The 72,089-nt window shown below is 36.1% G+C and overlaps 1 protein-coding gene across 1 annotated transcript; it reads right to left on the bottom strand.

The window, feature by feature from the left end:
- Positions 1-12,296: 12,296 nt before the first annotated feature.
- On the bottom strand, positions 12,297-71,227 carry LOC103255260 (glutamate receptor ionotropic, kainate 1). Its single transcript, XM_021710050.1, has 12 exons — positions 71,219-71,227; positions 68,012-68,119; positions 65,726-65,770; positions 60,633-60,746; positions 58,670-58,873; positions 57,773-57,996; positions 51,459-51,577; positions 47,225-47,442; positions 34,243-34,468; positions 29,013-29,263; positions 13,160-13,246; positions 12,297-12,745 (listed from the first exon to the last, which is right to left on the bottom strand). Exons 1-12 carry the CDS (start codon positions 71,225-71,227, stop codon positions 12,590-12,592), a joined length of 1,761 nt encoding a protein of 586 aa, XP_021565725.1. The 3' UTR covers positions 12,297-12,589.
- Between the last annotated feature and the right edge of the window lie 862 nt (positions 71,228-72,089).

Raw genomic sequence — 72,089 nt, 5'->3', positions numbered from 1 at the left:
TGTCAACTCACCTTCTATGCCTTTTATAAATATTAAAAAGTTGTATTGATGATGTTCTTGTGAATTTTTAGTTAACTTAGTTTTAAGAAACTTTGAAATTTTTACTGTTCTTGTGAATAAGATCTTGTTTATATTATATATTCTAAGTAGTTATTGATGGTGTAGAGCAATGCTATTGATTTTTGTAGTTTGGTTGGCTGCATATCTGGAACCTATGATGAACTCTTATTAGTTTTAACAGTTTGTTGAAACTTGGTTTTTCTAGGTAGGTGATCACAACATCTGAAAATAATAACGTATTATCTCTCTCCATAATCCTTACACACATTCTCTATTTCGCTAATGATTTCTTCTCTAAAGTACTAGATTAAATAGTAGCTTTATTATCTTCGTTTTGCTCTCTTACAGAAAATACACCTAAAGTTTCTCATAAGCATAAGGTTTTGTGTCTTTAGATCTTAATATTTAATTTTTATTATTTTAGAGTAGTTTTTATTTTTCTCATATAACAGAAATATAATTTTACTCAATGCTTTTATTTTACTTGTGGTAACAATATATCTTTTTTTTCTTAACTCTATTAATGTACTGTTATGCTGGTCTATTTTTACACTTGAAGTTCTGTTTCACACTGAACTTGCATTCCTAAGATAAACTCAGATTATTCATGATATATTATGATCATCAAAAATAATACAAGTGTTATTGTCATTGCATGCGGGTCTACTGAAAATCAGGCCTACAAACAGAGGTCCCTAGTTAATTTCTATCTTTTGTATGCCATCTTTCTCACACAAGAAAAAAAATAAAGAAAACGGACTGGATCAAAAATTGTGGTACATATACAAGATGGAATATTATGCAGCTATAAAGAAGGATAAAATTATGGAATTTACAGCAACTTGGGTGTATTTAGAGTCAATAATACCCAGTGATCTATTGCAGAAACAAAGAACTCACTCATAAGTAGACCCTGAACATCTATCATAATGCTACAAGATAGGGATTGGCAGTAGTGGGACACTGCCAAGGGAGGGAGGAGAGGCACACAACATCAATAAGGGTGCATGATCCCAATCCAAGTGGAGTTAGGTTCAATGAGAGGCCCAAACTTTATGTACTCACTTCTGACTTGTACCCCACATCTTTTTTTTTTTTTTTGAGTTGGAGTCTCACTCAGTCGCCCAGACTGGAGTGCAGTGGCCGCTCCTGGCCACTGCAGCCTCGACCTGCTGGGCTCTGGCGATCCTTCTGCCTCAGCCTTCCAAGTTGCCGGAATTACAGGCAAGGGCTACCACGCCCGGCTGATTTTTTGACTTATTGTAGAGATGAGGTCTCGCTGTCCAGGAGGGTCTCGAACCCGCGGGCTCAGGCAATCCACTCACCTCAGCCTCCCAAAGGCACGGGATTACAGTCTGAGCCACCGAGCCCGGCTCCACATCTTTAAAATAAATAAATTTTAAAAAGTTATGTTTTCTTTTTAGACACTTATATAAATGTGCTTTTCATTTTTTGAAACACTAGAATTTAGTTTTTAAAAGTTTCTTTATTTTTTCATTTTTAAATATTGTAAATTTTGAAAAATCTAGAGAAGTAAGGAGAGAAAATATTACTTAAACTACTGTCACGATCATCAAAAATAACACAAATCTACTAACATTTTAATTCAGGTAGCAACAATAATGAGATGCTTTTCTAGAACTACATTCAAATACCAGGTGGACTGAATAAGGAAAAAGAGTCAAAAACCAATACTAGCTGCATCACTGAACTCTGCACTGTCAGAACTTCCAGGAAGGGATTGTTTGCTGAAGTCTCACTAAAGCAATGGGGTATTACTTTTGTGGTTATTGCACAATGTAAACAGTGAGTAGTTCTTCCAGTTATGGTGCCTAGTGGCTAAAGAGGATTTGGGCTCAACCTCAAGCCATATATCTCTTCATAATTTTAGAAGGGAATAAAAAAGACATGGACCAGCTGGTTTGGCTTGGAGTGAGCCTGAGCTCTGGAATGGGCATTGAAACCCAGCCCAGAATATTTTGAAATTTCTGCTAAAAAGACAGAACATTATCCTGTGTTTTCTGCTGTTTGACCATTCTTCTCTCAAGAATAGTCAATGATTCTTTATGTCTGAATGTGACTTAAGTCTTTTTCTTATGGATAGCTTTGCATGTGGTCTTGGTTTTAATTTGATGTCACAAAATTTGTGCTGATTATTCGCTATAATCCCTTCAGATTAATTCTGCATACTCCCCTGCCCTGCTCTGCATTTTGGAAGGAAGCTGACCTCTCAGACTGTTCAACACACTCAGGTTCCCTGGCCCTGTGACTTCTGATTGGGTCGGTCCAATGGGAAGTCCAGTTGCATAATATTCCATAGTACCCATCTTCCCCCTCATGTCTCAACAGAGGATGTATTTCTCCATCTATAGCTACATCTACTACTAGGTGGTTTTTCTTCCATGGCTAAATCCCTCTGTGTGTTCTGGTTTCATCATTCATTCTAACTGTCCCTTCTGGCTGGTGGATTACAAAGCCAGCCCTTATTAATTTTCTTCAATATTGCCTTCACCTCTATGCAACAGTTCTTTTAATAAACCATTTAAAAAATTAATTCCTTCCTGTGTATACCATCTGCTTCATGCCAAGACCCTGGCTGAGAAACTTGCTTAAAGGACCGACCATGTCCCACATAGTGATATATTTGGGAGCTCTGAAAATAGTACAATCCTATGACAAGACCTTCCTCCTCTTTGAAACCAGGTTATAGCTTACTTGGTTTTGATGTGTCCCAGAAAGGAGTGTTGCAATTTAAAGATGACAATGAACAGGAGGAACCCCTATGAGATCTTGCAGAAGTACCACTTTATTATTCTCTAGGTGTGCAGGTCCTTCGGATACTGCAGTTTGACTGTGAACTACACATGGAAATCTCATGAGTGCCCACTGTGTTTCTCTATTATTTTGTTCTGAAGCCAGACAGAGATTCTCTGTGGGTTCTTTTCCTCTCCATCTTAACTTCAGACATAATAAAAATAATAATAATAATGAAATACTTTGTGTCAGACATGATGTATGTACTGTTATAGCTCCATTGATGATATGAGAAAACTGTGGTCCAGACAGAAGTAAAACCACTTGTTCAGGCTCACACATGTAGTAAACTGCCAAAGACTCACCTCAGTTCTACCTAACTCCATGTTCTGAGCCTTGGACTTAGTTCCTTCTCCTTCTACTTCTAGAGTTTATTTTATTTATTTTATTTCATTTTTTTTCTCTCCCAGAGGCAAATTATAACATCAGAAACTCTACATGAGTTAAAGTAGATTTCATAAGACATATTGGATCTCATCTTGATGAGATTCTAGCTTTGAATGATACTTATCACTTTTGATCCACATAAATCTTAATATAGAAGAAAATTATTATGCTAGACATTCTCTGTTTGCATCTCCACATCCTTTTTCCAATTTGTTCTAGGAGAGTGACCTTAAGAGTCAGAATTACTGAACTCTTTTGACCACAGGAACAAGTATGAGCTCCACTTGGGTTGAGCCAGTATGAGGCATGACTAAAGGTTGCAAAAAGTTCTACTGGCTCCGTCTCATGGGAACTTCATGTGTTCAGTGAATGCATTTCTCTATGTCAGACTGCAGCTCCTACCAGATGTCTCTCTTTAAGCGAGCCTGAAGAGTCTGATATTTGTTCCTTCCCCTTGCTCCTTCAAGCTAGTGACAGCTCCTCATTTTTAATACTACCCTTAGTCTTGCCTTCCACTAAGCAAATAGGCCCTTATAAAACTGCCTATATTGCCCCAGTTATGACTCTGAGTTCTTGCCATGGTCTTCAGGTTGAGATAATTTTATGATTTCCAGCAGTGGAAAACTGCCAGGGGATGGGGGATGGGATTGGCAGTTTAGGGAAACTGCTAGGGGAGGGAGGGGCACACCTCATCAACAAGGGTACCTGCATAACGAACATTTGTATACCTAACCCTGATTTGTACTCCATGTCTTTAAAATTAAAAAAAATTATGATTTGCCTACAGTTTAAAAAATGTGTAAATGAAAGAATAAAATTCACATTTAAGAATTATCTTTGGCTCTTGAAAGGAAGACTGCAGTGGTCTAAGCCAACCTTAAAAAAAGAAATAAAGGCAAAAAACTTACCTGAGGCCCAACAGCCTTTTGGTAGTGCCTCGGCTAGCTCCTGTTCAGTTTCCCTAAAAGGCTCAGAGAATCATAAAAGTAAAGTAAGCTGATGATCTTGGACCTCTTTTATATAGTTGCCTCTAGAATTGACACCAAATCTTACTTGTAGGAAAAGAGTTTTAATCCTAGTTTGATCATGAGTCAATTTTTCTTGTTTCTCTGAAGCTTTCTGATACTTTTGTTATACTCTCAGTAAAACAAATAATCTATTTATTTTTGACTTGGCAAAATTACCAACTTTTCATGTTTCATAGCTGCAAAAGTAATTTTTAACCACAAAAAGCAATGTGATTTGGATTTTTAGGGCACAGCTCAAGAGTTGAACACCTGTTGTCTTAGGTTGTCCCACTCTTGTCTTTGGAACACATGAGTGAAAAATGCCACTGTGGCTTCTGTTTATACTGTGATTAAAGGTAATAATGTATCATTTGGAAAAGCTGAAATGAAGAATAATATTGTTGTAAAAATGGTAGTTTGAAAGAACATACTCATGATGGGTCCAGCTCTTTTTTCTGATTAAATTGTTCATTCTGAGCACATAACAAAACTGCTCTGGTGTGTCACCATGTTAAAGAGTGGTGAGTTCCAAAGCTATCCCTTCTGCAGCCTTACACTTCACCTGCTCAGATGAGCATAGAGTTATCTGAGCTAGTCTCCTACAGAGGCATCTGATGGGGGAGTGAAATGATAGTCGTTCCTGCTTGAAGGCCTCGCATTCTCTCAGATGGATCTCCTTGGAGACCCTTTCATGTGATCGGTGATGGTGGTCAAGATCATGTCTTTCCTTCTCTCACAGGGAAAAGGCACCATTCTCTAACAGGTAGATAATCTGGAAAGCCTCTCACGCTTTGTCCTTGTTAGACCTCTGCTTTCATGGGTTGGGGAGTAGAGAAGGGCAGCGAGGGCATGACTGCGGTGATGAGACCTGAATGGTGCACCTCGTTGTGAGTTTTGTGGCATTGTTTAGAAAGTAGAGTACTCGATGCTGCCTCACAATAAAATTGTCTGGGTGTTTTGTAGATCTCATAGCCCATTTTTTAACTTTAAAGTAGTGAAATATCTAAACCATCTCAGACAAATCAGAATCCCTGTAATCCTTTCAAAAGGCCAACATTAGTATCCTTTGACAATTGATGTTAACATTTTATCAGGAGTGTCCTACTCATTTACAGTCTACCACCTTTGGCTTGTAGCATTAGCCTCTTTTTTTCCCCTCCTCAGTGGAGGAATAGAACCACCCCTCTCTGTAAGTCAGTTCATTATTCTTATAAATGTAGAGCTAGCTGCTCTTTAAAGTTTAACTGATCCCAGGAGCCCAAACTTTCTCTCTTCCTTCTTCCTTTCCCTCCTTTCCTTTTCCTTTCTTTTTTAAAAAATTTATTTATTAGTCTGAAATTTTTCTGTGTGCATTTTGTGGGTGTGTAGTCTCCTGTGCTAACATGTTGTATAATTTTAGGGACCAGGTTAGACTTGTCTTTTATTTCACAAATGACTGCTGAGATTTCTGAGGCAAATACAACCTGTTGCACCCTGGAAGAATGACTTCAGACATGGACCCTTACTTGAAAGATCTGATGTGTTTTGTGAGTTTCTGGGAACTTACAGAGGTTTGTTATTTATTTGGGAAGAGGAATACGATTTAGAAAATATAACGATAGAAGTAGGGAAGGAAAATACGAATTCAAGTTCTCTTCAGGAGAATTTCAGAATTGAGATGAGTTTTATGTTTTGGAGAGTAATTTAATACACTTGGTTGGATTCATTTGCATATTTAACAGGTATAACATTCTGCATTGTGTGAGCCAGTCACTGGAATGGTGGCAAAGAGGCTGATTTAGAAGCAAAACAAAATGCTTATACAAGCTATCAACACAAGCTATGTAACTTTAAGTTAAAATCATCTCAGATCAAATAAAGGTCATTGGAGTGAGAAGGGAAGAAATCAGATAAAATGTCACATAGCAGTGGCATTTGACTTGGATTTTTAAGTCAAGTTCGAATCTGGAGAGATGGAGATGGAAAGACAGGAGGAGAGAAAAAAGTCCCATATAAATGGAAAAACAGGAGGCAGGTTCATGTGTAAATATTGGTTGGTTCTGGTTATTGAAATTAACCTAGTGCATGGTTTCTAAGAGCATTATTTTTGGAAGGAATTTGGAAGAAAATTATCCAGGAAATCTGTATGATGAGATCATTAAAATTTTTTAGTGGAAGATACCCTTGCAATTAATTTCATTTGCAACATGCATGCTTATTAATCACTGTATTTGTTGGGATGTTGTGAAAAGGTCAAAACTAATTATATATTTGTTATGATTAGTTGAAAATTCTAGCTGTCATTTGTTATCTTAGATCCCTTGAGACAATGTAGACTCAATTCCATCCCTACATTGGAGATTTAAGTGTCATTTTTTAAAGCTTTAATGAAAATGTTTCTTTCATCACTGTAATTTGGTTTATTATGCTTAATGCAACCAAATTACTTTTAAATATTGGCATGGCTTTATTAAAAATGGTCTCATTTTAATTTACTGCTCTAGGTACAGAATTTATCATGAAGACAAGGAAAAGCAGTCTGACTCTTCAGAGATGTTCCGGAAGTAGCTTAATGACAGATCTACAAGTACTGAAGACATTATGAATGCATTTAAAATTCTCTCTGATGTTGGTTACTTGAAAGTCTTTATCTTGTGTGCATAAGTGTGCTTCTTTTCCTAAACTGCTATGCTTGATCTCTTACTGGAGAACTTACCAGTGTGTGTTTCTTGTGGGCAGACATGCAAATCTGAGGAAAGCTCAATGGTATTTACAATTTTGGTCTATAAAAATCATGTGCCTCAACAAAATGTCACCTTAGGAATTTGACTCATTCAGTTCTGATATTCTCAAAGGCAAGGACTAAACCTTCAAAATCTGTGGCAGGTGTCTATGTGGCATGTGCTCAAGAGGTTGTCTATTCACTATTCTGTAAGTCTTTGCTTATTACCTACTCTATGCAACAGGATGAACAACATATAGAGTGACCAGAATTTAAAGGAAATATTCAGATTCACTCATTTATAAGTTTATTATCAGCTGGGAGTTTACATTGTAATGGTCTCCTGTGAGACTACTGGAAACACAATGAGGCTTGAGACACTCACAAAAACTATCACATCAGGGCTTCCATATGCTTAAAGTATGACTTGAATGGAATGTCTCTGCAGACTAGTTGGTGGAGAGTTCACTTTATTAAATATTAAAGGTTAGAAATGACATATTTCTATTTAAGCACTTTGGCAATGCACTGGTATGAGTAAATATTACATCTAGGAAACATCGATAGCTATCTATTCTACTAAGTGATTGTGGGAAATGACTAATTATGCCATGAATAAGTATTTAAAAATTGAGCCAAAGTGTGCACTAAAACAAAAATATAAGATTGTGAAGTGCTTTGGTTAAGAATTCATGCTTTGGACCCTGAGAGAGTAAGGTTAGAATTTTGATTCTTTAACCAACAGTCTGACCTTGGGGCAGCTAACGTCTCTTTTTGTAGTTCCTTTTTCTGTAGAGCAGATAATAATGCAGAGTGCCAATCTCGTAAACGGAGGCTGAGAGAATACTTGAGATTGTGTATGCCTGGGTCTGACCTAGGTTTGGTGGATGATACTTGGTCTCTAAGAGTTAAAAGGGAGTGGGGGTGTGGTTGTGATAATGGGGGAAGGAAGATGATGGGATAGTTTTTGTGAGTGTCTCAAGCCTCATTGTGTTTCCAGTCGTCTCACAGGAGACCATTATAATGTAAACTCCCAGCTGATAATAAACTTACAAACGAGTGAATCTGAATATTTCCTTTAAATTCCGGTCACTCTATATGTCGTCCATCCTCTTGCATAGAGTAGGTAATAAACAAAGACTTACTGAACAGTGAATAGACAACCTCTTGGGCACATGCTCAAGAAAGTGTAAATTTGCCATTTTATAGTGAAGTGACCTTGGGCAAGCTAACTCTCTGAACCTCAGTTTTTTAAAAAAATATTATTTACCTTCGGGCTGCTATGAGTAATTATATAAGCACAAATGTTACCAGTTATACACAAAGCACACGGATTGAGTGTACCCTTATTAAATGATAGTTGAAATTACAGTTGTTAATATTACCTGAGGATGTGACCTTGTGAGGAAGTGAACTTGATAATTTATTGAAAGCATAGCCCAGATGACACTAAGGCAATATATTTTATACACACACACACACACACACACACACACACACACACACACACACACACTCACACTCACACATATATACACAGTAAATACATATAACACTTATATGCATATATACATACAGACACATATATGCATATTTAATAATGTCCAAATAAAATGTCAAGGTCAACCTGACTCCTCCCGGGTCATGCTGTGTTACTTTGATGGATGATGGGGGAACTTTTGCCTTCTGTTGGCTTCTTTGGACCGAGCTCCTATTTTATTATAAGTAGAGATTTCATCTTTATTAGTAGAACTCTGTGGTTGTGAGGAAGAAGAAGCTGGAGAACCAATGAGTAAAATAGCCTGTGACTTATTGTCTCATTGTATGAGAAAAAGAGGTGCTTAGCCTATAGACAATGCAGAGCTATTCAAGGCAAACTAGGATGTTTGATCACTCTACTGAAGAAGAAAAAGGGGTGAGGAATGAGGAGGAAAGGGAAGGAATATGATTGTCCACCAAAAAAACATGCTCACACATTCTCTGAATTAATTCTCTGTTAATTGAGGAGCATGTCTAAAATTGAAGATACTTCTCTAATCGGACATTTTGTGGGCAAAAGCTTAAAATAAGTTTCTCTGGTGCATGCATAACATGTCTAGGCGTGTGCTTACCTGCAAAGCCAACCCACGTGTTTCTGGATTTCTATATGTTCACATGTCAGGATGCTTTAATGCTGCCATTTCACTCCCAAGGCTTTTGGGACTTTGAATTACTACTTGTAAACTGGATGTATGTCTCTACTCTGTTGGATTTACTGTTCTTATTTCCTCCTGTTTCTTTCTTCTACACTGTCATTATTTCAGAAATACACTATAACTGAAAAGTTTCCCTTCCTACAGACTCATGCACCACACTGAGAACTTGGTGTGCCTTTGAGGTCTCAGTTTCTCCTTTTAGTACCTCTTCCCCACCTCCACAGCACCTTCCCCGGGTACTCCATTACCTGTCTGCTGTAGCTTCATACACTTTGAGCACTCCTTTCCTTTGGGTATCTGTGACCAGTTAATGCCTGTTCTCTTCTCATTCCTTTAGGCTTGAGATGTCAACTAACAAATGACTTGAGCGAATAGATTATCACTTGGGCCTCTTTTAGCTGATGCTCCAGTTTGTTACCCAACCATGTTCCCTTTGATGTTGGGGCTGATGGGCCGTACATTTGGGGACTTGTAGACTTTATGTTTTCTTAAAAATCACACTGCATGGATAGCTTTTAGAAATACCTTTCCCTGAGCAGACATGTTACCCCTTACATTATTTCTCCTTTGCAACAATTACAGTAAGTTTTTCTGATTAAGAATTCATTTAGTTCTTTCAGGTAAGACAAAGAGTTAAATTAAAACTAGAGCTGCTGAGATAGGGGGAACAATTGCCGGTAGATTGTACTTTATCTTTGTCTAGCTTCCTTTAGCCTACTCCCTCTTTATTTCTGTACCCTCAAGTTTCTTTTAGGCTAAAAGATTCTGAGCCCCCAGATGTGTCTCCAATGCTGTGGGGTCTTCCCTTTTCTTCTATAATAAAGATGAGGCTCAGATTTGAAACTTGAAAGGGAAATAAATCTTCACCGTGAACACCATCTTTCAATCAACACTAACCTCTATCTCTTTTCCTGAACATCTCAACTGAGCAATCTTTTTTCTTTTAGCGTCAAGAAACTGCTGAAGGAAGAAATGTTAGATCTAGTTTTTAATTAACTTTGCCATTGATTTCTACATAACTCTGTATGAGTCACTATTCTTTAGTGAACGGAATGAAAATCTCCAAGATTAATGGTTGTTCCCAGGGATTTTTCTGGACCAGATTCCAGATACCCTACTCTTTCTTATTTTCTTTTCTGAACTCATTAGCTTACTCTGTTCTTTACCCTGAAACACAGACATACGGAAACATGAGCACATGTGTATGCACAAAATGTGCTTTCTGAATGAAAATACTGGTGAGAAAGGATTGTGACTATGAACTACATTTAGTAGTTGGCATAAAAAAGTACTTTTCTGTAATATTGCCTAGTTAAATATATTTTTTAACAAATTATTCATAGCAAGTATTATGTCTTGAATGAAAATTCAGTTATGTATACATGAAGAAGAAAGAGGTTAGTGGACCTTAAAATATCTATAAACCAGGTTGATACACAATATATTTTAGATATTAGAAGTTGATATACTTATTTTCTCACAAATTACTGTAATAGTATGTGCAAGTAGAGTAATATTTTCAAAAATGAGAGAAAATTTTAAAAAGAAAAGGAAAATACTAGAAAATGTAAAACAGAATGCCTTGGGTATAATTTTTAGCGAAGCAAATAAACTTTACATTTCCTCCTCTAATATGTTATCATTCTAGACCATCTTCAGCTAAATTAATTATATTTCTATGTGTAAATTTAAGAATTTGAATGCATTTTTATGAACTATTGTCTTCTATTGTTGTCAATAAAAATTCTGATTGATCTGAAATCTGTGTATTGATTACAATCAAGCAAAAATTAGTCCAATGTCTGTTATTGCCATTTTAAATGTCATTTCTTTCCTTTCATGTCTGAAAATATTTTTGTACTAAAACTCTGAGAAATAAAAGTTTCTTGGAGTTATAGAATAATCCTAAATAAATTAGTGGTATTTAATTATATGAAGTATGGCCAATACCCATTTCTTTCCATTGTTTCCCAACATAGTACTTTACACCTGAACTCCCCCGTTAAGCCCACACCCTCACCCCAATTCTGGAATGTTTCTTGATCCTGCTCTTCCTTTATGATTGCTTTCTGAATTGCTAGCCATCCGGATTGTGCTTTAAAATTACTTCCATCTTGATGGTCCCTTTGCCTCTGCGCTAGCGCAGGCTACAATATCCTTTCTCTGTGTTACTGAAAGAGTCTGCTACATGACCTCCCTCCCATCTTCCTTTTTGTCTTCTTTCCTTCAATTCTTTCTCTACCCCCAACCAGAGTGGCTGCTACTTGTCAGGTCCATTGCACCTCTTTGCATTTTACATTTTAGTTATACCAAACTTTTTTTCCTCTAACATTGTGGTCCTATTTTCTCTTATTTCAATGCCTTTGAATATGCTGCCTCCTCAGCTTGGAAGATCTACCTTCCAGATATTATGTTCCTTCCTCCACCTGATCATGTCTGAATCAGCCTGCAGATCTTAAGTTAGCTATTTCTTCCTCCAAGGAGGTTTTTTTTGACTCAAACCCAAGTTAAACACTTCGTGTGCCTATTCAGCTTCTGACTTCCTCCAAGGAAGTTCTAGTCTTGCACTGAATAACATATTATTTTTCTTCTTTGTTTTACAATAGACTATATGACAACAGGGACCATATCTATCTTCCTCACTGTGATATCTCCAGAATCTAGGTTGAAGTCAGAATGTGGTAGACACTTTTATATTTTGAATATATTTTTGCTTTTCAGTATTCGTTTTTGCTATGTCTCACTAATATGCTAAATACCATTTAAACTATTTAAATAAAATCTAAATTAGATTTTAGAACACAAAGACGATGGTTTCATTTTACTATAATAGGTAGGTACTTGGTATAAACTAAAAGTATTTTTTTCTCTCTTTATTTGTAAAGTTTGGGCTCCCACTGGCCTTCATTTCCCTGGTTTAGGATCAGGTACCCTTAGTGATATTATGTGTGTCCCCCAACCCCAGCAGTGTCAACTAAAAGAATTTTTAAAAAATTCAGCCTCAAATGACTGTGTCTGTCTAAACTGGTGAAAGGATTCTTCAAAGTAACAAACTGAACAGCTGACAACACTCACCAAGCACACACTGTGAATGAGAGCAAGTAATGGGAAACAAAACAAGACTGAAACTTGTACTGGAAAAAGACCCTGTTGTTTTATTATTTAGAAAGCACACACAGCAATTTATTGGGATGAAAGAGAAAATGCAAAATAAGTGAGCATACAAATTCATTTCAAAATAACTGGTGTCACTTCCCAAGTCATATCTATGTGAACTTTTAAAACTTTTGTATTTCTTATATCTGTATACATAATCAGAATTATGAATATAGATATATGGAAACACATCATACACTCATTAAAATCCTTTCTCCAAAAATCTGTAGTGAACGTATTCTTTTTCTTCCTACAGGTGTTTTCTTGGATCACGCCACAGTCTCTTTCCTCTGAGTTCGTCTCTGGTGACAAGTAAGGATACTTGTGAAGGAAGATTTCCCCTTAGTTCTTGACTTTTTCTTTATTTTTTTCTGATTCTTGAGTGAGATTCCCAGTTCTTCCATGATGGCATTGAAAGAGAGACACTAGGGAACATGAAATAACAGAATATCAGCTTAATTAAACCTATCTCCATCTGCTGTTGACCTGTCTCTTGCCTAGGTTTTTATAAACACAAGAAATTAGCCTGAAAGCAGCTCTGCTGCAATTGGTCAGTTCCCACCACCTCCTCCTCCACCCACTGGCCACCCACCTTTTCTACTTTGGAAGACTGAGTTGGCAAGTTAGCTGGGTAAACTTAGGGGTTTCATTCACAAAAGCATTCATATAAAACTACCCAGTTAGAGAAAACTCAAGGCTCTCAAAATAGACAACTTACCTTTGCTGAGACACCAAAATAGAGTTAAATTAAGTCATTTCCCCCATTGAGATGATCCAAACATTGATAGGATTATCAAGGCATACGGACACTTCAGTAATGCTATAGAAAATGAACAAACCTTCTCTACACCAAGGCTTTGTTTTTTTCTCCCATGAAACCTTACTTTGTTCCTAAAATAAAATCTAATTCTTGATGACTTTCCTTTCTGATAAAAAAAAGAAAAAAAAAACAATTTTAAATTGTATATTTTCTCCAAAAAACAGAGATTCTGGCAGCAGCAATGATGCGCTGTGATTGAAATGAAAAATAATGTGGCACTGAGCTGCACAGAAAAAATGATGGCATAATACAAAAGAAAATGAAATTATGATTATAAAATGTTATACATATGCAGACAATATATAATCTCCATTACAATGATACTTTATCTATTCACATGCACGATATATGAGTGTCCCAATAAAACATAATTCACTGTCATATTTCTAGCCAAGATAAGATCTTTGAATGATACATTCCTGCTTATAGAAATTTCTATAAAGTAGTTTTGTCTTGGATGAAGTTATTCTTAAAACATTCTCTAGTGAGATAAGCCAACAAAGAAGTACAGAGACTGCATGATTCCATTTATATGAGGTACCTAGAATAGTCAAACTCTTGAAAACAGAGAATGGAGTAGCCATAGACATGATAGTTTGACTTACAAGTTTTCAATTTTTGATAGTATGAAAGTGGTATGCATTCAATAGTAACCATACTTTAAGTACCTAAACAATCATTCTGTTTTTCACTTTCAGTACAGTATTCAATAAATAAATTATATGAGATATTAACATTTTTATTATAACATAGGATTTGTGTTAGATAATTTTGCCCAACTTTAGGTTACTACAGTGTTCCGAGCATATTTTAAGGTAGACTAGGTTAAGCTATAATGTTGGATAGGTTATGTGTGTTTGATGCATTTTTTTGAGTTAATATGTTTAACCTGTAATGGGTACATTGGAACATAACCCCAAAGTAAGTTGAGGAAAATCTGTACTTACTATATCATTTTTTGAAATATAGTCCATAGAATATTTTTGATTTATTTCTTTGTGTGGCATGATATCTCTCTCCATTCACTGAAGCCATAACTTATCATTTTAGAAGAAAATTAGCATACATGACATGAATTTTTATTTTTTAGTATTGTAAAAAAATAGAAATGAAACTCAAATCTCATAAACACTTATGCTTAAAAGAGATATAAAGTTTTAAGCAAAGAACTAGTTTTTTAAGAGGTGTATGACTAACAGGCCAATATAAATTTATGGGTCTAGTTTTCAAATCAAGTAGAAAAAATGTAAAAGTACTAATCAAAACTACGTCAAGTCCTTTTTGGAACAAAAAGGAGTATACATTTTCAAATATATATGTTGCACATTGATACATAGGACTGCACTGGACATTTAGTGCTTTGCAAACATCAGACCTAAATTTCTTCCTGCAAGGAAATTACAATCTAGGCAAGTCATCTAGTGCCATGCTATCATTTGATTTTTCAACCATATTCATATTATGTGTTAATGGTAAAGTAGTATGCTTGCACTTCTATAACCTTTACCAAAGGCTTTGGTTTTTTTAAAGGATTTTAAAAAACATGTTAAGAGCACTCAAGATCTACCCCCTCAAAAATTTTAAGTGCTCAATAAGATATTTTTATATTTAGGCATAATGTTGTAAGGCAGATTGCTAGAACTTATCTTGTGTAATCAAAACTTTATTCCCCTTGAAAAGCAACTGCCCCCATTTTCTTTCCATTTTGGGAAGATGGTGGTCATAGATCTTATCTTGACAGTAAGTGTCAATTACGTTTTTTTTTTTTTTTAAATCCTTCCCCAAATTTTAAACTGCCTTAAGGTACCACAAACATCTTTGTTCTTGACTAACCCCAAGTATTTATTTCTTGCTGCTTGTGTGGGAGTGAATATAGAGTTGTATTAGTGGTCTAGATTCTCAGTTTTTGGTCACAAACAATGATTTTTTTTAAAAAAATTCTCACTTTGTCAAAAAGAAAATGGCAAGATATTGGGGCTGACCTTTCTGCTTCTAAGTTTGTGTTGTAGTCACAAGGAAAGATGACCTTTAAGGCCCCTAAAAATCATGAGCTCAAGTAAACCACACTCTTGTATCCACAGGAAATGGAATTGTGAAGGTCATTGCTCAGCACAGAGTGACATGGGAGGGGGTCACATTTATTAATTCAATTGCCTTGCATAATCTCAGGATTAAAAATACATATAACACGAAAACTGTGCTTCTGAATTGTGTTCAAAATGATAGTAGCTTTCTCAAGGCTCTATTTCTTCTATTTCTAGGTTTGGGTTTTTCATATTCATAAAGCCATAGAAATATCATTTTAAGGCCTGATGGTTTAAATTCCTAAATCTTAACCGCATCAGAAAGTACCAAACATGACATTCAGTCACCTGCCTTACTCCAGAGGCAGTGAAACTAGAGATGGGATACCCAGTAGTATTTTCGGTACTTTGTAGACTGAAAATTCTCCTGGTAGATTGAATCCTGGGTTTTCCGGTCTATCTCTGGTGTGTGGAGTTCACATTTTTAATGAAACTACATTTATCTTTTAATTGCAGCTTGGAAATTCTGTCTGGCATCAGAATTCTGGAGTTTAAATAATAGCTGGGTTACACTGGGCAAGTCCTTATTTTTCCTTTGACTTAGTATTCTTATCTATAAAATGAGACAATAGTATAATCCTTTTCACCGTGTTATTATGAGAATTCAATGAGCTGATATATGTAAAACATTTAGTTCAATGCCTGGCACATGGCAAATAAGCTCTTTCAAATAAAATTGCATACACTTCAATGAAAATATTCTAACTCTAATGCGCTGACTTTGACTTTCTTTTTTGGTGAAGAAGATACGAGAAGGTTGATGTTTCTTTAATTTGAGCTATTGTATGTCTTTCTATGCAGCAGTTCTTTTGAGTTTATACTACTGTTTTGGATAAAATCGTTCCTATACATGTTTAAAATATACATTTTTAATGCCTGTTATTACTTGTCTTGCCCAGACTATAACATATTTCCATATTTATATAGTAACAGGCATTATGATAACTTGTGTCATGTTCTATGAAAAACAGGTACTTAAACATCAAAAAGAATTGAAAGCTAACTGCAGTTCTTTGCCACTTAAAAAAAAGTCTCTCTCTTATGAATTCATCTACAATGAATTTTTATAATGATAAGTCTGATAGGAAAATTCACTTACAAATGAATTTATAGTAATATAGTATGTTATTATCATTTATACTGTTCTGTCATTATCCAACAATAAAATAGTGTGTGTGTGTGTGTGTGTGTGTGTGTGTGTGTGTGTGTGTGTGTGATCTCTTTTTTAGAGGAAAGGAAACTGAGAAATAGAAGTTAATCTAGAAGACACTGGAACTGAAACTTCAATTAGAATTGTAGCTTTCTTAATTTTAGAAGAAGAAGGATTTGCTTGCTTATTTTGGTTCTGCAGAGAGTTTGTAATTCTGCTACTCCACTTTCATAGTGCCTGTGGTGTGTCCCTCATAAGTCCCCTTTCCATCCTGTCTCCTGTCTTCTTTTGCTTCCTTTCCCTTTGCTATTTCTTTTTTTTTTAAATTGCTGACTGCATAACACCTCCTTTGAATTAACCCCAAATATTTTATTCTTGGTGCTAGTGTGAGCCTGAATATAAATGATATCTCCTTCTTACACCTTTATTCTTTGTTGCAAATGTTGCCCTGGAAGGTGTGTTAAGAGAAATAAAGTTCTCTTTGTTTTGTATGTCAAATACATGGCTTCAGGAAAAATGATCCAGGGGAAGAGAATGACTTTTTTTAAGTTATAGGAAAAGCTCTGTGCTAGAATTTGACTTGAGTTTGCTATGTTTAAAAACACTAGGCTGTCTGGAATTGGTGTTTATACTGGTTGCAAATTTGGCATCAGATTGTAAATGTCATATTGATTTTTTTATTGTAGACTTAGCATTTATACATTTAGTTCTTTCATTCATTGGTAGATTTAGGTGAATATTTAAGAGAACTGCTTTGGATGCTTATACCTTTAAGAGTTTTCCTAGCCGGGCTCGGTGGCTCAGCCTGTAATCCCGCGCCTTTGGGAGGCTGAGGTGAGTGGATTGCCTGAGCCTGCGGGTTTGAGACCCACCTGGGAAACTTGGCAAGACCTCATCTCTACAATAAATAAAAAAAACTAGCCAGGTGTGGTAGCGCGTGCCTGTAGTTCCAGCTACTTAGAAGACTGAGGCGGAAGGATCGCTGGAGCCCAGCAGGTTGAGGCTGCAGTGACCAGGAGCGGCCACTGCACTCCAGTCCGGGTGACAGAGTGAGACTCCAACTCAAAAAAAAAAAAAAAAAAAAGAGTTTTCCTGATTTTTTTAAGACGCTCTGGCCTAGCCAATAATATAATACAACTCTTACATTTTGTATAGATTTCTCCCTTTAATATGTTAGGCTCTGTACTCAAAGACGTTTGAAGCACTCTGTGACATTGTTCAATAAATTTTTAAAATTTATTGCAAAAGAAAGGATATAGGTAATATTTTCATCATTTCATAGATGTAGAATCTTTTTTTTGTATAGACCTGCTATAACTTGAAAATGAGCTATGATTTGAAGTCTTGTTGTAAAGACAATTTTCAGGAAATAGAGAATATTAAAGGGATAGGTTCCTGAGAAATAATGGGATTATTACTATTATTTTTTTGGCTTGGTCAAATTCCTGATATAGTTCTGTGAAGTCAGTGTCTCAATGGATTTTTGTTTTTCAAAAAAAAGGACCAAGCATTTACATCCTTAACATTTTCTTAAATCTCTGAGGTCTAGTAAAGGTACTAACCTAAGATATCTTGAGATTAGAGTTCAGAACCTTCCTAAGGAATAGGGACAGAAGAATCCTATTCAGACACTTGCTACCTAGAGGCTTGGACAATCTGGTCAGCTATTTGTACACGGGTTTCACATCTTCCCAGAAGAATTAATGATCTAAGAACAAAGTTCAGGTTTCATTCATCCCCCACTAATTACATGAAGGTAGGAGGAGGGTTATTCTGAGAGTAGTTATGTAGCTGTCATCTCTGTGGAAGTTCTTTCATTTCAACTGAAAGTGGGCACCGTTTGCTCTGGTTTGATCCATTTTCTGGGCTCACTCAGAATCCATGGATCATCTCTCACGCATCTATCATTGGAATTTTTTAAAAAGTGGATTATATAGTTTGAGTGATAATCTATTATATTAGCTTTCAGAATAGTAATTATGTTGATTTGTGCCTGAGAGCTAATGAGGGAGCTGATTGTCATCTCCTGGATCTGTGCCAGGGATCTTGGAGCTGAGGAAATCTAGACAATAAAATACAGTTTCAAAGTGTGGTCACCCATCCTAATCCCCACCGGTGACCCAGCAGCCACTCCTTGCCAAACCCATTTCCTTCTCCTCCGTGCTTTAAACTTGCTCCCCATAGGTAATCACTCTCGAAAACCCTTGTCTCTTCTTCCTTTGGTTTTAGCACATAGACGTCATGGTCTCATTTTTTCCTAGCTCCTTTAATATCATGCTTTTACTACCTCTACATCCTCTCTTCTTTCTAGGTTTATCTTTGCTCCCACATCTGAGATCTGGTGTCAACATCTCTACGTTCTCAGATCCTAGATGTAAGCTTCTTTGTTTGCATCAATGCATGTTCGAGAATTGCTTGTTCTCCTACTAGAACTCTTCAAACCATAAAAATACACCTATGAGGGACACAGGGTTACTCCATGACATCAGATACACAAGGATCTTCTTTCTGATGTTCATCATCACCTAAAGATTTCTTTTAGAAAACTTATTCTTCCATTAAAATAAAAGTAGGTATATTGTGAAATGGCATGCACAATTCATATGGATTTGTAATATTTTTAAAAGATTCTTGTTAAAGAAATTTTGCCTGGGAAGTGGCTTCCCAGGACTATACAATGCAAATTCCTGGTAGGCAAGGATGTGTAAGTTCATCCTCCTCTAACCTTAGGGATAAAATTTGACAGAAAACTTTGAGAAGTAAAGTTAATTTTGAGGCAGTGTAATATTTTGTTATTAATCCATGTGTTTTTTCCCCCCAGTTCTTCTGAATCCCAGTCCTTTTTCTCCTTTTTCAAGTTATAAGAGATTTTATATGCATTGCCCTCGGGGTAGGGATGATGTAGAAAGAAAAAAAGAGTCAAATTTGTAACTTTGAGCTCTTAAGTGGACTTTTGTGGATCTGTGGAAAACGCTGCAGTCTTTGAAACTATTAATTACAACAATAAGGTTTGAAAGAAAGAAAAAGTAGGCACTTCGAATTGTAAAAGTTTGCCATTAAATGTTAAGCTTAGAACCTTTAGAATCTGGCCTGTAGGATTGAGGATGAAGTGTAAAGATATGGTTGTCATGTGCCTGCTCTCAAGGAGAAAAGTTCAGCCCGGTGATGAGAGAATCTTGATCAAAGACAAGATACTGATAGAATTCTGAGAAGGAGCCTCTCCTGGGGTCAAACTCCCATGTGGTGGGATATGACAAACAGTCTGACACGTATGGGAACCCGAGAACACAGGGAAATTGTGTCAGGCTCTCAAAAGAGGCAGCTAATTAAGTGAAGGAATGTCTGCATGATCTGCCATAAGACAGAATGAGACTGTCCTTTCAGTCCCCCATGACCTTCCAAGGACTCTCAAGAGCAGTTAAAACTTTTTCTTCTCCCAGAATGGCCATGAAAATGGCTTGATGGTATAAAGAGGAGAATGAAAAGTGGCCCACTAAAGCCTTATGACCAGAGAGCAGAAAGATGTTTCTACAGTGAGGATAAGTTTCAGGTGGGCTTCATATATCCAGAGGTAAGTTGCTCTTCTTGCTTAGAAGTAGCAGAAATGTGGGTTTGCACTTCAATTCAAACCACACATAGTGGCTTTCTTCTCTCTAGAGTCACTGTCAGAGGAGACCAATGTGTCTTTGTTTCTTAGCCCTCGGGCCTCCTGTACTGAAGGCCTGAGATGATTCTATAGGAATTGGCTTTCCCTTACCCCATAAAGAAGACCTGGTCTTTTTAGTATCTCAGAGGCTGTTAGGGCCATAAAAATAAATTTCCAAGAACTTCTTTCTTTTACAGGATATGATGTCACCCTTAAACTAAACTGATCCTGATTTAGGGGTTAGTTGTCCACAGTGCACATGTGCACTACTTGTATAGTCCTTGGGGTAAGAGCTTATGCCCATGGTGGTGGGAATGCATTTTTCTCCGGCTGTGCATTTTTTGATATACAAAAAATTACATGACACCATTTTTTTTTTTTAAGGAAAAAAAAAAAAAAGATACAACTCACCTTAGCTTAGAGAGGTTCCCAATCTGGTAGTGTGCCTTGTCAACTCAAGGTAACTCACTTTTGGTTTAAAATGCTTACTTGTGGTGAATGGTTCAGGTAATACAGGCCTCTCCCCAGCTCCTTTCTCCTCTTCTTTCCAAGGGTCATCTTGGGCTAGGAGAGGTGTCTAGGGAACTTAGAAGCAGCTGTCCACAGCTACCCCTCATCCCTTTGGCCTCTATTGTGGTGTGCCATATTACTAGGTCATGGACAATAGTTTTTGACTCTGTTGTGCCTTCTGAGATGCCGTGTTCCACTCTGTCTATTCAACTCCAACCTCAAGTCTTCCAGTTCACTGGTTCTCTCAATCCTCCTACAAGGTTCCTCTTGGGGAGGAACAGCCAAGGTTCCTCTTGGGGAGGAACAGCCATGGAGTTTAGGAAATTTTCCCTTTCATTCTCTGAGATTGGGGAAGACTTTAGGAAACATTCCATAGGTTTATTGCCTAGGTACTGTTATTTTGTCTTCCAAAAGACAGTTGGATGTACAAATTTTCCATAAGTCTTACCATTTCCTGAGTTACATCCTGTGATGCCAATAATGGCATTTTCTATTCAGAATTCACTTTGAACTTTTCAAGGATTTCTATTTTCCGGTCTTCCCAAGTTTGGACTTGGTTCAGGGATAATCACTGACTGAGGGATGGCCTCCTCTCAGAGATTCGAGTAGTGTCTAAGCTTTTGTTACTTCCCTCCAATTTTCTTCCTTGTCATCAAAATCTGGTCTGGGGTAGGACATTTAGTAGGAAAACACCAGCATCTATATTTCCCCAGCCTTAGCCTTCTGAGTTTTGGTTCTTGTTAATTATAGATAAACTACTTGATTTAGAGCAACTAACTTATTCAATGAAACATCTGGCTCTTTCAATAGAAATCTATGGCTTTTAAGAATTTTCATATAATACAAATTTGCAAAGCCTACTTGCAACTCAAAAGCTAAGAGTTTGACTCATCTCTAGATTGGAAGAAGTTCATATAGAAACCCTAATTCTTGATGGTGGGAAGAAGGGTAGAAATCAAAACAATAGAAAATAAGCATGCGCTGTCCCTTTCTTTTTTTTCCCCATGCCTTCCTTTAGAAGAAACATTAAGTTCCACCTGGAGAGTAGAGTCCTACTGTGCCCTCCAGCCCCATTTATCTTCTGCTTTCTTGAATTGTGAGTATGTAATCAGTTCTACAGTGTTAGATAACTTCCTAGGTACATACCTCATTTTTTTAAAAACCTAGTCTGTAGACTCGTCAAAGTCAAGAATGATTCTACTTCTTTAACCTTCCCAGTGTTTGTAAGATTTGCTTATGATTGATTGGATGAAAACTTTCTCATTTCTTGATGCTCTGATGGCTAGTTGAGCCATTTTCTCTACACTCAGGGCAGGACTTTCTACCTCGAAGTACTGACAGGGCAAAATACTTCTTATTGCAGTAAGAATTGAACAGATTCAAGAGAGACACACAACCATATTAAATATATGCATATATGTTATATATATTTTAAATCACTGCTTCTGTATTTTTGTTTTCTTACTATTTTCTACTAGATTTTAAAAAAAGTATTGTGGTTGAAAGAGAACTTCAAGTATAACCTCCTCATTTGACAGATGAAGAATCTGAGGTTGAGGGCAGTAAAATGACTTGTCCAAAGACACATAGCCGTTTAGCAGTAGAGTGGAGAGCTGAATTCCTGGCTTATGATTCCCAAGTCACTTGTCCACACACATCTTTCAGAATTGGTTTGATTTATGAGATAGCCTCAACTTGTACACTAGTAAAACTATTTCAAAATTGATGCTAATTGCTTCCTGACTTTCCTGTGATTAATAAATGTTTGAGTTTCTTAGGCAAAGTCTCTTTGCACAATTACAAAAATAACCTAATTAAAGAGACTACTGAAAAAATCACTTGCTAAATAAGTTGGTCAGACTACAGAAAACATCACTTGGAAGCATCTGATAAAATGCCCTGAAACACTGAGGAAAGATAAATACCAACTTTGGGGGAATTTTCTGTAGACAATAGTTTCTTAGTTCTTTATGGTTGGTAAAGACTGAGTGATCAGGGCAGCCTTTTTTGAAGCTGAAAAGTGTGAATATTTGAAATACTAAATACCCCAGTCAGTTGAAGAATTCAGCAAGAGAACAATTCTGGTCCAGTTAAATTCAATTTTTTTAATTGCTAGGAAGAAATACAGTAACTTTATTTCATCACTCAGGTCTTATACATTATTTTTATGTCTATCTGGATGTATGCATTATGACATGGATACCTAGCTGTGTAGTTTGAGCCATTAGCTAGATTTGGGCTTACAACAACAAAGTTTAAATTCTGCAGGATGTGAAATCATATAGTTCAGTTGTGATGTTGACTTTCTATCACAAGAAGGTCTATATCTTTGCAAACAGAAATTCTTTGAAAGTTTAAGGAAGAATCCCATTCTCATTCTCCATGATACCAGTCTCTGGGGGAGAAGATTGTGAAAGCAAAAATGATTTTAATGTGCTTGTGCAGCTGGACATAAAATTCCATAACTGTAAGAGAAGCATAATGTGACGGTTCCTAAATGCAAGTTAAAATTGCAGCATCAAGCAGAACTTTTTCATTATCTATAAGAGTTAATTAATAATGCCATTTGGCACAGTTAGATGTGCAGAAAATAGTACAACACGTCAGAATGCTTTGCTTTCCTTTTGCTTTTAAAGGCTGTTCAGGCTCCTTTTAAATTGCTTACTAGGAAATAGACCTTGTAGTATAAGGGACATGTGCTTGGAAACTAATTGGGATTCATTGTAGTACTGCATTGCCACAGATGGCTCATATAGAACAAAATATAGTGCTAGGCAGATGCAGTGAGATATTTGGAAATAGTTTTTTCTTGGATAGGTTTATAATCATATGATCCAAATGATTTCCTAACAGCAAGATTCCTACTCACTATGTATTCCTTCAATAGTTTCAATTTTGCTGGAAAACCTCTAATTCAATTTTTAAGTTTAGTTTGAAACAAAATAAAGTACAATTCACAGATAGCCTACTGTTGTTCAATAACAACTCATGTTCACAAGCAAATTTGAAGTAAAACTAGTAAAACGGCGGTATTCAAGCTTATTTCAATGAAATCTCATGTTTACCAACTACTTTTAAGTACGACAACTGAATTTAGGATTGTTTGAAAAAGTCACATGTAAGAAAAGCTGTCTTAGAAAACCCTTGAACAGGAAATAGTTTTAAGGAAGATTCGTGTACATGACCTAAATTTGGAGAAAATTGCTATATTTAAGCTAATTGTTATAGAAACTAGTGTGCATATTAGTTTCAATAATTCACTTTCAGGCTTTATTAAAAATGCAGATTCTGGACTATTCCTGCTGACAAGGAATGTCCAAAGGTAGAATTTGTACACTGTAGTTTAAATAATTTCCCCAGGTGATTCTGACTTATACCAAATCCTGAGAAATAATGATGTAAACAGAGAGTTTGAAAGCTTTTCTTTAACATTCAAGTCTTTTGCTCTGAGTTTCATTTGAAATGCAGTGACTCTGGTGGGGGTCACTGTAGTTTAGCGCCCATGGACATGATGGCAACAACTGGTTATCTGAGAGTCAGTAAGAAAGGAAGAAGAGGAGAGCGCAAAGAACCTAAGTACTTACAACGAATAGAGGAAAGGGCTGGCTGAGAGAGCAATAAACTCTCTATTTGATAATCCTGAGTGGGGCTAGTTCTATGTTTTACAGTTAATCATAAAGACTACCAATGGAATATCATGAAATTTTCATTTCAAAGATGTACAGTTTCTTCTCGAATTTTTCAGTGTAAAGGGTCTATTGAATATTGAATGCTAATATATATTATACATATTGCTTGGAATTAGTGACCCCACCTCTAGAATCAATCAATTAATTAACAAAAATTATTTTTTGAGTTCCAATTAATATGCATAAATTTATGTATTAGCTCACTGGTTCTCAGCTTTTCCTGTACATTACAATCAACAGAATCTGAAAAAAATAATACTGTTGTCCTGCCCCAACTCTAGACTAATGAAATCAGAATTTCTAGAGATAAGGTTCAGAACTTTCACTACAGTTCCTTAAGCATTGCACTTTGGGTTCTTTTCTTGAGTGCAATGACTTTTGCCATTGATTTGTAATGCTTGTGTAAAAAAGTTGGTCTTAGCGTTTCAGCCGCCAAATTAGAAAATTTTTAAAGTGCTGATACATTTATTTACAGCCTGTGTGACCAAGGATTAATACTCAGTTTCTCTAAAAGGAACCAAAATTTATTAACTGATATTAACAGGACTTTTATAAATGATTTCATTGTCTATGCCACGATTTCACTTGTCATAGTTAATTTATAAAGTCTATAATATTGTCTTCACTTTACAAATGAGGAAAGTGAGGCTCAGAAGTTTACTCCAAATAATAAATAATTGTTTATTGAGTGGCTTCTATGTGCCAGGCACAACGCAAGATGTTTTGCACATTATCCCGGAATGAGATACACGTGATTATATTGGTGTTTCCTAGAGGATGATCTGGGGAACACTGGTCTGTCAAGATGCTTTAGAGAAAAAAACTTTTGTGATCTAATAGTCTAGAATAATGCTGAACACTTTTCCACCTTGTTTAAAATTCTCAATGCATTAAAACGTATTAAAAAACACATGGAGGTATCATGTAGTAAAAGAATAATTGATGGATCATGTAACTATGAAAATCTTATTTGAGAAATACTTACCAGTGGAACTCATTTTGAAAAACGCTCCTTCAGAATTTTATGTTCTAGGAATTTTGTGCCAGTATCAAATATCAGGAAACCAAAACTCTGAGAAACTTGGTAACTTGCCTACAGTCATTCAGCATGTGGTGCTACTAGAACTTTAACCTAAGTTTGCTGGTTTAGAACATTCTCATCTGCTTCTTAAGTCTATGACTCTATGCTACTTACTCTGATATCTATTTCTTTGTAACTAAAGCAAAATTAAAATTGTTGAAAGGATCAAATGTAATGCAGAATTTCAAAACATTTTGAAAACTATAAAATAGTATATAAGTATTAGAATTAGGTAGTTTACAGTCTAAAGTGATACACAAATATTAATTTTTGAAAGGGATACTTTCTTTATCCAAATCTTTGAATTATACTTTTAAAGGACTGCCTTTATAGAAAGGCAAATTTAGTTAGTTATTGTTAACCCTAATTATCTATACTTCATCAATCTCACTTGAACTTTCTGGGTAACATTTTGGTTTATTAAATTATCCTTGGGGAAGCAAACTTATGTAATCTGTGGTTTCTATGTACTGTATCAATGAAATATGAAACTAAGACTAATGTAACATTTATCTTAACATCTGATTCTGTTGATTATGAAAATGTGAACCCTGAACTGGGACAAATATATCACTTCCACCATAATAACAGTAATACATTATTAGTGTAATTTACAAGTATTTTCTTTAGCGTATATTTATTTTAAAAAAGGAGTAAGGTTGAGAAACAATCAGGACAAGAGTCAACTTTCCTGAATACGCTTTACTGGAGAAACAAGGTTGATTGGAGAGACTTGTGATTTGGAAATTGGGACCCATTTAAAGCTAAGAAAAGAGAAGACAAAATACCATATGACTGTAGAGAAGGTACATCTCTATTTCCTGGGAATGTGCTTTAAGGGATCACTTGATGTGCCAAAAGATAATCCCAAAGAATAAAGATCAACTGATGCCATATTGAGGGAAGTTGAGACATATCTTCAAGTTCCCTATTCACTGTGAAGAGGATACAAGCCCAAAAGAGCTAGCAGATACTCTCTGTCACAATAAATTAAATATGCAGGTGGCTTTCTATGTTTGCCAAGTTGAATTACAGTGGGAATTATTTACAACACTGTGAGTGCAGGTGGAGAATAAATTACAGAGGTTTGTAACTAATGTGTATGAAAATTCTTTCTTTTATTTATTTTTCTTTCCTGTCCATTTTCTCAACATACTTGGAATGGATTAATGATGATGACAGATCCAGAGACATGAGTGGGAAAGTGACACTGTTCAGAAGAGACTGCTCCTAGAACAGCCACTATATCCTGGGTGTATGGGTGGGAAAGGAAAGAACATGGAAAGACGTTCATCAATGCATGACAGAGGGCGAGTGAGAGGTAAATAGAAGATGCTATGGATTAGTTCATACCTTAGGACCTTGCTTGTATCTCATATATATATATATATATATACATATATATATATATGTATATATATATGGCTTGAAAAAGATCACAGTTCCTTAGACGCTCTGAATCTATGGAAGATTATTGCATTCTACAAATAACTGTTATTTGAGAGCTTGATGTTATTGAATTTCTGCCCAGGAATCATTCTATGTTATGTTCGTGAGTGATGTTCAACTTAGCTAATGCTCTTCTGTGACACCAGAGATTTCAAGTTTAGTTTTCTTTCTCTTTCTCTAGATCATGGTTTTTGAATCATTTAAATCTAAGACGTTGAGTCTTTGGGGTAAATAATGCATTTTAAGTAGTGGACTCAATTTTAATTGAAAATTAACATTGTCATGAAGTTATGTACGTCGTACTGAAAAGATAGGGTGTTAGTTTGAATATCTGTGGATCTATACTATGTTTGGGACAGAGAGAAGGAAAGAAGAAGGAAAAAAGTTCACAAAGATGAAAAGAAGTTCACAGAATTAGCATTTTGTGTTTATGCTTTGCACTGTTGAGAATCTGAATCTCCTTTTTCATGAGGAAAGAGTCACTCATTTTTAGTGCATGAGGATAGAATGAAGATGACAGAGTAGATTCCTGCAAGTACACATATCTAGGAGTTGTATCTCCCTAATATGCCCCGTCTTCAGCATACAGTGCACATCTGTTTCCAGTGCATTGAATTCAATGTCTAGAATACATGAGCTTTGCTATCTTAAACAAACAGGGAATTACGGCTATTTATGCTTAGCAGATACAGATAGCATCAACAACACCAATTAGCAGAAACAATTTCTACTGGGCACACCTTTTTTAAAAAACAAAACAAAACAAAACTGATTACACAGTATGAACTGAGGACTGTGTCCGAATCCCTCTCTCCTCTCGAATTAATTTGCCACATTCTAAATCCGTAGATAAAGTGGTTCCAGAAGTGGAGTTGGTTGGATGGGTTTGCTTACATTGCAGTCCATAAAAGAAACAAAAAGCCTTGCATGCAAAAGAAATGAGAAAAAAATATTAAAAAATGAATAAATCAGAAGCAAGAATGAATGTTTAAATGAAAATTTAAATCACATGAAGCTGGCAACTATGAGAAGCACATTAAAGCATAATATATACAAGCTTTTATTTATCAAATTAGTAACATAAAACAAGACACCTCAAGAGCAAATTGAAGTTAAAACAAAGCAGATCAGCCCATTTTCCCTTTTATTTAAAAACAGTTTTCTATAACCACATCTAGGAAAGGAATGCTCATTACTGTCACAGTCGCCCTGTAATTCTAGGGAAGATTTTATTGCGAAACCAGGTTATAATACGTCATTCCCAGTTTTGGGTACTCAAGGAGGGCTTCCATTTAAGGGAAGTGGGTCTAGTATTAGAACCAGCCACATAACTTGCAGGGCCAGTGCAAAATGAAAATGTGAGACCCGTTGTTAAAAAAATTTTTAGGATTTCAAGATAATAATAACAGAGTATTGAACTGGTTGTTATTATTACCTCATTTTCTCAAAATTCTAATGGCATTTTAGAATTGAATCAGTGGCCTAAAAGCACTGCAGTGCCCATAAGCTTTGTATTTTGTTTATTCAAGTATGTTTATGGAGGAATTATTTTAAGTCATGATTTGCTTTTTGAAAGAGTGTAAGTTCCTGGTGTAATATCCCTAAAAAATAAAGGTCATAGGCAAAAATGATCGACTATTGAAATTATCCTATAATTCTAAATGCAATTTTAAAAGTAAAGTCTTAAATATGTTGCATTATCATTTTGTATTATTTATCATGTTTCTGGCAAAAAATGCATTTGGGGTCAATTGTCATTTTACAAATCATACTTTGATAAAAGTAAATGCTTAATCTTATAATACTGTTTTTATATCTTTATATAAATTGTTTTGCATTAGCACATGTGCTCAGAATTTACACTTAAGGGCTGGAAACATTTCTTTCAAATATCTTTTTATATCTTTTCCAATTTTGGATTTGTTTCTTCCTTGTTCTATCCAGGGTTTCTATCTTAAGAGCAAATAGCTGTTCAAGAAATTAACTGAGTTTGGAATTTCTGCACTGTCATTCCAAATAGCACTAATTGGATTTAGTGCATAAGACTCTTCCTTCACATTAATAAATGACGGAGCTGCAATGCCTGCAGCACCTGGCAGGGATTCAATAGCTCTTTGCTCTAACTCAAAAATGGCTCTTCTGGGCAGCTAATTCAATAGACTGTTACCACCCCCAAAAAAGGGCAGGTATCATTTAAAACCCTCAAACTTAAGGCAGATAATGCAAACTAAAAATTACCCAGTCCTAGAAAGAGATGACTCACCTGTTCAATATCATTGTTCTTCCGTGATTTGTATATGAATTCTCCAATAGCTACAAATACAGAAAGGACCAGCCCGGCAGCTAGAACAATGAAGATGCCCCCAATATTTTCCACTCCTAGAGCACTGGCCTCTTTGTTGTCTTCCTCGGGACAGCCATTCCCACGCCACCACTTCTCTTTCATCATATGCAGCTTCCCTTCTTCTTGGAGTTGAAGAATTGCAATTGTAATTTTATCCCGATAAGGAGAGCCTGGAAGTGAAATAATTTGAGTACTGGTCACCAAAATGTTGAAGGAGACATCAAGAAGTATTTTTATCTTGGCAGTAACTACCTTACAGCTGTTGTAAAACCTCAATCCACAAATCCACCAGCAAAGATCAGGAAAGTTCAATCTTACGTTTTGAGGACTTTAAATAATTGGAAAGAGGATAGCTGACATGTTGAGGTTAACTTTGGTCCAGACATTTGATTCTTTTAAATAAGGAAAACTAAGCTAGGAATTCTGTGACATTTCTCTGTTTCTGATGAGTTTGTCATTAGTCATTAGCGTTTTCCCATGGTGAGAGATTTCATTATTTAGATTCTATTTTTTCTAGACTCTTGGTTGTCTCATAGTGTAACTGAGTTTGGCTTGATAACCAGCAGTACCATTTCCTTTTCTTCTGCAGGAGATAACTAGACATTTCCAACTCTCTCTTACAGTTCAGTATGGTCATGTGACCAGTGGGAGCTAATGAGATGTATGACATTTCCAGTCTTATGTCATCTTTTGCTTTTTCTTTGTCTTCCTTTTCTCAAATACACAGCAAGAAAAAAAAAAAAAAGACCTTCAGGTCACCAGGGATGGTTGGAACTACAAAATAGAAGGAACTTGATTCCCAAGATAATCAAGAAATATACACTGACTGTGTAAGCGACTGAAAATTTGTGGATGTCAGTTATAGCTGTTAGTTCATACTGACTAATGCACCTATTCAAATAAACCTAAGCATAGGTTTCAAATAATTCAAACATCCAGCCCTTCTTGGAAAATTCACAAGAATTTTATTGATATAATTTATACTTTATCTTTTAATAATGATGTTAAACTTTTAATTATGTAAAGATTAAAGAATGCCAATATCTATCTGTAGGCAAAGCTTCTCAGCACTACATTCCTGTTAATAAATGCAAAGGAAGAAACAAAGTAAGATTCTTTTACTCAATTTCTCTTTGAATGCAAAGAATTTTATCGCATTTCTTCTACTCAATAGAAAAGTGGTACACCTTGGCTTTTCTATATGCAAACTTTAAAGTTCTTCTTGGTGGAAGCAAATTAATAAATGAGGCATCTTAGACCCAGAAGAAATCTTGGGAATAATATAGTATGGTCCACTTGTTTTAAAATTGGAAAAATTTAGAACTTGAAAGTATGAGTGAAACTAATAGGTGCTGACTGAACCAAGAATCAAACTCAATTTTCCCGACTTCTTACTTCTCAGTTATTTTCATGAAACCTCTCTGATAACAACCCTCACACCCCCACATATGCCTTATATCCTATGGCATGGTTTAAGTTAGAAAAACAGAAGGTTAACATTTGTGGCATTTGTTACTTATTTTCCTTCTAAGATTTTCCAAAATCATTGCCAGCACCCCAAAGCAAGTTTAAAAGAAGAGCAAAATACTCTGGAGTGAGATTATAGCTTATCAACTAAGAGTATGGATTTTTGGTGAAAAAAATGGATCTTGAAAATAATTATAAGTTATTGGCTATTTTTTTAGGTATCCCAAGAATAATGGGTAGTATCAAAATCGGCACCATAATATACCCATAGCAGGTGAGCAATTTAGTGAACCAGGAACACTGCTTTAATGTACATGAAAATGCTTTGAAGAGTGTAAGAATAATTCTTATGTTAGCGATTGCAGTAGTAATCCTAGTAGTATACACAGTGGGTGCTCAGTAAATGTTGACTGATGCTCTTTTCTGCCTCCAGGCTGCACAATACCGAAAACATTTTAGACAGATAGAAATTTGATTTCTGTTTAAAGTTGGTCCCTAAGAAAGGTAATTTCTGGCCTCCTTATAACCTGTTTAAACCTTAATTGCTCTCGCTCTCTTGGCATTTTATTTTAAATCTCTCAGGAGATGCATTTCTAGAGCTTTTGTCCTGAGTGTCTCTAAGAAGCAAAATCTTCAATTTTCTGTTGTGACTGATCCAACTTTGCTCATCTTTGATTCTGGAACATAGTTTGAATCCTTAAGGAAGTCAATTGGGGCAAAACAAGAAATGTGTAAAGAATTTTTAATATCTGAATATATTTTAACTTCACTTTTTGTTGTTGTTGCTCAAACAGACTGAATGACATTGGAATTATTTATGATAAGTCACTTGAAAAAATAGATATGTATACACACAGATCTTCATGAATAGCAACTGATCTTTCTTAAAGAGTCAATTCATCATAGAAGAAACATCTCACAAATTTTTCCAACAGCTGTATTCCCAATGGATGTATTATTTCTGAGGTCTGCCATCTGTTCCAATTATTCCTTCATTGTCTTTGGTTTAAAAGCATGACAGGTTTATAACCACTGTGAAAAATTTCTGGAGTATATTTCTTTTCATCTAGGGAGGGGAGACTTTGGAACTTGGGTGAGGTTGACAACAAGGAGACTGAATGGGTACATTCAGATCTCTCTACATCGTATATATAAAATGCAGTGATACTCAGCACTGGGTCAGCCTCATTTACATGAAGGTAGGCAGTCATTTTCGAAGTCCTATATTCATTTAGGAGAGTCGCAGAAAGAAGCCCATTGTTCCCTCCTGCCCCCAACCCTTTGCTACTCACCATACTATTAGAAACTTTAGCTTTCAAGTTATATTCCATTCTGGAAAAGGAATGCCAATTAAAAGTCTCATGTTAAAGTGAAATGTTTTCAGGAGAAGTGATACACATTATTATGTCTATTATTATTGCCAGACAGGAAACTTGGTGTCAAAAAAGGTTGTTGAAAGGCGGTAGGGTAGGTTATGGGGTAGAAGATGGATAATAAAAGCACATTTTTTAACTGTATTACTTATCCTAGAGATAGTTCTATTAAAAGCTACAGTGACTCCTCTAAGAAAATGCAGATTATAATCAATCTTAGGCTCTTAATTCTGCAAAAATGCAGGCAAAGTTACCTACTTTTGGTGTTCTTTTTTGACTTAGGAATTATTTAACCAAAATCAGCAGGGATGAGATATTTCAAAAAAATAATATCTAACTTTCCCTAGCCCTATTATCTAAAATGAGGTGGTACAACTTGGTTAGGGTGATAAGACATTGTTTTTAAAGTCAAAGAGAGACAAATGTCCTTTTAGTCAATGCCTAACAATCCCACTGAGACACTTGTAGACATGCTGACTAAATTATAGAAGAGCTTACTGACTGGGAAAAAATACACTCCCCTGGAAATATTGGTATTTTCATCAGGAAAAATTATTAAGAATAAAAGAGCAAGAAGGTAGTCATTGATCTCCTAGCCCAACCATTCTGCAGAAGATTTATTTAGAATACACATGATAAAAATAATAATAAAGTTAATTTCTTCACAGTATATAATTCTAACACCAGACACATAGCAGGGAGCCAAGTTGGTTGTGTATTCATGGTTAATGCTGAAGATAGTTTTGTCTGATTAAATTGGTATTAGTCAAAAGTTGAATATAAGATGCATAGTCTTTTCTTTTGTAATGGATTTGTTTCCAAATAGAAACATTAGGACAAGTCACCTATAGTCTACATTCTTTTCTTTGAGAAATTGAATATCTGACAATCTTGTGCTCAAATTCCTACATGTCGACAACTGCCTGACCTGAAAGACAGCTGTCTTCTTCAGATGTGTCATGTGGTCTGTAATTTTTCATAATTGCTACCATTTCTCACTGTCTTCTGGCACAAATATGCTTTACTCACTTATGAGATCCACTTGGTGTCTGTAAGCATTTCAGTTTGTGACCCTTGCCTAATGTTGCGGGTCAAACTGGATAATCCCCTTCAAACACAAACAAGTGAATTAAATCTACCTTGGGCCCTTAATTATCTGGCTTGACTGTAACTCTGATTTCTGGACTAGCCCAGTGGTCTAGATGGTCCCTAATTACTTTTCTTTAGAATGCTTATCAATAAAATTTATCAGTACTTATCAATAAATTACCCACTTGAGAAGAACAGGTTGCCGCTATATCAGAACTCTATACAATATAGCTTTTTATAGAAAGGATACTGTAGAGGGGGACTTTTCTATAGAGAGGGAATTAGTAATTGTCCTTGAATATAGAAAATTCTGTGCATGTCTGTTACAGACATCCAAGAAGACATTACTGTGTGGGCTTGTATAACTATGAGGTAACAATATCTTGAGGGAGATCACTGGTACTGAAGTAAGGAATTTGGAGGTTTTAGATAGTTACCATTGATTGAATCTAACATATTGCCAGAGCATATTATAATTAAATCTTTATCCCTTTTCTTTTGACTGATATAGCCTTGCTTTCTCATTTATTGATATGAAACACCAGTCCTTTAACTTGCCATTGACATGCAGAATCAGTTTTATTCTAATATAATTTAAGGCAGAAAAAATATATAAGCATATATGGATATTGAAGAAAATAATATGAAAAAGAGAATGAGAAAGACATTCTCTAAGATATTTGTGGTAAATAATAAAATGTATATACTCTTAAATAGTTATGGATCAAAATCTATACACTCTTAAACAGTTATGGGTCAGTAGAACTGAAAGAAACACTGGTTAAATGCATACAATAAATAAACATAAATATCTGGGAATCTTCAATTAAGACCATGCCACTAATCTATATAAACCTTTCTCTTTAAAAAATTTTTTAAAATTTTTTTATTTTAAAGATGTGGGGTACAATTCAGGATTAGATATACAAGTGATCATCATACAGGTAAAGTTTGAACCTCCCTTTGGGCCCCACTTTGCCTGATTTGAGATCAGGTACCCTATTGATGTTGTGTCACCCCTGCCACCCCCAACCCAGTAGTATCCTGCTACTGCCAATACCTTTCTTAAAGTATTATTGGACCTTTCTCTTATTTATTGTTTTACTAAATATGTTGTAGGTCTACACAGAATTTGGAACAGACAGTTCAGAGTCCATTTCCTTCCACACTTGTAATTAACAGTCCCCATCTCAGTTTTGGCTACTGCCTGCCCCTCTTACCAATAGGCGTTCCTACTCCATAACCTTTGGAGTCAATGAGGCCCCCGATCTGAGTGAGGTTGCAGTTTCTCTGTGTCACATATTCAATGTTGGTGGACTCCATCAGCAGGGCGTAGTCAGTGGTGAGCACTCGTTGGATGCCCTCATCACTATTTTTTACCAGGGCGGTCAGCTGCCTGCTGCTCATGAAAGCCCACATCTTCTCATAGGTGGATATCTTTGATTTCTGCAGGGAAAGAAAGCACACCCACCAGCAGAAGAGGGCTGAAAAAAATATGGCCTAAAACTACCCAAAATCTCAATGGTTGAAATAGTGTAGGAAAGATTCTTTCTCTGCAGGTGAGGGAAACAAGATTGATGGTTCTTAGGACTTCAGTTTGGCTGCTGAGAAGAGCCCAGTTCACTACAGGAAAGCACTTAGAGGCACTGAGACAGCTATTGAGGAAATGGAGACCTTGACCAACTAATACAAGACATTGGCTCAAGGTCTGGTTTGTTTTTGTTTTTTGGTTTTTTTGCTTTCAGTTAGGGAAGAAAGAACATTGTGTCAATAATAGCACTTGCCTAATGAACTGTGGCCACTTAAGAACAAGCCATCATGGCCCACTGGGGCAGGGTGACTAACTCACTTCAGGACTTCATTTTCTTTCAAGCACTCAACTTGAGTGGTCATTGCTTTACTGTTTACAGGTAAGTAATTTTCAATCTCTGATCCAGTATTCTTTTGCTTGATATAGCCCTAGGAAGAATTGTCCTTCACGCTTATCTTTTATAGAAAACCTAGAATGTAAATGCTCTTTTCAAATGAAAATTCAGATCAGGAAACACTTTATACTATATTTTATACTTTTTTGTGCATACAGTTTTAATTGCAGTAATATTTAGATAATGAAGACTGCATATCTCATTTCAAAGTGTTCTGTATGTTTGTCTTTTCTCATATTCTTCAGCTTTTTGACAGATTCTCAATAGTAAACTAAAGCTTAATACTTAGGCTATATGTTATATAACATATGCATCTGTACATGCATAACACTACCTCATTATCTACTTTCTTTGTTAAAATATACTGTCTAACTGATATTGCTTAGTTATGAATTTTTCATTCTTTTGAATAGTATCTACAGTAAGGCATTTTGCATTTTACTCTGTAATTTCCATATAGTTCTAATTTTTGTCCTGAATTTATCTTTAGTTTTATCAATACTCTCTTCTATTTATTTCAAAGATAAAAGACACTACGGGAATTACTGATATTTTTTAAGCCAACCTCAGCTCTCATGCAGATATATGGTGTTCACACACACGAGACAGATTTCTTGGCAGGCACAGTATGCATCATCTCAGGAGAGCAGAGAAGCTTAAAACATGATTTTGGGCCATAAGCAATAAATAGAATACCTGCAGAGTGAACTCTACCATGGTTATTCATGCTCAAGTGTTCCTGGGGGCTCATTCAATTCCAAACTCTATTTAAGAACTGGGTTAATACTATAGGCTTTATGAGTTAGGGAAGGACAGATGCCTTTATTTTGGATTGTTAGGCATTTGAAAAGCCCCTTGAGAAAGGTCTTGTGAGACAAATAACAATTCAACAAACAGTACCTTATAGGTATTGGTATTTTATGAGACCATTCTGTCATGATTAGACCCTTGTGAGTTCCTCCTCAACCACAGAGATACCTGCAGCTTGGAGCTCCTGTCTCCATGATAAAGGCATGTTTTGGGGGTCAGGATTAGAACCTCATTTTTTTGTGTGTGATTTCAGTCTTGCAAAGTCTGATAATGCTAAGCTTATAATAAAGAGCTACAGATACAAGTGCAGAAAAGTCAGTCTATCTTTTGGTAGTAAATGTATAGCTGGGAAAATTATTCCTCCACCAGGAGCTGCCTTAAGGGAAAATAATTTTCTTTGAAGTATAAAATTTTAAAGTTGTCAGAAACTTTAGAGATTGGTTCATTCAAACTGCTGCCTTCATAGAGGAGGAAGTTTTGGTACAGAAGGTTTAGAGACTTCAAAACGTCACATAGCAAGTCAGAGTTAATCCTGGAACCTGGGACCATCAATATAATTCAATGCTCTTCCCACTGTACCATGCTGATTTTGGGGGATGTGGATGTCTAACTGCCAAAATTCTTTTGAGAATAATTTAAATCTTATTTGATCTACATGTGAAGCTATAGCTTGTATTCATGGGCTCATATTATTGCCTGAGACAGTTTGCTAGTCAGTCTCACGTAGGTACTTAATAAATCAGCCTCCATATAAAAAATTTATAAAACATTTAAGTTTTTCACCATATTTAAATTTTGCTAAAATTAATGCTGTAAATAGTTAGAGAATTAGGTTTTTTTGTTTATGGAAGTCAAGAACAAAACAAAGTAAATGTTCTGTTTATCTACAGTAAATGGGCAAAGTGTAGGGGCTATTTAAGTCATTTAGAGAATTGAAGGATATGGAAAAAATGAAGTTTCAACTTTAAACCTATAGCTATCATTGAGTTTCTATAGGGTGTGTTTCTCAAATTATCTGCTGTGAAGGACTTCATTATTTTTAATCCATGGCAGACTTAGCTGTGATCCTCTGCTGCACCTGACTAATAGATCACACCACAGGTGATTTACCATGTGAGCACTCAACAGCGCTCCAAGTGGTCTAAACTCAAAGAGAAGAGAGACCATGAGCTTAAGGCAACCAGACCACAATATTCAATAGCTGCAATATTTCTAAACTCTTACTTTCAGTTTTCTTTCCTTATCTTTTCACAGCTTCATAACTATGTTTCCTGAACCAGCACATTTTTCACACTACAATATGAGGAAGACTGCTCTCTGTACCAGTGGTCATGGGCTTAAATCTAGCAACTTCCACTTTTTCCTTTTTGGAGTAGAACTTGTTCTCTGTCTGACCTCTCCAAGGAACTACAGGAGAGATCTAGTAAGTATGGACTCTTGAAACAGAGAGGGTAGAACCTTCTCTCTGTCAGAAAGTTGTTACTTGGTAGGAGACTTGGTCAAATTGAAGGTATAGGGACAATAATAAATTCCTTTCACCCCTTGCTATTCTCACTCCAGCCTAATAATGGTATACATGAAGGAGAGTGGAGAGGAACAGTACTCCTCTGCTTTTATTTAAAGTTCTCTTTCATCATTTAGAAAGTTTGTTGCTGTGGGGCTCCATTGTATTCCACAGTTAAAATTCTAGGCTATTTGAAATGCTGGGGAACTTAGAGTTCACAGGAAGACCCAAAATTTGGCTAATGAATTACTTTTCAATAGTTAGAAATATCTGCAGACAACTCAAGAACTTTATGATACAATGAGTTTTCTACCACTGGTCACCTACAAGGAGAACTTCATGCTTAGAAGAGTTGTACTCAAGTATCCTTCAACTCCAAGTTCTGTTCTCTAGACCAAACCTTTCATATTACTTGAGGACAAGGACAGGCAGTGACACACAGAAAGCCGCAGCTGGTTAGTAAAAGAACCAGTACAGAATTGAAGACTCTTTCTTCCTTACTCCTGAGTTCTGTCCATTGTCACGACATGCTCAGTAATGTTTATTTTTTGTTAGATCAAACAGTAACATTATGGAAGTCATTAAATTACATGTATTTCTTTTTAACAGATTTTTTTCATTAATGTACAAATCTTAATAATTGTTTATTCTTCATTAAAAATTATCATAAATATTAAAAGACCAAGAAGACTGAATGACAGCCTAGGTGTTTTTGCATTTGTAATCATGTATAGTCTCAGCCAGCCTACTAAATAACTCTAGATGATATATATTTAAAACACAAAAATAGTAATTGCCTATCACTTCACTGGATATGTCAAAAGTTAATTAGAAAATTTGGAATATCCTTTGAGCTTTTTACCAAAAGTTGCTAAAACTGAAAAAGACCTCATTTATTAAATCTGAAATCATCCAGCATTTTTTTTGAAATCCTGAGAGGCATCCAGTTTAGATACATTTATTTTGTCTGTTTAAACATGATTATGTAGCCATCCTGAAGCTTATGAAATATTATTGGCAAAGAATGGACATTTTAAAAATTGTTTGTAGAAATGAAGTCTCACTATGTTTCCTAGCCTAATCTCAAACTCCTGGGCTCAAGCAATCCTCTCACCTTGGCCTTACCAAAGTGCTGGGATTATAAGTGTAAACCACGATGCCTGACCAGAATGCACATTTTTCATCTGAAATCTCTTGTGGAAAGGGTGTGACTCTATCAATGTCTGATGACCATTATGTATTTCTCTCTCTTTCCCCTATATTGCATACAAATTAATTACTCACTAGAAAATAATTTACAATGTCTGTGGGCAGTTAAAAACTACTTATTGAAAATAGTAATAACAACCAAACACATGTGTTTGCCATGTACCAAGCACTATTTTAAGGACTTTACATATATCAATTAATCTAATCTTCACAATAATCATACAAGAGAGACACAATTATTATTTTTATTTTACAGATCAGGAAATGGAACACCACATGAAGAAATGATGACACCAGGATTTGCTCCCAACAACCTGGTTTCAGGATCTGTTTTCTTATCTAATAGGAAATCAACTATCTACTCAAATAAATAGGAAATCAGTCTCATGGCTTGACTAATGTTTCTGAAGACATTATTAAAGTAAGTATCTATGGCAACTTTCTATTATAGGCAGAGCTGTTGCAACTCTTGCACTCATGATACAATAACTTTTAACAACTTACATGTGTTTAGACAAAAATTTAGATGGTTTTAGGAAGAGCAACATTTGGAAACTGGAAAAAATGTGGCTATTGTTTATATTTTTGTCTTCTCTTTGGCAGTATTTGGTCTTCCATATAGTTTCAGTGTTTTTAGTTGTAGGATTTCTGCCATATGATGTAAAGTATGTGGAAATTCTGGGGTGTAGTATAGTCTTATTTATCATATTATTTCTTCCACCAGGTTATAAGGCTTCTACAGTTAGAATGCATAATCCCATTATTCGGTAGAATCAATAATCATGTAATTCTATTTCAGAATAACATATCTGAAAATTGTATATATAGATCTGTGTTTATTTTAAATATCCATCCATAACTCCACACACTGACATCTACAACATCTACAGCAGGAATAAGTTATTGATATTTGATCTTTGTTATCTTATCAAAAACGAGTTTATTAAATGTGGTAAATATATATATTGAACTATTGAATGAATGAAATATCAAAAACAGTTACTTTTCTTTTTGAGTCAAGGTCTCACTCTGTCACCCAGGTTGGAGTGCAGTGGCACACTCACGGCCACTGCAGCCTTGACCGACTTGGCTCAGGCGATCCTTCCACCTCAGTCTTCCAAGTAGCTAGAACTACAGGTGTGCACTTCCATGCCTGGCTAATTTTTAAATTTATTGTAGAGATGAGGTCTTGCCAAGTTTCTCAGGCTGGTCTCAAACTGTGGGCTCAGGCAATCCTCTCACCTCAGCCTCCCAAAGTGCTGGGGTTCTAGGCATGAGTTACCTCACCAGGCCAACAGTTTTAAAATCTCCAATTTACTTTTACTTTAGCTAAGTCATGACGTAACAAAGTCAACCAAAGGCATAGAAATTAGCTATGCGAAATAGTTACACTAGAGGTGAATAGTTGCCTTAAAAATACACGTTTCTTCTAACACATGATTAACATACATTATTACATTAAATAATACATTCTTATTCTATTTTTAAAAGCAATTTAATTTTAAAAATCACTTTGAAGGAAGTGAGGAAAATATCTACACTATATTTAGGGGCCTTTGTCTTTCAAATGTGTATAATATGAACACTGCAGTTGATTATGCTCTAATCTTGCATTGACATTTGCCAATTCTTTAAGGTTTTAAAAATTCATGGGTTCCCTTTAGAAAATTCCTCAGTGGGATTTAACCACCTTTGCTAAAATATTTTTTCATGTTTTTCCCTGTCTAGAGTTAAAGATCGGTTCATTACAGGCAATATAACAGCTTTTGAAAAAGGTTAACTTAAATTGACCTCATGGATTTCTTCCCAAATAAATACATTTTTTAACCTGCATATACCTAACATTTCTAAAACTGATTGTAAAATTAGCTGGATTTTTCAGATACAAGCTAGTAACTCTTATGTGAAGAGTGCCTTTCTATGCAGAGAACTTTGAGAAATGTCTTTCATCTTGTGCTTCTTAAAATGGTTATTTCTGTCTGCAATTTTTCTCCCCACAATGGCTCATTACTTCAGTTCCACTGGTGCAGTGCTCAGTAACTTCCTTGAAATGTCTTTTGGGTCGATGACAGAACCTAACCACTCCCTGTAAGGAGATGATAAAGGTTAGAGAGTCTCTTATTCCCACAGCTGGTCCAAAGTTCCTAGACCATGAAAGCTAGAAATGACAAGTCTTTTATGGTTTTTTAAACCTATTTTATCCAAGTCATTTTAGACTGCATCACGATCTAATCTGTGTAATCCTCTGGTTTGAGTCTGGGAGGATAGTGATTTGTTACAAAGCAACCTTCTTCTGAGAAGTATTTCTTACATGAGTATTTCATAGTCAATTCAATTCACAGGGAATTCTGATGCCACCGCTTCTTGTCTGTGCAATGCATGATACAAAACCACTTGTTGCATTTATTTAACAGATATGCGTATCTTGTTTCTCTGTTTCTATTTAGATCTTCAAGCCTTGCACATAATTTTATATCTTTTTCCTTCCTATCTCTTAAGTGCCAGACTCAATGTGGGCCATATTGGAATCCTGAAAAAACATATAAATTGAGCTGAATCAAACTGAATTGCCTGACTCTGTTCTTCAGCTTATTCAAAGAGCAGCCTCACTATTTGTTGCCTACCTACCATATTGGAAATGGTTCATCTGCAAATAAAATTATATGTGCTCAGAAAGTGTCTCCATGGCCCAGGGTCTCTGTCTGACTAGGCCTCCAAAAGTCTTTGAGATCTTGGTCACTGACAATTCCTCTGGACTTTTCTGTTCTTTAGCAGAAGGCACACATTACAGAGATGACTGACAGGAAGGAATCCGAACCATGACCAAACTAAAAAAAATTTAAATCTAGAGAGATTGAAAAAAATAGGACTTATGGGTAAGAGTTGTATGAAAAGAATGATGATGTTGTTGGTGATACTTATAATAATATTTAGCTTTTTTATTGCTTATAATATACCAAGTAGTAGTCTAAACATATTATCTCTATTAAGTCACTAAATTCTTAAAGTAATCTTATGAATTAAGTATTATTCTCAATTTATAGACTGGGAAATCAAGGTATAGAGAGGTTAAGTAATATGCTGAGGTCTGTATAACATAAGGAGTAGAGTCAGACTTAGAATCAAGGCCTTGAAATCTGAAACACCTCACTGCAGGTTTTAATTTGTATTCTAGCATTTGATGTTAGTTATATCTCTTGAGAAGACTGGCTGGTGTTCCTAATCTCTGAACTATGGTCTAAAACCATGATCATCTTTGGATGATGGTTTACCAGGGGCATCAACAAATACTTTCTTTCAGGCTTCAAATGGTTCCTAGACTTTTTCATGACAATCCTTTCTTCATCTGGGAAAAAAATACGACTTGCTATACTGTTACTGTGAGATAAAAGTATTTTATTATCCTATAAGGCAATTAATAGAATTACAAGAAGGAGAAAGAACAGAGTTTTTGTATATTTTCAACTTATTGTGAAATATAGAGAAAATCAGTATCTTAGTACCCCATTTCTGAAAGGACAGGTTAGAATTAGATGCCACTGTTGTCAGTTTTCTTGGGTATAAAAGAGATAGGTCATGTAGGCCCCATGGGATTTGTACCCAAGTTGTCTCCACAGCTTGACCATGAATGCACTTATCTCTGTTTGTACCTCCTCATATGCTGGGAGGGAAAGGAAAATCTTTACTGTTCAGACTTTTGAAACAATGGAAAGACCAAGCAATTCATCAGTAGAGAACAGAAAAACCAACATAGCTAATATTAGATTATCAATTAGTATTATCCCAAGTAGAAATAAAAGGTATTTTGTTTAAAAAATTATCTTAGAGTCTGTTGAGGTTCTCAATTATTAATGCACTGACTTTATAAACACAGTTCATTAATTAATTAAAGGCCAATTCTCTGATGTTTAGAGAGGAATTTCCTAAAATATCTCCAAACTGTAGTTGGACAATGGATGAAATATTCTGCCTCCCTTTAACCTTGTCCAGTTAATTGGCATTGTTGTGACTGAGACCCTTTGGCCAAGTTGGCTACTATATAGTGCTTAAGACTATAAGGTTAAGAGGCTGATGACCTTGTGAAAATGTAATGTTTAATAAGTATCATTAGCTGAGTGACCTTGGCCACAAAACTTAGAGTTGTTCTTTATGGACAAGATCAGCTAGAATTTCAGGATGTCCATCCAAAACTTCATGAAAGTACATGGAATTGAATTTATGATTTAATCCTATCCTCTTGAGTAAGTACAGTTCTTGATGGCCAATATTCTACATGTGAATGACTCAAAATAGGAAAACTGGTACACTTTCCTATCTCAGACATGTATTACCTTGACCCAGCATTTGCTTAAAAAATGCCAGTTCATTCCCTCAGCCTTACTTGAATTCAAATGGGGGATAGTGGAACCTTACCTGAGCTAATTTAGGAATAACTAAATTTGGGGTTCTTTCATATTAAGAGTTAAATACCCTAAATCTAAAATCTGAGGTGTCATGCTGTCTGCAAGCATAGCAAAATCTAGGAGAAAAAGTCACTGGATTTTGATTGAAATTTTAGTGGGCATGCTTCCAGTCACACTTTCCAAGGAGAAATGTCACTAAGTACATCCCTTGCTTGTGGCCCAGATACCAAATGTAAGATTTGTGTATTTTTGCTTATGGTTTTTGGTGGTGTCTATATTCCTTTTTATCCTGCAACTGGCCATTGTTTGGCTATAAAATGATTTAAAATCAACTTGAAGGTAAAAAGCCAGGTTTCTACCATTTGGCTACTGCCAGAGGATATTGTTTTTCTGGGAGCAAAAACACTGTAAATTACACTGTGTGTGATGAGAAAATGTTTCTTATTAGAAGTGTCCTTATGAATGAGTAGCAAATGGCTTATGCTCCAACCACTGATGAGAATGTTCTAGGTTAAATAGGCAAATGAATCTTTCTTTATTCATCCTATAGTTATGGTTTTTAATTCAGAGAGAAAGGAAGGGAGGGAGGGAGATCCCAACTGCACAACAGAGGTAAAACATTGTGGAGCCAGGTCATGACTGAGTCCTGGTGATTATAACTTCTGTCACTCAGTGACTTAGGGTGGAACTCGCCTGAAAGCTGAAAAGCTGAAATGTTTCTTTCCCTTGTGGAATAATCCAGTTTAAGAACTTGAGTGTGCATTCCTCTGAAGCTTTCTGACAGCCTGCCTTCCTCGAGGGAAAAACTAAATCGGATTTAGTCCTTGTTCTCTTTTTGCAAATAAATTCCTTCTGGATAAAGAGGGATGCTGGGCCATAATCTAACTTGTAAAATGAGGAAATTGGCAATAGTGTCTCTTCCAGCACAGGTCTTTATGCATCCAGTCACTCTCTCTTCCTCTTTCCCTCGCTCCTTCCTTCCCTCTCTCCATATTCTCTCTCTTTCTCTTTCCCTCTCTCTTGATAGAGTTCCGTTTCTCTTGGGTGGAATTTATTCATGCATGTATTCATTGACTAAAAAATAGATTTTTCTGAATGCCAACTGTGTGTCATGCACTGTTTCAGGTTCTGGTGATATAATGGCAAACAAGAGTAATTTGTTATAATGGCAAACACATCAAGTCTCTACTCTCACAGAGCTTTCTTACTAGAACTCTGAAGTCTGACTGAACACTGACTCTTCCATTTTAGCTTTGTAAGTTTGGAGCAAGTTATCTAACCTCTCTGTGCCTCATTTTTCTCATCAGTGAGGATCATATTATCACTTATCTCAGTTGGCCTTTCTAAGGATAAAATGAGGTAATACATATAAAGCATTTAGAAACAAAATGTGTGACTGAGAGCTAGTGTGCAATGTATTCTGCTGTTTTTATAGATGCTGTTTGTACTATTCTCACATTCTTTCCCCCTAAGGTGTTTATTGCCTCATCATTTGCCTGGCGACCTGAAAGAACACTTTCATTTGTGCCTCATTTTCAGGACCAGGGAGCAAGCAGGAGCCCTCTCAGAAATTGCCGGGAACAGCAGTTGTGAGCGTAGCACATGCTTGTTCTGTGGAAGTACATTAGCTAAGCATGTCTTAACACTGTCACTCTGGGGTTCTGCCAGGAAAAAGGAAAATCTGCACTCTGTATATTTAAAGAGGAGATATGAGCAAAGACAAACCAAAACGTGTTTAAGGGACTCTTTAAGTATAAGTTGTTGAGCATTGTTAATCAGAAAATCCCAAATTTTAAACTTTTTGAGTACTGACGGGATGCCAGGTGGAAAATTTACACCTGACCTCACAGGATAGATTACAGTCAAACAGTCAAAACTTTGTTTCATGTACAAAATTTTTAAAAATATTGTATAAAATTACCCTCAGGCTATGTGTATAAGGTATATATGAAGCAAAAATAAATTTTGTGTTTAGACTTGTGTCTCATTCCCCAAATATCTGATTTGTATGTGCAAAACTCCAAAATCTGAAGATATCTGAAATCCTAAGCACATCTGGTACAAAGTCTTTTAGATAAGGATACTCATCCTGCACATAAATCCTTTGCACAGGTCTGTTGCTTTTTAAAGGGATAATCTTTTCCTTACCTTTATATATATATATGGAATTTAAGTCTTCTCTGCCTTCTAGTAATCCATTTTCCAGCACTTTGAAACTCTTTGATATTGGTGAATGAGGTAAAACATTTGAGATTTTTTTCTTTTCAGATATACCAAATTATATTTAGGCAGTGTCCCTCTGTCCTATTTGCTTTGCAAGTGACTTTGCTGGGTTCTGACAAGGACCATGATAAATCACTAGCTCGGAGTAACTTGTGTCTCTCCACACTATTGATTTGAGGAAAATACTTTCAGAAACTTGGAAAGCCATGTATTTAATGTCATCTGTCCTTAGAACATCACTGTCCAAGGAAAAAGCAATCACCATGCTTTATACATATATTAAATCAATGACACAATTCTTAAAATAAAAAGAATGTTTAAGACTATTTTTTTAACATAAGGGAAAAGTAAATCCTTTTTACATCACTCTGCTTTTTGATAAAACTCTAGATATAGTTTATTCTTAATACAAATCTTTTTTTATTAGTATTATTCATTGCTAAAATTTACTGCATAATTAATGCCTATTTTTGTGAACTTATACTGTTATACAAAAAAGTATTTACTTCTTTTTTATCCTTAGTTTTTTTTCTACATTAGTATTCTTCATAAGTCAAAACAGTTCACTCGAGGAATAATAAACATTGGAGACTTGGAAGGGAGAGATGCGGGAGGGGGTGAGGGATGATAAATTAATGGGTACAATGTACATTATTTGGGTGATGGAAACACTAAGAACCCAGACTTTACCACTGCATAATAAATTCATGTAACAAAATGGCACTTGTACCCTGTAAATCTATAAAAATTTCTTTAAAAAAGAAATCTGAATGAAAAAAGAAAAACACAGTCCATTTTGAGATCAGGAGAAACAATACTGCTACCCCACCAAAAAAGATTATAAAACAAACAAACTTAATCCTGAGGTGCTAACTTCATTTCTGGTAATCTAAGTGTGAAACCTTGACAAAGATCTTTTTAGAGTTTATTTATTTATTTATTTATTTTTGAGTTGGAGTCTCACTCTGTTGCCCAGACTGGAGTGCAGTGGCCGCTCCCGGCCACCGCAGCCTCGACCTGCTGGGCTCTGGCGATCCTTCCGCCTCAGCCTTCCGAGTAACCAGAATTACAGGCATGCGCTACCACGCCCGGCTGATTTTTTGACTTACTGTAAAGATGAGGTCTCGCCGCCCAGGCGGGTCTCGAACCCGCGGGCTCAGGCAATCCACTCACCTCAGCCTCCCAAAGGCGCGGGATTACAGGCTGAGCCACCGAGCCCGGCTAGAGTTTATTTTGAGTACAACTGTTGTCTACTTTTTTTTTCACATGTATAATTTACCTCCACCAATAGTTCTTAATAAAAGGCTTTAGCTGCTTCTATGTTATGAAAAAGGTATGTGACTTTGAGCAGGTTATTTAGCATCTTAAGCTCCTTGTTCTCTTCATAAATAAAGGGAAGGGCTGAGCTTCATGGTCTCTACACCTGTTGGGTCTACTGCAATCTATTTTTTATGTGAACTAGAGTATCTGAGATTTGATAATAAAGCACTAAGTTTTACTCCAAAGGCAAGGCAGTTATCAATTTCATTACTAGGGGTAAGTAATTAAGAAGACAATAAATGCCTTTGACACTAAAACTAAACCCAAGGGCATGGTTGGGATCACCATCTTTCTTTGGTGCAGACATAATGTTAGACCAAAGTCTCCTGGGAACTTTTTGTTCTTAATTTTCAAACGAAATTCCAATATCAACACATTTCTTTGTCATCTGCTTGTATCCAATCAAGTACAGGACAAAAAAAACCCCCCAAAATGATAATATTCAAGTATTCAAATAATCAGAATTTCTGCTTATAGAATTTTTATTTTGTGAGGTCTATAAATGAATGACTAATTGATGGGTGGTTAGATTATATTCATAGAGCGGCAATTTTTGTTGTGTAAAGGCAAGAGATGCTGATCTGTGGATCTAAGGATACTAAATTGGGGTAGAGGAAATTATACCTAGTTGGGGACCAAATACATTTCTGCTGAGTGCTGAGGGCCCAGGGGTTCCTTATAATATGATTAAGCCATTACAAATTTTATTTCATTAAAAATTTGCCCACCATCCTTTTTTTTTTGTATAGATTTTATTCTGTACCCCAGGTATGAAATAACCAGTGAGAATACTTTATCAGGCTCTTACCTTGAAGAAGGTCATTGTTGATCCATCTCTGACCGCCCCATATTCTATCTTTGTTTGCTTTGCCAGATCATCTGCCGAATCTATGGGGGATTCCATTCTCTCTACTGTCAAGAAGGCAGCCAGATTGGCAGTGTAGGATGAAATGATGATTAGGGTGAAAAACCACCATATCCCTCCAACTATTCTGGTCGATAGAGCTTTGGGCATCAGCTCTGATCCTGTGATGGTATCATCAGAGTAATGATGTTAAGCAGAGTCAGAAGAAAAGGGAAGACTTACAATTTGACACTATTCTGGGGAGACAGATTTATTAAGGACATACTATCTTGTATGTAGATGAAATAAATGCATTTCTGGAGAATGGAACAAAATCTAAATGATTCTTTTTCAAATCATTAATCACTACTGCTGCTTAAAATGTAATTTATCAGTAGCTGATGGTATCTGAATGGTTTTAACCCTGAGATAGTCTATGTCTAAAATTTAGGTTAGTTGATTAGAATTGAGTCAGTTCCAAGACTTTTGACCTTTTATTACTGTCTAAATTCATTTTGTAGTGTGAAATAAAATGTTCCAGGCTTTTGTGTAATTATGGAAAGCTTGAAACGAGAACTCATTTTTATTTAAGGTTAAAGAATATGAGAAACTTTAAAAATATTAGCATATTATGCTATTTATAACATGTACTTTAATAAAATATTTGGGTTTTACAAACACAATGAAATAAAAATGCAGCTATACTTGACAGTGGGTGGATCATTTTTTATTGTTTTATGTTACTTTTAAAGTCACAATTCTTTTTGTCTAAATTCTTATTTGGTTGAAAGAATACAGTTTCTGAGAAGTATAATTTTTATTTAATAAAGTATAATTTCTTAACTACACTTCAAAGACTGACTGTTTCTTAGGTGGAGAGAAGATATTCCTGGTAAAAATATGGATTTTAAATGTCATTCAGATGATTCAGAATTTTTTTAAAAAGATAGCATAGAGGTACTTAATGTGGTTACAAAAAAACCCCTATCTCTATAAAAGAATGTGTTCATGGACTAAGTTTATTTACATAAAAATCAAACATCTTAAAAATGGTCTAACTTACTTTTGGTCAGTGTGAACTATGGAAGTTTATAAAGTCAGCAACAGAATTAGAAGGAATGATAAGTACAGTTAGAGTTTACTCCACTTATACTGATTCATGAATGGATTTTTTGATAGTCAGTTTGCCTGAAATTCACCATTGTTTCTGTACTTCGCATTTCCTCCATGAGCCTGAAGTCTTGGCAGAATTTATGTGGCTAGTTAAAAAGTAAAAGAAAAACACCCTAAATTAAGAAATCCCCAAAAGCAAAGTACAGCAGTTCAGATATCTGGTCTAGATTGTTTTGAAGTTTTATAGTTATTAATGACTTAAGATAGAAAGGAAGATTTGAGTCCACCAATCTACCAATAATGATTTTATGCTCAAGTTCAATCTATAAACAGATGCCCATATTTCTCATAAATTCAAAGTCAGGTCAAGGCTAGTGATAAGCAGATCAAGGTTGGAAGAGTTTCTGGGTTTTGAATGAACAGATATATTCTTGTAATGCTATTAGGTATCTTTGTGCTTTATTCTCTTTTAATGAGGTAAATGATTTGACTACAGGTTATGTTTCCTTCTGTTGTTTGTTTGAATTTAGATGGGCAATATTACACAGATTTATAATAGTTTCCATTAAATTGCTTCCAGGGATTTAGTGGAATAGTTTGTTGCTGTTGTTTTAATATTGTGGTTTAATGAGATTTATATTTATATACCTGTGGGTGTATGTGTGTTTAATGCCCAAGGTTGTTTCATATCTTTGTATTTAGTTGATCTAGAAGTCTTGTGGTAATGTGATATTATTTTAGATCTTTAGTTGGTTATCATTAAAATGCCATTTATTTTATAAAATAGCCATGGGAAATAAATTTAGTTAATAGGTATATTTTTCTTAGCTTATAGGGACGTATTTTCTGCTATAAATTTAATCTTAAGTGTTTGGTTGCATTTATGAAAAGATAAGGTTTTAACTTATTTTTGTATTTGCATTTATTTGTATAGTTATGTGCTATATGGCAGTAGAACTGGATAGACAGATGAACAACCAACTGTTGGCATGCAATAATACAAATTCACATTTTTCTCTTTCCCATTTCAAAATTTTAGCATATTTGTATTTTTGGATGAGATTACCTTTAAAGTTTAATACAAATATTAATATAAACTTATTGAGATTTCATTTTAAACATTTGACACATTGTGTCAATTAGATTTCTTGATACTTCTTGGTCTTTTCTATTTTTACATAATTTTGTGAATTTCATGACTGTCAATGTTAATTAGCACTTAGAAATGACTTCCTTCAAGTACAGGTGATTTGTGTAAGTTCAGTACTCTAGAAAATGAAGTTATGAAAGCAATAAGAGTAAAACATCATTAGAAAATATTCGGGATGAGAGACAATACTTGCTGAAGTCTCTTTAGTGCCTTTTATGGCAGACATGACAGCCAATCCTGATCCAGACTTTGCTCACGCTCTGTAGAAAAGAGAAAGTCTGATCATCACATTAAAAAAATTAAACAAAATGGTTTCCAATTGAGTACAGTGACAAGTTTCTGCTAACAAGAGAGAGCGCAACAGAGAATAGCTACCTGGTTCAACGCCACATGCTGAAGACAGAGGCACTAACAGTCACAAGTACTTCAAGTTTGTACATGGAAATATTTGTTGCACCTGACAAATGTTTGTAAACTTCTTGAAAAACAAGCAGAGTCTGGTTGGGGCTGACTGTCATGTATCCAAGGTAGTGGTAACTAACAGACACCGCATCCCACAGTTTGCTGTGGATGATGGTAAACTCCAAACAGGTAAAAGATGAAAGAGAAGTTCGGGGGGTGGATGCACTCGCATAATAGAAGCAGTTCCAGTCATATTATTTGCACAGACCTGCTGCAAGCACTGTTAAACCTAAATGCATATTTTTCTACTCTAAAAGCTGGGCAAGGCAAACTTTGGGGAAGGGGAGGTCTCCTTCACTCTGAAAGTAATTGCTCACAAGATAAGTATCCTAAAAATTAAATGTACTGGTAAAGAAATATATGACTTCTAGTGGGGCTTCCTGCAGAATTTATAGCTCTGTACTATGCTCTAAATTAATGCAAGCGATTTCTAGTTAATCAGATGGTATCTACACCTATTTAGCAGGGGCCATACAAACTATACTTAATTATATAACAAGAGGAGTTTTCCAAGCTGTTTGGTAATTCTATACTAGAGAATCTCTCTCTCTGTCATTTGAAGATTCAAAATATAAATATTTCAAGTGCTATGATAACATCTCCCTGATGAAAAACCCCAAGGTTCACCTTCAAATGGCAAACATGTTTAATACATATTCAAGTTGAATTTTTGTCAATTTCTTTTGCAACTTATTGTCAAATATATTCCAAACACAACAGCATCTGTGACTTATGATTTTCTTAAATTAATGAATTGAATCCTGTTAGTATTCTCTATACCATATGCTTGGAATCAAATCGGGAAAAAAAATCCACAAAAGAGATGGATTTCTTCCAAAGGTTAAAACAATTTCCCCTCCCCCACAACAAAAGCAAAATCCCCAAATCATAGAAAATGTATAGACTATATTACATTTCTATGGTTGAATTTTATTTTCCCAACCCCTACAGTTTACTGCTGCTATAGTTACTGATTGAGGGAGATTGTAAGAAGTTACTGGAAGGCTGGGATGAATCTCAGTAGGGTTTGTCAGAGTGGTGATTAGATGGAAGTTCTAGGTACTGTCAGAAATTGAAGGATTCTAAGTGAACCTAATCTTCAAAGAATTTAAATTCCACTCCTTTCAAACCTCTGACTTGTGGAGTTATGGCCGAAAAGGAAAAGATCAACCTCTCTACGTAAATTTGTAAACAATTTTTGAGGTCCTTTATCCTTTGCTACCCAGAGGAAAATTTATATTCACTGCTTGATAAAAGTGTTCTTTTAGATATATAGCAAGGGTGTTCTACTGAGGTCATATTTTTTTTGTTTTGTCTTTGTCTTGAGAACTGGCAAGAAAGTCAGTTGCTATTTTTTTTACTTCCTGGGATGGTGTTTCATCCTACCCTCTAGCTTCATGGTGGAGTTTACCAGCATGAAAGCCTGTCAGCACACTGTGGGATGCGTGTGACAAAGATGGGTGACCGATGTACCTTGCTGCATGAGAGCTCCAACTCCAAACCAGAAACTATTTAGTAAAGTAAAATTGTTTTCCACCACGTCTGAGTCAGGGTTGCATGGGTGGGGGTTATACCACTCGTAGGGTGTAAACCTGTGGTAGTTAACAGAAACAGTCTGTAAATATCAGATAAACACTCGGGGCCCTAGCATAACCTCCTGAACAATGGAGAAAACCCAACAAATTCATGATGAAAGCTTCAAACCAAAGGAGTAAAGGCTGTATTCATAAACTTACAGCTTTGGCGGGCAAAGTGCAAAAAGCCTCGAAGCGTTAGTATTTACCAGACTTCTCATTTCTAGGCAAAGCCCATTGATCAGCTGGAAATGTACTCCTCAGATCTATGTCTACTGAATTCTTCTGAGTTTTCATTCATTTCCATTTTACTGAACAACTAGATGAACTGCAAAGAAAGTTTCACTCATCTCAAGTATTTACCCCACCAAGCAGCGATGAACACGACACGGACTTGTTGCATAGCAACTACAATGTCAAGATACTGTTTGCTAAGTCCTGTGAGAGACACAAAGAAGAGGGGTGACGCCTTCAAGGGGTTTCTATGGACAGATGCTTAGAAGGAGACTAAGTAGTCTAGTGATTTCACAGAGCATCAAGGGGGTTGCAAGGGTGAAAAAAATAGCAAACAAAATGAAGGGCTGAATTTGGGGTATATTCAATATTTTTAGAATATTATATGGCAGAAAAAAAAACTAACACAATCCTAAATGAAGAGACAAAGTTTACATTTGGAAGTATCATGGTCCAGGCCTAGTGGTTTATAAGTATTAACTGCACAACATGCTTCACTGTAGAATTTTAAGCTCATAATTTCCTCTGGATTTGTTTTTAATTCGTTTTCTGGACTATGGCCTGTGGTCACTTAATCACCGATCCTGGTTAAGTAAGAAGGTTTTGTTTTTACAGCATTATCAGAGCTCTGCTTGCAAGATCGTGAGCCAACAGCAGTAAAAGTTTCTGGAAAAACAACTAGTGGTCTAGGAAGTCAACTTTGAACAATTCACTCAAACTTTCTGCCCTCAGCTTCCTTATTTGTAAAGAGGAAGGAATTCAGATATCTCTGGGGGCATGCTGAAAATAAAAATCTGCGGAACTGAATATACTTTTGGTTCTTTCTCTATTTTCTAAGCATCTCTTCTGACCTATGTTGCCCAGAAGAAGTCTCTGCTCTATGGCTAGTTTTTAGAGCTATCTTGCCAAGCAAGGCTTATTTTTCTAAAGAGACATTAGCAGATGCTCAACAAAGTGATCTGAAAATTATTTAAAATACAGCAATGTTTAGCACTGGAAGCTTTGCCATTTGCCACTGGATCCTTTTAATGCAAGCAGGAGTGTTAGAGTAATATTTAAACACCATAAAGCCAACGAGAACATATGGAATGCTCTCCAGCCATAAGGAACCAGGAGTAAACAATAGCAGGTTGCTGATACATCAGGGAGAACTGGGCTTAAGGTGAATACATTAGCCATAAGAAAAGCAGGGCCCACTGTGAATCATGCACAAGGAACTGGGCAAACAATTCCTCTTCATGAAAAACCATTCTCTAGACCCCCAGACACCTTCAGAAAAGTGTATAGTGTCTCCTCATTGAGTCTTAGGGGGACCGGGATAACAGCCTTGTAGTTAATTCCACCATAATGGCATCCGACTCATCACTGCGGCTTCTCCACAGCTGCAGGGGCCACCGTGCAGGTTCCTATGAAGCTTATGAATATAGCTTTAGATAATGCCATGCCAATGCATTTTAACTGATCTTTAAACAATATAATTAAGTTTTGCATTTATACATTCTTATAACCATAGTAGTTTGTTGAGCTGAAGGGATGAATACCAATATTAATGAACTTACTAATTGAGACAGTATGCAGCATAAAGATCCCATTACTTAAACAATATCATTGTCACTGGTACAACAATTTTCAAATATTAATTGCAATAAATTAAGAGGCTTGTGCATTCAAAAAAAGGTTTGTTTTTTCCCCCCAAATAAGCCATAAAACTTGGCATCTGCCAGTCCCTAATATTTTGGCATTTCTCCCCAGATATGTTTCTGTTGATGAGCTTATCACGTCCCTCTTTGGAATGCTGCTTTTAAATTGGTCTTGTTTCCATATTTCATACTTTGCACTTATAAGTGAGTATTTAATCTATTTTTTTTCCTTTGGTGGTAAAAAGAAAAATGGTCTAAACAGCAATGTGATTCTGCCAGCTCTGCAGAGAAATTTTAGGTTCTTTCTCTCTGGGATTCTGAGTGACTTAGGGAGTGTGTGGACTAATAAATATTAAATGATGACATGATGTTGTGCTGAAAGACACTGGCTTTTTATAATGCAATGAAACTACCTGTTGCCTGAATGTAGATTTCAGCTTGAAATTCCTAACGCCTGCTTAAAGACAGCTAGTGTGACGGCAGCATCAGCATCAAGAAGTCTGGGAAAAGGCTAATATATGACCTGTAGAAATGATAGTCTAAAACTGCCATCCCAAATGACTCTCAAGAAATCAATACTAGCCAGGCTCGGTGGCTCAGCCTGTAATCCCGCGCCTTTGGGAGGCTGAGGTGAGTGGATTGTCTGAGCCCGTGAGTTCGAGACCCGCTTGGGCAGCGAGACCTCATCTCTACAATAAATAAAAAAATCAGCCGGGCGTGGTAACGCATGCCTGTAATTCTGGCTACTCGGAAGGCTGAAGCGGAAGGATCGCCGGAGCCCAGCAGGTCAAGGCTGCGGTGGCCGGGAGCGGCCACTACACTCCAGTCTGGGCGACAGAGTGAGACTCCAACTCAAAAAAAAAAAAAAAAAAAAGAAATCAATACTGTTCTTTAGTAAAAAGACACAGAAAGGGACAAACGTGCTTACAACCTGTATCAAAACTTGCATATGAAAGAGTAGACCTATGCTGAAATGTGAAGGTTCATTTTGGATTTATGTTTATATATGCCAGGTTTATAATTGAATGGAAGGTATAAAACAATCTTCATACTGTAGTTTTCTAATTAAGGAACTATCTTTTATGGATGAGAATAGATACCATGCTGCATTGAGAAGAGGAAAACATATTTATCCTTCAAAGGAGAATGCTCTGTTTGAATTTGCCATATAATGGTTAGGTTTGTATTGAAATCCTTGAATTTACTTTCAAGAATTTCCTTGATTTTTTTCTTTTTCTTTTTCTTTTTCTTGCCAAATGCCAACTTTAAAATGATCATTTTTAAGAAGACAAGCATAAATCATAAAATGTAAGCAGATATCTCATCTGGATATTTAGTCTATTTAAATTATGTGTTTATTATGAACATAATTCCTCAGGGTTAGATATTTTTCAAAAAGTAGAAAAAAAGTCAACCACAAACTGACATAGACACTTGTTACAAGTCATAGTAATTAAAATTTTTATATTGTTTTTCTTAGTTTGTGCCATTGATGTCTACAACTTTATAAATTTAATTCAGCTCAGCAAATGATTTTTAAGCATCTACTTAATGAAGGCATTCGCTTCCATGCAGCGATGAGGCTTTATTTTTTCCTTTAAAAGAACATAAAAGAATACACTTCACAACATAGATTCAAAAGCCTCTCTAGAGCTAAAGATGATTATGAGATTAACTGTTTTTCATTTCTACTTCACTAATTTTGAATGCAAACCACTAAGATGGTAACCAAAAATCATTTTACATCTTAGCTTATAAGTACAGACAGACTAAATTCATGCTCTCAAACTTTGATGGTGGGAAGTAAAGACGAATTGGTACATCTGTTTTAGAATTTTGTTTGGGAATTGCCTTAAAAATATATATAGTAGTTTTATGACGTAGAAGTAAGGATGGATTTAAGTGTAGAAGTTGAATGTAGTTGAGAGTACAGTCTCCATGACAGTGCACCTGTGCACTGCAGGGAGTTCTTTTCTATATTTTTATATTTTCTATATTTTATCACCATGCCATTTGCAAGGTTGCATTTGATGCACAGCACTTCCACTTCAGAACCAAGACCCAGAGCAAGAAGGCAGTAGAAGGGAAGACAAGGATGATAAGTTAAAAAAGAAAGGACTGGCTTATAAATGGTACTGTCAGTGAGTAGGAATATTGAGTGAATTGCATCGAAGGGAGGAGTACTGCTATCTTAATAGAAATAGTGTGTGTGAAGTCAGAAAATACCGAGGTCTGGGTCACAAAGAGTTTATGGAAGAATAAACAAGATAAGAAGGGGAAAACTTCTGAATACTACACTATTCTGATGTATTCTAATGACAGAAATAAGATGATTTAAGGGCACATCTGGTGTCAAATGTAAAAGGATATTTTCAGCATCTTTATGCTTCTGAAAACTTTTGGATGCTGCTGATATGATGACTTTTTCTCTCACTGTCTTTGGCCAAGTCATTATAGTAAATAATACACTTGTTTATCAACATTGTCTTGCCTGGCCTACTGATGAGTAAGCCAGGCAAGACGATCGCTGTATTGCTGCCTAGACAGAACCACAACCTGGGGAATATGGAAACTCACTTTTCTGTTGGCCTGTGCTGCTTGGATTGCTCCACTAACCCTAATTATTCACCCAGCAGGTTTGGGCCTCAGGGTAAAGGTGTGCAATAAGAAATTAACACAAGATTGCCTGTTAGAGAGTACTGCGCCTTAGGGTTGTCATTTATTCAATGACTACTCCACGGCAATATTAATTTCACTTAGGTGCCAGTAATGAGAAAGATACCTCCAAAGGTGAACAATTTATTTTTTTTTAATTGATATCCAAAGCAGTATTTTCTTTAATTGTTTCAAGCAAAGTATCGCTGCCTGGTGCTGTTAACATTTTGGAATAATTATTCTTTGTTTGGGGTGAGGGGTGAGGAGGGGCATCCTGCACACTGTAAGGTGTTTAGCAGCATCCCTAGACTCCACCCATTTGCTACCAGTAGCACTCTCCATCCCCAGTTGTTACAAGGAACGATGATGTTTGCAGGCATTGTCAAATGTTCCTTGGGGGACAAAATCTCTCCTAGTTCAGAACCACTGATTTGGAGCAGTAAAGTACGAAAGGATAGTATCATACACACATTGTCAATATTTTATTTTTTGAAGTAAAGCATATGTAAAGAGAGCTTTGGTAGCTAGTTAAAATAGTAAAATCTGGGATTTGATGATGGTACACTCTATAAGGAGTAGAGATTTTCAAAACCTTTGTTTCGTATTGAATATATAAAGACCCACATGTGAGAGCACACATTTATTCAGTTTGATTATATCTGCCTTGTGAATCTTTAACATCTTTCCAGCTTGGACTATTTTTTCCAAGCTTTCTTTATAATTATACCAGGGAAAGAGTTACCTGGCATTAATCAAAACCAGACAGTGGACAATGACAAAGAGCTACCATGAAGAAATATTTCTCTTAGAAATTCCTGGAGGGAAAACAAAAATTGATTAGGGAAAAAGTTCACTGTGTTTTTTTGAAAGGTGAAAAAGATTGAAAGCAAGTAGGGACATACAAAAGCAATTATTATTTTTTACATGGCTTATCTAGGGATAGCAAATGTTTAAGTCAACAGAAAGATAAGATAGCTGTTTCAAATTCACCATCAAAGGTATTTAGAAAATATGATCTATTGAAAGGTATAAAAATCCTTTGAAGAGCTGTGTAGAGTAGAATGGTTAAATACAGAATTCAATCTTAAAAAAAAACCTCAATGGAATCATCTTAATGGACAGCACAAGGATTTCATGCCTACAGGCTCTATATGTAAGTAATCTTTTCTTTTAGTGTTGTTTGTAGATTTCTCTTTAACTCTAAAGTTTAAAAAAATAAATTTCATAGATTTTCAAAGTATTTTTCTTTATTCCTGAAGATTTCACAATCTTTTTATCCCTGTGCTTTTTATTTACTATGATAATCCCCTAGCTAACTTTTTTTTTTCTGTTTTGCTTATCCAAATATTTCAGGGTCAAATAGTTAACACCATTTTATTATTTCTATTGAAACATTTTAGATTTATTAGTTAAGGCATTGTTTTTGTTGTAATGTAAGTCAGGGAAGATGGAGAAATGACCATTTTATGTTGCTTGAAATGCTGATACAATTAAACTAATATAAAAGCATATCTTCGTACTCTTTTTTAAAAGTAAGTTTATAAATAGTTAGAAGACATTAATTCACAGAGTAGTTTTTATGTAGAAACCTTGAGATAATAGAACATTAGACAAAACTAAAAGCGCACTTTAAAGTTCTTAAATTTTGTCTACCTCGACAACATATAGTAGTTCTCGAACTTACCTTGCGATCACAAAGAGTACACAACTGACTCCCAAGCAGGCTAAGAGCACATACATCCAAATATCTGGAGACAGGGGGTTGAGGAAGGAGAAGACACCTGGATTGGTACCATTGGGTTTTCGGTAGAGAATGCTGATGCCAAGGGTCATGAAGGGCTTGGAGAAGTCAATGACTTTCTCCCGCACATAGGTGATGGTAAGAGGAGCCACTGCCAGGTCTGCCCTCTGCAAAAGCAAGTCCAAAATTGTCAGTTTAGCCTTGTTTCTTTGCAAATGTCTGCACTTTTCCTAGGTACTACTGATTCCAATGCTCAACACAAACCATTTCTCACACAGAAAGCATCTGTGATGATTTACTTTAATACAAAAACAGTTGGCTTACACAACTATGTTTATTAAATAGTATTGAACAGCAAAAATAAACCAGAAAGTATGAAACACACACACACACACACACACACACACGCACACACACACACACACACACACACACTACATCATTCTAGAACTTAAATGAAGAAAAAAATGGAGCAGGATGTCTTTAAAAAGGGGATGTGAGCACAAGAAAAAATGGGCAACTTGATCTTCAGTTGACAAGATGAGATTTTGCTCTTAGCTGAAAACTTTAGAATTCTTTTCAATTTAAGAATCACTCAAGTTTATCTTTAGTATGAAGGATGGATCCATAAATTTTTAGCATCAATCTTTATCCTTACTTGCCCTTCTAAGTAAGCAAACTCCATTTCTCAAGTTGTTTTCTACTTAAAAAAAATCCAAACAACATATTTTTTAAGATTAAAAAATATTTCTTTTGTCACAATTTTGTTTTCTCTCTCTTTTTTTTACTTCTCCTTATTATGCATTTTTTTCCAGAGATATAAGAGGTAGTTTTACTTACGTGATCTATGAGTTCTTTAACCATCCCGTTCCATTCTCCTTTGTCATTCTGTGCTCCATATTTGCCATCAGGGACTAGTTTAACATCGTAAATGAAACCTAGGATGTTTGACAATTCTTTCAACAGATCCAGACAATACCCTTCAAATCTGTCATTTCCATATAGGGTCTTATCAGATTTCTTGTACATCACATAGGGCTCTTCCTAAATGAAACAAACCAAATATGAAAACCCTGTTATAATGAAAAGAAGAATTCACTTCATCAGTAACCTGGAGATGCAAAATATTTGAAAATGATTTTGAAGAATTGAGAGTCCTGCAGTCAGTCACTCACCTTCCTGCCTATGACCTCAACAAATACAGAACACTTCATAAATTATTTTTTCTTTCTCTCCTGCTTCTTTGCATGGGAGCATTTTTTCCCCTGCTGAGGGTGGGACTGTGAGTGAATGGTGTACTAGACATCCAGTCGCATTTGAACTTTGGATCTGAGAGGAGGAAAAGCGCAGAGGGCAATGGGGGCCCAGATACCTGGTCTTCCGCTGTGCCCACGTCCAAGTTTTTTTTTGTATGATGTCCTCTTTCCTGGCTTTTTATCTAAGAGCCTCACCTACTTGCAAAAGAGAAGTCTAAATCACCAAATATTTCTGCTCCTTCCTCAACCTTCATATCTACTGACTGCTCTCGTTTCCTCATCTAAATTTCATCTACATTTCATTATTCACTTACTATCTATTTTGTTTGGTTTCTTCAGTGTAGTCAGTTTCAAAGACCATTTTTACGTCTTCTTTTGCCATCAATACCATTTTCATACTTGAAAACACCTCAAATCTCACATCTTATCATTCTTTGCTTATATGCTTACAGGATCAATCTCCTATCCTATGAGTAACAGACATTTTCTTACTACCCTGCATCTATAACCTTTTTAATTCTCATTCAACTAAATGAAAGTGTATTTTGCTTTATAAAATTATAATAGTTGTTATACTGCTGGCATGTTGTCTATGTGTAGGCTTATCCTCAAATAAACTGATAGTTGGGTCAAGTAAATCCAATAGAAGACCCTTTATTTCAATAAGACAGTTGCAGAGAAAGTAGTGACCAGAAGAGCAAAACAGTTTTTACTTTGGATGAACAATTCTCACAAGTTAACAGTTCTACAAATAAATTGATCTGACATGATGGACTGACGTAAGGCAGGGATGTCTGCAAGCAAAGATTTTAGAGAGAGCTACTCCTGCTCAACTCCCTTGAGAAAGGAAAAAGGAAGATCGAACAACTGGCAGGTGTCTAGTGGCTGGATGGGAGTATGACCCAGGCTCCAACAGGAGACAGGACTTTTGAAGAACAGTTAATAAAGGGCTATTTACAGAGTTGTGAGAAGAGCAAAGGGAACCAAAGGTGGTGGTGGAAAGACTTCAGGGCAGGACGTAGAACTCAGGGAACAACCTCGTCAGAAAGGCTGTCCCAAACAGGGCTGAGCAAAGAGGGAGGAAAGAGCACTGCTGGAGCGCAGAGCAGTTGGATCCTAGAATCTGTGTCATTGACAGTACAGGAGCTATGGTATGGAAGGTCAGAGGTTCTGACAAAACCACTAGTAGCCACTGAGAGGGGACAGGGGAAGAGCTTCTTTTACCTCTCTTCCCACATTTCCCTGGTCTCTTGCCAGAGTTGCCTCATGACTGAAAGCAGCCAGCAGTCAGAGAGCAAGGAAGACCAACTGGGAGTGGAAATGGAGTAGGAACGGACTGCAAGGGAGGGAATCTTCAGAACAATTTGAAAAACTTGTAATTCAATCCCATTATACGTATGTACAAACATGCTATTTTAGTGTCCCAGTTAAAAACGGACATTAGCAGACAGAATTATTGTCGGCATGAAAAAGATACTTGAGGAATTCGATAAAGTCTAGGACAGGAGTCTAGATAAGACTCCCTGAATTCCACGAAGTCAACTTACCAGAATGGTGGTGACAATGAGTGTCCGGTTGGCCAGTGAGTCGGTGATATTGTTGGACCTGTCTTTGTTGCCGTCCGTCATGTTAAGCCCACTGTTGGAATTCCAAATCCCAATCTATACAGAACACAGTACATCAGAGGCTGCGGGCTATCAGTGACAGTATTTACATTAAAGTGAGGCCCCTTCTGCACCAGGAATGGACATAACAGCTCACAGTTTGCGACACCAGGAAATCACAGAAGAAGCTACTAAATGGGAAGTGAAACCATGAAGGAATGCACGTGTAGATGAAATAGAAGAAATCTATGCTGCAGGGGCAAGGGTAGGAGGAGGTATTTTTGTTTTTAATTTATTAAGATTATTGCTCTTTTTAAATTAAAAACATCTAAGAATTCTTTTTTAAAAATTTTTAATTTTTTAATTTTTATAATCGATATTTTTTATTATGATATTGTGGGGTACAGTTACATCTAAGAATTTTTAAATGAATTTCAGATTTTTCTTCCAATATATACATGTTGAGAGCTTACTTATGTGCCAGGCACTGTTCTAGGCATTGAGAACACAGCAATGAATAGAACAGATGCGATTTTCTGCTCCTGTGAAGCTTACATTCTACTGATATGATCCTTATGCTGCCAAAGAGGTATCATCAGTTTCTTTAAAATGTATGAATAATGGAATGAAAGGAGGTGGGTGGATGGTGGAGAGACCGAGCATCAAAACAAGAACAAAATAAATGGGAGAAAACATATGGGTGATAAGTAGGCTAAGTTCTGAGCCTGTCTTCACTGAGGCACCAATGCCAAGCAGGAGTGCCTCTTGTTGGCTCTAGCAGGACTCCATTCATACCTTTGTGGTAGTACCTAGCATCTCTTGGTATTGTTACCTGTTACACCTCTCTTGTCTGTCCACTTGATCATGAACTCCTTCAGTGAGTGTTTTCCCTTTTATTACCTTTGATCTTTCTATTGCAGAACTAACGATGGTAGTTGGCATTCAGTGACGTCCATTACTCTTTTAAAAAATAATGACCCCCAATTTTTTCCAGTGGCCAAGTTACTCCCAGGTTACTAGGCCCTGTAGAAGTATATTGATTCATTTAGGCTCTGGGAGGTAGGGGACCCAGGAAAAGAGTCTTTGGGAATTGAGTTATTTGTCTTTGAGAATTGAGTGAGGCATTTACTGACAACCTCACACAGTAGCAGGCAAGTGTGTTTCAGAGCCAAGTAGACCTGGTTGTTGTGTGCCCGTGGACAAGATGCTACTCTTTCTGAGCTTTGGTTCTCTAACTATGAAGTATTTTATAGGGCTAATGAGAAGATCAAATGAGATGATGTATGTGAAAGTGTCAGTGTGTTAAGAGTTGCATGTGTTAATTATAAAAAAATTCAAATGAATGCCTCAGTAATTTATTCAAACTTGCCCTTTTGTGAAAGATTTTGGAATTAGTAGTAATTTTTTAAATCCAGAAGCTGATAAAGTCCAAGAAATATGAAAAACAAGGGAAATTTAGAAACACTAACACTTGGACCTACTCTGAGTTGTACAGAGTGGATTTATGCTTGACCCTTAAATATATTCGCCCAATGGAAAGATGTGGAAACGCTGGATGTCATCATTCTTTGCTTTCCTATTTTTTTACTTTGATTCACTTCCTAAATTTAGCAGCTGAAAATTAATTTAGCTTGACAAGTATCCTTTTTAGAGACAAATGCTTTGAGAAAGTTTCAAGGACTATTACACACTCACACATTAGTGTAAACCATTTCAATTTCACTTTTTTCTTCCTGCACTTAATTAGGATCAGTTGATTGGAAAAATAGACAGATCTTTTTATTGGGGTAAATGAAGGTGTATGGGTTAGTTTTTGTATTTGAAAGTATTGTGCTTTTGCCTGAAAAGAGGTATCTACTGAATCGTGGGCTGGCACCCTTAAAAAGTTAGGTATTTCCAGGATCTAGCGTGATGATTATCACCTAGAATGCACATTATATGTCTATTGCTTGAAGAATCTTTGGTTGAAGTTTTCTTTGACTGGTCTTAAGCCGGGGATAGCATTTTATTCTCTTTCTTCTCAACTTCCACCCCCTCTTTCATTATTTTGAGGCAAACAACCTATTGCTTTTAAAAAAACGTAAGTCACGTGTCTATTGATTTTCACCCAAAGCTAAGCTTTAGGTTATGAACAATTGACTTCTAACACTTTGACAATTGTGTGTAAATTGGGTCCTGACTGTACTTCTAATTACCTTGACTGAGGAAAATGGAATCTAATTTTTAGTTATGTAAGTATTGAAGGGTAGAGAAAATAACAGCTGTTAGCCAATTAATTATATAATAGAATGTGTCCTCCTTAACTCTTATTTCTATTACTGTCAAATGTGTTTATGTTTAAAGGTGCTATACATATTTGAAACACGTCAATGTTGTATGGCCTCAGAATAGCATTCTCTTCTAAAATAAAATTTGAACTTGTAGGCAAATACACCTCACAGCTTGATATCTGGTTTTTACTTCTTTCACCCTCCCTGCTAAAAGTACTGAAGAGATTATTGCTGCAACGATCAATCAACTAAGTCCTGAGTTCCATTCAGTTTGAGCTTTCCTCCTTAAAATAAGAAAAGGGTGACTACTTTTCTTCCTACTCTCTGTATAACAGAAGATCCTTTCAATGTATATGAGAAGAGTATTAAATAGTAAAAGTCAGGCTGCTCCCAGGAAGTGGATCGCATACATGTGCAATTTGAATGACCTCAGCCTTCTGTTTCCAAAAGTGTAATCAACAAAGTATAAGTGTTTTGTGTGTGTGTGTGTGTGTGTGTGCACGTGCGCACGTCTTTTACACCTAAGTAGTTAAATGACTTTACCTGTTAATTGAAGTAAATGAATATGTTGTCAGCAAATGTCTCCCTCTGAAGAAGTCAGACCTCATGATTCATGTGTGCTGGGGGCAGAGGTACAGTTAACTAGATGCCTGGACATTTGGCATTTCAGTCCTGTTCTATGAAGTTGGAGGAGTGCCTCCAGGAAGCAGTTTCTCATTTTCAAGCTGTATGGTGAGAGCAGACAGCAAGTAATTTACCAGTGAGAAGTAGTGGAGGATGGATCAATTATTCGTGAGGAGGAACACTCAAAAGCTAAATTGCCCGGCCCTGACTTCTTTCACTGTGTTAGCTGACATGAGGGAACAGCCATTTGTTATCTAGGACAACTGAGGGGAACATTTGAAAATGAGTGCCCAAATGACATTAAGCAAACATTTTTAAAAAGGATGCAACAAAAGGGTATTCAGAGAGTGACTAGTATCTGTCTTCCAAATCTAGGGAGTGATTCACATAAACTCAAAATCAAAAATTGCTGAGTGAAATAATCAAGTATCTAGAGGAAAAAAATAAAGGTGTATCTGTTTCTTGTATCATGAGCCTTGTTATTAATAACACATTTTAATGTGGGGTGTTGTAAAGATTGCTACTTCCCTCATTTGGAAAGAATTTCAGGTGAACTAGTCTGTTCTAAAAAAAAGGTCAGAGTGCCAAGATGACCTTTTGGAGTTTAGGTGTGATGAAGGTGATTCTCCTTTTAAGACAGAGTCTTCTTGGGGAAAGTATAATGTGTCTGTTGGATCTGAATGGGTCCCCTGTGCTAGAACTTAGGTTACTATGAATTATTGATGAGTAGTCATTACACGAAACAGCACACCATGCCATGGCATATACAGCTACAATGTGGGCAATGACAGATCATAAGAAAGAAAGAGACATGAAGACATGGAGCATCAAGGCCAGAAAGTTACATCTCTGGGAAATGGATGTGGATGTTACAGTTTAGTGATAAATAAAGGGTATTCCCCCTCCCTGCATATAATTTTAGAGCTTGGATTCCATTCCCTGGGGTATTCATATTGAATTAATTCAAAGTGCCTGGAGTTTCAGGCTGGATTAATGTAATAGGTTTCTTTCTGGGTGCCAGTTAGGTTCGCCTATTTACTAGCAGTGAGGAAACCGGATCACCTTCTATGTGCTTTAGTTCACTATAGTTCACTGAAGATTAAATCAAGATTCTTAAACCTGTGTTTTTAAAACTTAAGAAGAGGAAATTTTTGAGGTTGTCTACTGAGTACTACCAAATGGAGACAAGCTTTTTGGCTACAGGGAGAAACTGTATACTTTCTCTGACTTAGCTGATAATTTGAAAGATGAAAGTAATCCTGGCAAAACTGTTCAAGTTGAACAACCTGAAGTGATTTAAGGTCCAACAATTCACAGGGTTTTTTTTGGCAAGTAGTTTGGGGTGGGGGAGGCAGTGTGGAGGACGAAAGGAGGAAGGAAAGGATGGAAGACAGTGTTTGCTGTCATTGGGACATTTTCCTGTTCCAAATGTTTTTAATGTCTAGCATTTGCTTATATAAATCTATGCATGTTCATTGACAACATGGTATTGTAGAACAAACTATAAAATAGTGGTTGTTATAATTTACAAAATAATCTCATTTCCCTTCCAAGGTCTCTAATGTTTTTGTCCTCTGGAAACTGTGGTTCTAAAACAAATTGCAAGACAGTATGCTCTGATGAAGATACTGTGCAAAATAAAGATAGCTCATAAAAAAAAGAATTTTCTGAAAATGGCTCATATTTTGTGGTGGTGACATTGAAGGAGGTGTCTTAGTCTTCTGAGGCTGTAGCCTATCTGACTCGTCTAATGGATCAAATCTATTGTTGTTTTCATACCCCTCAGGGAAAATATTTAGTGATTTGAGAAAAATATAAATGGGTCAATGTCTCCTTCTGTTGCAGTTACTTGCTTTCAATCCTAACAGGGACTGATCCTGCATGGGAAAAACAAAAATAATCTAAGGGGAAGTATTTAATCCATCACTATTTAATTCATCGCAAGCCTGTTTTCAATTCACGGGTAATGTTGTTGAGAGAGAACATATTCAATCACTCCTGCTCTCTCTTTACGTAGACTATCACCTCTAAACTGCAATTGGAGAGCTACTGGTCTGGCAAAAATTGGAAGGATGCAGGCTTTTGCAGTGACATTTCCCACTCCACCCCCAGGTTTCCTGCAGTTGTCATCAGAGTACAAACCTTCTTCCACACTTTATACAAGTGTTTAGACACTTCGCCAGCAGCCTTGGTTTTCAGAGGGAAAAATAAAATAAAAATAGCACTTAATTAAAATGGAGCATGGAACTCAAAGGATATCGTGGTATGTGACTGCTAAGAGTGTCACATTGCCCACCCATTGTCTGGAAGTTTGCATCTTAATTCAGCATAAAGGCTGATAATAGGTACAGTGAAAGGATGAATCAAGACTTAGGTCTCACAGAAGTTATTTGGTCATAAGACTTAATTTTTACTTTTCTTTTCCTACACCAAAAAAAAAAAAAATGACTTAAAGTGCATTTGAATGTATCCAGATAAGCTGCAGCATTGACAAATCTTCATCATTTCTTAAAAAGACCTGTTAAAGTCATTTGTAAATAAAATCCATCAACCAACTAACCAACCAATCAATCCACATACGTGTGCACACTTACATACACACACATTATTCCTTAGCAAAAGAAGTATGCTTGAAGACTTATTCTTTGATTCTGGACTTTTAGATAGTAGAATCTTGAGTAGAAACTTGAGGGAAAGTGAGAAATGGGCTTTTTCTGACAACTTTCCCTGTTGACCCCAAGAGAGGCTGACAAGAAAAGATTGGGCATTTTCTCCCTTGGCTCCTGAAAGAGATGGGTTGGCTTCCCGCATTGCCTTAAGGCCAATCAGCCTTCTCAGGAACTGAGCCCAAGTCACCTGAAGAAAGAAAAGTTACTGCAAACAATGAAGAGAGAAGAAACAAACAGAAAACACTTTCATCTAATTCGATTTTGCCTTTGATGGAAAAACACCAGTAGAGTGTGCATAATAATGCAGTGTATAAATAGCTATGAAAGCATAACAATAGCTCCATATATTTCATCATTCATTTGAGCCAAAAAGATGTTTCCTTAACAGCTTTTCTGCTCCTCTCAATGTTATAACATTAGGGAAAGAGGAGGGGGGAGAAAGACGCATGCTTTGAGAAGCAGACATTTTCTTTAAAAACAAATTATAGGCTTTTAGACCATAACAAGTATCCTTTTCTTTTGTTCTCTCTAGCCCAAATCCCAGATTCCATTGTGGAGGCTGGGTGGGTGCCTTGTGCTCTGTCTGAGCATCTGAGCATCTTAGACCAACCGGAGGGCAAATCAGAGTGAAGAAGAAGCCAGAGATGGGGGTGGGGGAAGCACGTGTATAATGTGTACTCTCAAAGCTCAAAGTAATTATTCTCCTCAAACATTTCACACCAGTAGTCACCTTCTATTCCATTCCATCTAACTGAGCTTTGTCTCAATTAATATTTTTGGGGGTGTGTGGATAGTTAGTACCTGCAAAAAGAAATGTGTCCCAGTTAACAAAAGCAACAAAACAGAAATCAAAACCTTACCTCATTTAAAAAATCAACCCAACTAATTCTAATTAAGTAAACAATTGAATGTTTCCAAAGCCACTTGTTTACATTAAGCACACCCTCTTGTTTACTACAGTGGAAAAAATGTTGGATTATAGAGTTTTTATGTTTAGGTGATGGTTTTGGTGGTTTCATTTTTTTCTTCATTAATGTTCCAAAGGGCAAATTCTTCACATTATAAGTGTTAATTCCAATTTATAGTCATGAATACTAACATTATAATAAAAGCCAAATTCTTTTGACATTATTATTTAAATGAATAGTTTACATTTGTGTTACTCTAAATAGTAACAATAGAACTTTAACTTTGAAAGACTGAGAATTACAACAAAAATAATTCTAAAATGAGAACCAACATTCAAATACATTTTTTTGGCATTTGTCCTAAAATTAAGAAAAGACAGTTAATTTGTTTCAGTAAGCCTCTTCTATCCTACTTTATTCTATCCCTCTGTCACGAATCTCAACATGGAAAGCAATGTATGATTAAAATTAATTTCCAAATAACTCTTGAATGTCATTCCATAGATAAACCCTTGACAGCTTCTTCCTTTCCAAGACTCAACTCAATTTCTTAAAACCTTTGAGAAATGGGCCTATGACTCCCAAACATAGGGTTATATATGTAATAATTTATGCACACTTGCTATATAAACCAGGCACTATGTAAACATTAGTTAGCATTGCTATTAATAACACATGCAATTTGAGAGTCTAGCACGTCGACATCTATCTGCAGATGAGGGAAAGAGAATTAAAAAACTAGATGTAAATGAACATGCTGAAAGAATCACTCCATCATTCCACTTGTCTGTGCATTTTAGCAAAAATGCTTGAGCAATGTTTATTTATTTATTTGTCATCGAGGAGGTTACCTTTTCAGTTCCTTCCTCTTTGAGACTAATAATGTCCAGATCAAAATCCTTCCTCAAGCCGTTGGTTTTATTGAAGGTGATACGCCCTGTCAAGCCATCCCACCGAGCCTGCGGACAAAAAGGAATGTGGCGTTGTTACTGTTTAACACTTATCATAATCCTAAAGCCATCAAAATGGTAATACCTCAAATTCATCACAGTATCCAATTATTCAGTTTCATCACGCTGCTATAAACCATTGCATTGGTTCAATGACTCAATAGCAGAATAGTTTTGCATTTTATTAGTGCTCATTTGTTTTGTCAGTTCTAACATCTTAACACCAGTCGAACCTGTAATAGTGGCAACCTATTAATAAGTGGAAAGTATGGAAAGAATTACTGTAAAATAGTCTATATGTGGAGTAAACAGAGTCTGGGAAGTCATCATACTCTGTCTGTTTTTCAAGGTTAATCCAAATTCCCTTCAAGGTATTGCTGAAGTCAAATATGCCCCTTCTTTTCTTTCTCTGTGAACAGTATATAGTCCAATGATACATTATGGGGTTTTCAGGGTGTTGATGACATAAGCTTTCTAATGTCATTTGGGCATTGTAGCTTCCTATGGCTGCTGTAGCAAATGATCAGACTTGTTGGCTTAAAATAATATAAATTTATTCTTTCACAATTCTGAAGGCCAGAAGTCCAAAATCAGAATCACTGACCAAAATCAAAATGTTGGCAGGGACATGCTCTCTCGGCAGGCTTTAAGGAAGACAACATTCTTTGTTTGTTTGTTTGTTTGTTTTTGTTTTTGTTGTTTGAGTTGGAATTTCACTCTGTCACCCAGGCTGGAGTGCAGTGGCATGTTCACGGCCACTGCAGCCTTGACCTGCTGGACTTAGGTGATCTTTCTGTTTCAATCTTCCAAGTAACTGAAACTACAGGTGCATGCCACCATGCCTGGCTTATTTTTTGATTTATCATAGAGACGAGGTCTCACCAAGTTGCCCAGGCTGGTCTCAAATCCCTGGACTCAGGTATACTCTTGCTCCTGCCTCTCAAAGTGCTGGGATTACAGGCATCAGCCACCACACCTGGCTATTCTTACACATTTAAACTTCAGTCTCCTTCAAAGTACTCTCTGTTCAATGCAATACACCCATCGAGGCACTTTTTCCATGGCTCAAAATGGTTTTTGAATGTATCAATTTTGATACCTTTTAGTGCTTCTGCTGTTTTTTGTTTCACTTCTCCCACATCGGCAAAGTATTTCCTTTTGAGGACTTTTTGCATCCAGAGAAACTGAAGAAAAAAAAGTTGCTCGGGGAAGAGATCAGGTAAATAGGGAGGGTGGGGCACAGAGTCATGCCATGTTTTTTGTCAAAAACTGAACACTCAGTGCAGTATGGGCAGGTATGTTCACAAATCACCCATCATGAAATGGGCAAATGCATCGACAGAATTTCCAAAAAAGAAAAATTCACTGAAGCCGAACACAGCCTCTTACAAAAATACCAGCTGGTACATGAATGTGAATGGGTTCCTATAACACTTACCTAGCGGGGGAAACCTGTACTACAGGGAGTCTGCCCTTCAAAAGATAATTCTGCTTTTTTGGGGGGAGTCCCCCTTCTTATTTGCAGTTGTTTGCACCACATACATCTGTGGAATTCATTTACCCATTTGGCTAAGAAGCAGAGCAATGCAGGGGAAAAAGTGTGTCTTCCATAGGCTGGGTCTGAATCTCTGAAGTGTAACTTCTGGCAAGTTACTTAACCTGAACCTGGGCTATCTCAGATTTCAATGTTTGATTCCTGCAGAGTTTTTGTGAGGATTCAATGACATTTAAGTCTTGAGATATAGAAAGCATTTTAATTTTTAACATTTCTTATTTTTATAACCTTTTCCTTCTTTCCCTACTTTCATTACTCTAGACTTTGGATTTTATTACCTCCACATATCAGTACTCACATGTATACTCTTTACTGGTCTGCACTCTCCTGCGTTTTACAAATCACTATCAAATTAATGATGCTCAAATTTTTATATTCATGCAATATCTCCCAGCACACAGATTACATCATGAATTCATGTCACCCACAAATCAATCTAAACCTTGACCCTGCATTAGAGACTGTAATGGTTAATTTTATGTGTCAACTTGACTCAGCTACGGGTTGCCCAGATATCTGGTTAAACATTATTTGTGGGTATATCTCTGAGGTGCTTCCAGAAGAGATTAGGATTTGAATTAGTGGTCTGTTAAGGCAGATGGCCCTTCCTACTTTGAGTGTGCATCATCTAACCCATTGAAAACTTGAGTATAACAAAAAGGCAGAGGAAGCAGCATTTGCTCTCTGCCTGAAACATCAGCCTTCTCCTGTTCTTCAGTTGGGATTGACCTTATAGGTGTTTCTGGTTCTCAGGCTTTCAGACTCAGACTGGACTTACACCACCAACTTTTCTGGGTCTCCAGTTTGTAGATGGCAGACTGTGGAACTTCTCAGCCTTTGTGATTTTGTAAGCCAATTTATTACTAGATCTCTCTGTGTGTGTATATGTATATATATCCTGTTGATCTCTTTCTCTAAAGAACCTTGAATAACACAGAGATCTTTCAAAATTTTATCTCATCTACCTCTCCAGAACTTTTCACCACTGCCCCCTATGCACAGCCCCAACAACCCACTGGCCTGGACTCTCTAGTCTCTGTGCTTCTGTTCATCACACCCAGCATCCTCCACTCAGTCGTTCTGTCTCCTATCCATTCTTCAAGCTTGGATAATTGTGCTATTTTGGTCCAGAGTCACAGTTCTTCTTTGAAGCACAGGGTTCCCAGCCTGTACACCACACTGACCAATATTGCCTTGCATTTTCACTTGCGATTTTGTACTTATTACTATTTACCATTACACTTTTCAGTTTGAAATTCCTTATGTCCTCAAATGGATTAGCCAAATCTAATTCTCTTACTAAACTGTATTTTCTTTGCTATCTAATAAAATGACATAACCTTTAGGCACTTTAAATGTTTTCTTGTTCCGAAACAAAACTTCATTAATATTTCCTTTTCTGTCTTTCTTCAATTGTCTCTCTATTGCTTTCTTTGAACTAAATTTCAGTTTCTCAACTCACAATCTCATATAATAGTGGTAAAAATATCCTTGATTGGACGTCAGGAAATCAAGTTTAATCTTTAAGCCAATATCAAATTTTGTGATCTTACCTGAGTCATTTTGCTATTTTATAAACCACAGAGGAGTATATATTAAATGAGGGTGTTGTAAAAAAGGAGGTTTAGTTCGAGCATTCTACAACCATGGGGGAGATACCATAGAGGAGCTTAATGTAGTTGACATTCATTTGCTAAGCACATATGATCTGCAAACTGGGCTACAGAAAGGATAAAATACCATTTCCATACTTAGGTTTTAATGTAAAACTTACTGCTATCTGGCTGGGGAGAAAAAACTACAGAGTTCTGTACATTTATTTTTTAACTATTGATTTATTTGGAAAATATTCATTTATTGAGCATCTTCTATGTGCAAGAAACCATGCAGAGAACACAGGACCTAGTAGCTTATAGTTTAGTAGAAACAAACACATTAGTGAATTTTAATAAAGCACTGTAAGTGTGAGGATAAAGATTTATGAAGAGTACTGAAAAAAGAAGTATGGAGAAGAAACTTCTATCCCATCTGCAGGGAAAGAGTCATCAAGAGATTCCTGGGGAAAAGACATCCTATTAAATAAATGGTGTTGGGAAAACTGGCTAACTGTATGCAGAAGAATGAAGCTGGACCCCTTCCTCTCACCATGCACAAAAACTAACTCAAGACAGACTAAAGACTTAATTGTAAGCCCTCAAACTATAAAAATCCTAGAAGAAAACCTAGAAAACACTCTTCTGAACATCAGCCTAGGTAACACATTTATGACCTTAAAAGCAAATGCAGCAAAAACAAAAATTGACAAGTGGGACTTAATTTAAAAAGAACTTTTTTCTGCTCTATCAACAGAGTAAATAGACAACATACAGAAAAAGAGAAAGTATTTGCAAAGTATGCATTTAGCAAATGAACTAATATCCAGAA

The sequence above is a fragment of the Carlito syrichta genome, unplaced genomic scaffold, assembly GCF_000164805.1.
Source record: "Carlito syrichta isolate Samal-C Ts95f unplaced genomic scaffold, Tarsius_syrichta-2.0.1 Scaffold287973, whole genome shotgun sequence".
NCBI classification, from domain to species: Eukaryota; Metazoa; Chordata; class Mammalia; order Primates; family Tarsiidae; genus Carlito; species Carlito syrichta.
The sequence above is the reverse complement of the archived record's forward strand: the minus strand, read 5'-3'. Positions and strand labels throughout refer to the sequence as shown.

What these genes read in the sequence shown, in the direction of transcription:
- LOC103255260 (XM_021710050.1), bottom strand. An exon ending in TGTATAAAGTGTGGAAGAAG is followed by an intron (nt 60,747 to 65,725) that starts GTTTGTACTCTG and finishes TGTTCTGTATAG; the next exon opens with ATTGGGATTTGGAATTCCAA. An exon ending in TCATTGTCACCACCATTCTG is followed by an intron (nt 58,874 to 60,632) that starts GTAAGTTGACTT and finishes TGTTTCATTTAG; the next exon opens with GAAGAGCCCTATGTGATGTA.